The sequence below is a fragment of the Zingiber officinale genome, chromosome 1B, assembly GCF_018446385.1.
Source record: "Zingiber officinale cultivar Zhangliang chromosome 1B, Zo_v1.1, whole genome shotgun sequence".
NCBI classification, from domain to species: domain Eukaryota; kingdom Viridiplantae; phylum Streptophyta; class Magnoliopsida; order Zingiberales; family Zingiberaceae; genus Zingiber; species Zingiber officinale.
In genome coordinates, this window is record NC_055986.1 from 86,957,106 (window position 1) to 87,028,854 (window position 71,749).

At 36.7% G+C, this 71,749-nt stretch overlaps 5 protein-coding genes and 1 non-coding gene across 6 annotated transcripts; 4 read left to right on the forward strand and 2 right to left on the reverse strand.

Moving 5' to 3' along the window:
- The first annotated feature begins 3,801 nt into the window (after positions 1-3,801).
- LOC121969269 (endoplasmic reticulum oxidoreductin-1-like) lies at positions 3,802-8,948 on the forward strand. The gene is made up of 10 exons (XM_042519266.1): positions 3,802-4,147; positions 4,237-4,368; positions 5,846-6,098; positions 6,208-6,318; positions 6,687-6,805; positions 6,908-7,012; positions 7,586-7,788; positions 7,865-7,988; positions 8,324-8,496; positions 8,598-8,948. The coding sequence occupies exons 1-9, from the start codon at positions 3,992-3,994 to the stop codon at positions 8,471-8,473; spliced, it is 1,353 nt and encodes a 450-aa protein (XP_042375200.1). The 5' UTR covers positions 3,802-3,991; the 3' UTR covers positions 8,474-8,496; positions 8,598-8,948.
- A 1,950-nt stretch (positions 8,949-10,898) lies between these two features.
- On the forward strand, positions 10,899-15,040 carry LOC121969277 (GRF-interacting factor 1-like). The gene is made up of 4 exons (XM_042519279.1): positions 10,899-11,311; positions 13,471-13,547; positions 14,188-14,269; positions 14,344-15,040. The coding sequence occupies exons 1-4, from the start codon at positions 11,228-11,230 to the stop codon at positions 14,749-14,751; spliced, it is 651 nt and encodes a 216-aa protein (XP_042375213.1). The 5' UTR covers positions 10,899-11,227; the 3' UTR covers positions 14,752-15,040.
- A 1,025-nt stretch (positions 15,041-16,065) lies between these two features.
- Positions 16,066-16,138, forward strand: TRNAA-AGC. Its single transcript has one exon. It is a non-coding gene; the product is annotated as a tRNA-Ala (tRNA).
- An 81-nt stretch (positions 16,139-16,219) lies between these two features.
- Positions 16,220-20,655, forward strand: LOC121969287 (dehydrogenase/reductase SDR family member 12-like). Its single transcript, XM_042519291.1, has 10 exons — positions 16,220-16,794; positions 16,922-16,983; positions 18,285-18,404; positions 18,514-18,613; positions 18,760-18,840; positions 19,047-19,096; positions 19,183-19,333; positions 19,884-19,940; positions 20,030-20,151; positions 20,240-20,655. The coding sequence occupies exons 1-10, from the start codon at positions 16,780-16,782 to the stop codon at positions 20,445-20,447; spliced, it is 966 nt and encodes a 321-aa protein (XP_042375225.1). The 5' UTR covers positions 16,220-16,779; the 3' UTR covers positions 20,448-20,655.
- A 1,750-nt stretch (positions 20,656-22,405) lies between these two features.
- On the reverse strand, positions 22,406-23,769 carry LOC121976383 (transcription factor BHLH148-like). Its single transcript, XM_042528561.1, has 2 exons — positions 22,965-23,769; positions 22,406-22,905 (listed from the first exon to the last, which is right to left on the reverse strand). The coding sequence occupies exons 1-2, from the start codon at positions 23,688-23,690 to the stop codon at positions 22,561-22,563; spliced, it is 1,071 nt and encodes a 356-aa protein (XP_042384495.1). The 5' UTR covers positions 23,691-23,769; the 3' UTR covers positions 22,406-22,560.
- Positions 23,770-35,947: 12,178 nt separating this feature from the next.
- LOC121969294 (rRNA-processing protein EFG1-like) lies at positions 35,948-50,927 on the reverse strand. Its single transcript, XM_042519305.1, has 8 exons — positions 50,573-50,927; positions 48,656-48,785; positions 48,450-48,577; positions 46,116-46,254; positions 42,662-42,773; positions 37,236-37,299; positions 36,906-37,139; positions 35,948-36,331 (listed from the first exon to the last, which is right to left on the reverse strand). The coding sequence occupies exons 1-8, from the start codon at positions 50,723-50,725 to the stop codon at positions 36,323-36,325; spliced, it is 969 nt and encodes a 322-aa protein (XP_042375239.1). The 5' UTR covers positions 50,726-50,927; the 3' UTR covers positions 35,948-36,322.
- Between the last annotated feature and the right edge of the window lie 20,822 nt (positions 50,928-71,749).

The window sequence follows — 71,749 nt, forward strand, 5'->3', positions numbered from 1 at the left end:
TAGTGGACATTCGACATCTTAAACACAGGGAGATTAACACACTCATAATAAGAAGGAGCCCAAAAATGTAATTTGGGTTTGGTGCGGTAGTTCAATAATAGTTCTCTAGTGGAATGAATTATTATTGATAAAATTAAGTTGTATGTTCGGGGCGAACACGAGATGCTTAATTTTATCGGGAGACCAAAATCAATTCCTCCTCTCGGTCCCTATCGTAGCCTCTTATTTATAGAGTACTATACCCACCTATACCCACCTTCATACTCATGTTGTAGGGGTCGGCCAAAGTAGCTTGTGGATCAAGCTAGGGCCGGCCAAACCATTGGTTCATGGGTGGTCGGCCCTAGCTTGAACCCAAGCTTAGGTGGCCGGCCCTATAAAATTAAAAAAAAAATTAATTTTAAAATTTTCTTATGTGAAAGATATAATTTATTGGAGAGATTAAAAATTAAAATATCACTTTTATAAGTTTCTACAAAAGATTAAAGAAAGAGATTAAATCTCTTTCCTTATTTGTAGATTGGAAGTATATTTTATTTTTCTTCTTTGTAAATTATTCACATGTTGAAAAATTAAAATTATAGAAATTTATTTTTATCAACCATGAAGGGATTTTAAAGGAAAATTTTATTTTTTAAAATTTCCGAAGACAAATAAGGAATTTTAATTGTTGATTGAAAATTACCTTGTTTGCTCTCCATGAGGTGGTCGGCCATGACATGAGGGAATAGGAAATTTTGTTTAATTTTTCTTAATTAATTCATGTCAAGGAATGTTAAGGAAATTTTATTGTAATTAAATTTCCTTATTTGCCAAAGCTAAGGATTATAAAAGAGGGGGTTTTGGGAGCCTTCAAGGTGAACAACTTCTATTATTTTCTCCCTCTTTTCTTCCTTGGTGTGGCCGGCCTCTTCCCTTTCTCTTCTCTCCATCTTTGTGGCCGAACCTTTCATCCTCCTTGGAGATCAAGTGGTGGCCGGATTCTAGCTTGGAGAAGAAGGAGAGAAAGCTTGCATCCCTTGGAGCTTGGTTGGTTGAATCTCTTCATCCTTGGAGGTGCTCTTGTTGTGGCCGAACCTTGCAAGGAGGAGAAGAAGGTGCTTTGGTGGTTTCTCATCTCGGAAGATCGTTGCCCACACAACGTCTGAGGTTAGAAGAGGAATACGGTAGAAGACCTAGAGGTTTTTGCTTGCAAAAGAAAAGGTATACTAGTATTTAATTTCCGCATCATACTAGCTTTATCTTCATGTAAAAATACCAAATACAAGAGGCATGCGATTCTAGTATTTTGAATTTGTTTTCGATGTTGTGTTCTTTTATTTTTCTTTTCCTTGTGATTTGATTGTTCTTTTTGGTTAACCTAAAGTTATTTAAGGAAATTAAATATTAGCTTTCCTTAAAAGGCTTTGTATAGGCGGTGGTGGTTGTTCCCATATCCAAGAAAGTCATGTGCCTCGCCATGCAGTCCTGGAAGCTAATTTTGGAAATTAATATTTAATGGAATTAATAACCTAGGTGATTTGGATCGAACGTGTTAAGTTCCTCAGGAGATCCAAGTCTAAACCTAAAAGAACAAATAAATTAAACTTTGGATCAAACGTGTTAAGTTCTGCTGGCGATCCAAGTTTAATTTAAAAGAACACATGGTAGCTAGGAAAAAGTTCAGACCTTTGTACAAAATTTTATACAGTGGAACCATTAGGTTTTCCGAGTAGCAACCAACAAGAGTGTCTTGTAGGCCTAAGCAACCTTGTATGGTTGAGATACCTTGTAAGGACGCGCTGCTAAGCTATAAAGTCTATAGAGTTGCCGAGATACAGAGTTTCTGAGTTATCGAGTCGGTCGAGCTACCCAGTCAGTCAAGTTGTTGAGTCACAAAGTTAGCCAAGATGTCAAGTTGCCAAGCAGCTGAGTCGCAGAGTTAGCTAAGATGTTGAGTTATAGAGTCAATCAAGTTGTTGAGCTGCTTAGATGATGAATTGTAGAATTGAAGCTGAGACTTGCGTTCAACATAGTTCCATTAAAATAGATTTGTCTCCCTTCAATTGTACTTCGAGGTCATGTTGGATGTCTGTTTCTCATGATACATGGGGCAAACTACGTAGATAATCAAGTGTTGGTTGTTAGTGGCAAACCAAGTGTGTACCTAATTGCTATCATGGAGATTTTGTTGAGCAAAATGCACGAAGAGAAATTTTTGGGGAACAAAGGTGGAAAGGTTTTTTTCATCCTTATGTGCATTGTCAAGGTCTCCTTATACCAGAGTCTCATCCCTCCACTGCATTGAATGACTGAGTAAAGATGATTTAATGCTCGAGGTTAATGACAACCACTGTAAATCAATGTATGAGAGATTACGGATTCACCATTAACATCCGATTAATGCTTCTATTACACTTTTGAACAAAAAGATTTGAATGACAAAACGTTGGTTAATTTGCTTAGACAAACTTCCCCCAACCAATCTAGCATTCGACGCGGTTGTGCTCGCACACAGCCACCTTTGATTCAGTGCAATTCGGACTTTGGAATTCCACTCCCTATAGGCCCACGCATGAGAGAGAGAGTTTCTCTCCGTGCATATATTCACAACTCTAATACTAGTGATACATTATAAACCAACTATAAACCTTGAAACTTTCAATATAAAACTAAATTCTCATTCATAATGAAATATTTTTCCTCTCCACCTCTTTTCTATTTACAAATATCTAACACTATTATTGTCTAGGAACCTACTCAATTCATATTGATTGACAGTGTTGAGTGTTGACACGCCCAACACATTCGAACGATCAACTCACTTGACTGTAACTGGGCAAAACTTTGCAGGCACAACCAAAAGATTGCTTATAAATATCTCCTCTTCAGATAATGACAATGTAAAGACTAGGAGTAGTATGCTACCAAGAGCTTTTGTTGATGTTTTCCGTCTTTGTCCAATTCCTTGGATAGTTGGTAAGAGATTTAGGCTCCGTTTGGTATGTATGATAGGATAAGATTGAGTTGATTAGGATAGGATTAAAAGTAGAATAAATAATCCCTCTTGAGATCAAGGTATTATGAACCCTACCCCTAATCATTTACAATCCTACCTCTAATCAATTCTACCAAACATTTGATTAAAAAAATTTTAAAAATATAATCCTATCTTATCATGCATACCAAACGAAGCTTAATATTTTATTCAATCTTTTGATTTAAAATTTCTCAGAGGACTTCTTACATAGTAAATTCTTCAGTGGATCTTATTTGGGCCTCCTTTAATTCATTGAAAAAGAAAAAAAAATCCTTCAGTCAACTAGAGTACTGACGAATATAATCATCAGAATTTAATTAGCTCTGGAATCAATTGATTGATCTAGCCTCTAGATCAATAGTTGAAAGTTTTATAACTAAACCGTATGATAGTTTATCATCCCTCGAGTCTCCTAAACACAACTTCCATAAGCTAAAATGTAATTTTGTTGGTATAAACAAGAAAAACTCCTGACGTCAGCGAGCGATTCATCCAGCGTGGCCGACAGTGTCCTCGAAACCCGTCGTTAACGGTCTTGCTCCGAAACACGTCAGGGAGGCTGACGTGTTCTCTCCTTATTGGCACGAAATGCCAAAATCTGGTTTCCATCTCATTTCAAAGCTCAAATCTGTGTTTTACACCCCTGAGTCGTACACTCATCCCAGTGAGCGAATGAAATTTCTTGCTCGATGGGACCCGTTTGGTGGCCCCCACCAACGAGACCGACCTGCGGAACGAGTATCAACTGACAGGGTCGCAGTAACATCGTCGATTGTTACCGCCGTCTACTTGAACGCCCCCGTCAACGACGGGTAGCTGTCGCCTGTCGGATTTTCTTCTTCCAACCTACGGCTCTAAGTTCTAAACCCTTCCCCCGAATAATCGCCTAGTCGATAGGGTTTCCTTACTGCCCCCTGGATATCCACCATTCCCCGCGCAGATTTCTACTTCTCGCGGTTCGATTGCTAGGTCATGGAGGGCGCTGAGGTCGGTGGCCGGAGAGGCTGGCGCTGGAGCTACTGGGTCGTGGGAGCGCTGGTCGCCGTCCTCCTCGCCTCCGCCGCGACCCACAGGAACTCCGCCAAGATCCCTCTTTTCGGGATCACCAACCAGATCTGTCGGTGCGCGGTAAGCCTCCCTCGATCGCGATGCCCACTTTGATTGGGAAATAATGCAATTTCATTATTTTGTCGGGTGAACGATTTGGGCCCTCTCAGGAGTCGAGGAAATACACTGGCATCGTGGAGGATTGTTGCTGCGACTACGAAACTGTGGATAGTCTCAATAAGGAAGTCTTGCATCCGATCCTACAGGATCTAGTCGCGACGACGTTCTTTCGGTATTTTAAGGTAATTGATCGAGTCTTCTGCTCGATTTAGGGGCGCGTGTTTAACACTGCTTGCATGCATATGTAAGGGAAACCTACGTCCTTGTTTATGTTGTCATCATTATGCATATAGAATTATGTTGTCATTGTTTGTTAAGGATTGTTTTCAAGAAAATTTGTTGAGGATTGAGTGCCTGACATACTGAGTAAAAGCTGTGTTGAAATTAGTGATGGATGAAAGAGGAAAAATTTGGTTTTCAGTTCAGTGTAGAGGAAAATTTCTTCTGTAATTGTCTCTATCCTTAACGTTCAGGATTGCTCCCCACTGCTATAAGATCAAGGTTAGTAGAAGGTACAAAAGAGAACAACTTTGAGAGAATCTCTTTAGTTGTTTCTCTGATGCCTCATTTTCTACCTTGTCACAAGTTTCATAATCTCTTATTGAGTTAATGTGTGTTCTGACTTCATTTTGAAAACAATTTCAGTGATATAAATTGTATTGTCCATGGGAAACAGAGTGAGTACTGATAAACTGAAATGAATATCTTGGTTAGAATCATCCATAATGATTCTTACAAAGTTAAGTTTTCCAAACATCACTTTGTGGTCTCTTTGGTGATGAATTGGCTCATGATTTACCTTTTCTTAAATATGTTATCTATCAAAGCATCCTTCTTAGACAATATTTGTCAAGATGGCATTAGAAAAAAAAGAAGCATATGTTAAATTAACATTTCATGCATACTTGGGTTTACTCTAATTCAGCTCCCATATAACCTAGTGTGTTATGTAACTCTGGTTTCCTTTCTTGGTCATGTACCCATGTGTTCATATTCATTTGAGAGGGAGAGAAGTCCTAAAGTCAACTCTGCGGAGAACATTTTTTTACCACTTGTAGTTTTATTTATACTTATGCCAAAATATATCAACAAAGTGAACTTATTCTTTAATTTCCTCAGCATCGTAATATTGTTACATCTGTATTTTGATTCCTCGTCTGGCCTGCAACAAAGTTTTTCAGTTTTTCAAAAGTCTGCATTTTTGGCTTGCAACAAAGTTTTTCAGTTATTTTAGAAGTCTGCATTTTTGGCTATTTTTAATAGTGTCTGTTTGCCTAGGAAGTATACTTGACTATTCATCTTTCTCAGCTTCCATCTTGTGATGCCTCTTTTTTGCCGGGCTATTTGAGATCCCTATTGGCTTGCAAAATTGCTGATGATAGACGATTATTCCTATTAAAGTGATATTTACTGGCAATATTCTAATGTCTTAACATCACATGGAAACAAATCCAGTCAAACATCCCACTACCTTATTCCATCCAAAAAAAAAGAAATGTGGATGATAAGGTAATTAATTGTCTATTGACCATCAGTTAATTTTTTTTTCTCCAAATTTGTTTGTTTACAGGAGGCATTGTGTAGGGACCAAAGTGTGCATTTCCAGGTTTATAGAATCCTTTCGTTTTCTGATCTATTATTTTCTCGTGGTATTGGAAGGTCAAGCTATGGTGTGATTGCCCATTCTGGCCTGATGATGGAATGTGTCGTCTTCGGGATTGTAGTGTTTGCGAGTGTCCTGAAAGCGAGTTTCCTGAGACTTTCAAGAAATCTTATCAGCTTTCTTCTGATAATCTAATGTGTCAAGAAGGAAAACCACAGGCTGCTGTTGATCGCACAATAGATAATAAAATTTTCAGAGGGTGGATTGAAGTTGACAATCCATGGACCAGTGATGATGAGACTGATAATGGTAGCTCTCCTAATATGGTTGATGCTTGGTCTAGTTCTATAATGTTAGTTCAGTTAATGTGGCTAATGCGATATTCCCCACTTTGTTGATATATGATTCTCTCGTGCAGCTGAGATGACATATGTGAACCTTCAACTAAATCCTGAGCGCTATACGGGCTACACTGGTCCTTCAGCTAGGAGGATATGGGAAGCAATTTATACAGAAAATTGCCCAAAATGTTAGTTCAATGCTGTTTATGGGTCTCATTATTCAAGATTCATTTGGTTGCATTTTAGTGATTGCTAATATTTTCTTACAATTGATTTGTTGCTTTTATACCTCATTAATACCCTTTTCATGGTGATTTTGACCATCTTTTGCCAACTTACCTAACTCATTTTGCTTATTATTTTCAAGCAGTTTCACTTGTGCTAACATTCTCTGTTGAAACTTTTTCATGGCCACCTTATTGAGTTTCTAAGTTAATTAAGTTACAATCATGCTATATTAGTGTTTGATTTGGCAGTAGTCATTATATGTCTGGGTACTAGGGTGACTAGAATAGGTGAGTTACTATATTCTTATGGTCCTTTGCTTGTGTTTCAGATCCTTCAGGAGAGTTTTGTCAGGAGAAAAGAGTCTTGTACAAACTGATATCAGGATTGCATTCCTCCATCTCAGTTCACATAGCTTCTGATTATCTTCTCGATGAAACTTATAACTTGGTTATTTCTCTCTTTTGCTGTGCTTTCATTGAGTTTATAGTGATTTATTAACAACTTCTTGATAGTTCTGCTGACATTCTTGTTTTCTCTTCATGATTGTAGTGGGGTGAAAATCTTGAGCTGTTATATGATCGGATATTGAGTCATCCGGAACGTGTTAAAAACTTGTACTTTGCCTTTCTTTTTGTTCTCCGTGCAGTGACAAAGGTATTTTGCCTTGTCACATTCCTTCTCCTTTTTCACAATTGAGATATGGTTAGCCTCTGAGATGTTTTTGTATTATGTTTCTCTCTGGAAGTAGGATGTGGACAGAAGGAAAGACACAACATGAGCTTGCCTCTAACAGAGCTTTTACAATACTAATTGTCTTTATTAATTCTCTATGATCATAGCAAGGAAAGTGGCTTGAGATTTGCCATATTTAGAAAGATTTTGATCATGATACATGGAGCAATTTACATGACTGTATTAAATAGGATCCCATAGTTATTTATGAAGGAGAAACAGAAATATCTCAAAGTGCTCCAAGTATATATATTCTTGGTCTTGTCCGTTTTAGAACAAAACTGTTATCCTCATACAATTTATTTGAAAAAAAAAAATCTCTTCTCTATGTGACCCTGGTGACGAAATCAATCTATGCTTCCTCTTCTGCTGAAATGTATATAGAACATCAATTGATTCATCATAAATTAAATGTTCAATCAGCTTAGACATTTTTTCTACATTCTCATTTCTATTTATCTATTAATAATCTGATAGCATATTTCATGTGTCCAGGCTGCAGATTTCTTGGAACAGGCTGAATATAGCACAGGAAACCTGGAAGAAGATCTTAAAACACAATCGTTAGTGAGGCAATTTGTGTACAATCACAAAGTACAGACTGCTTGCCCAATTCCATTTGATGAGGCTAAACTTTGGCAAGGTGAAAGTGGTCCCGAACTAAAACAACAAATTCAGATGCAGTTTAGAAATATCAGGTTATAGGAAACTTGATCCTGTATTATTAAAAGATAGTGAGACAATCAACCTGACTGAGTCCGTTTCTTCATGCAGTGCATTAATGGATTGTGTTGGATGTGAGAAATGCCGCCTATGGGGAAAACTTCAGGTTCTCGGTCTTGCTACAGCTTTGAAGATTCTCTTCTCAGTTGATGACCAAAACCTCATCAATCAACAGGTATGTCTTTTCTTCAGCAAAGTTCACCTGAGAACTAATCTTCACTCATTAATTTTCACTCAGAGAATAAGATCTGACAAATAAATTAAGCTTTGTAGATCTCCCTCTTTACCTAGTTCATATCTCTAGTAGCATAATTATTTTAGGTTTCGATCTTTTAATTTCCAATTGCCTCCATTCTCCATGAGTAAAAGTCAGTCCAATCGAATGACATTTTGATTTTTTGTTCTGTTAAGATTTTTTTTCCTCTCTTGAATTTGAAATGTGTTTTATTAGCTTTATGAAATTATTCTGAATGCATAAGCCACATCAATGGCTCTTTGTTGGTCATTCAGTTGCAGCTTCAAAGAAATGAAGTTATCGCTCTGATGAACCTCCTCAATAGGCTCTCAGAATCCATTAAATTTGTCAATGAGAAAGGCCCCTATGCTGAGAAAATCATGGCGAAAAAGACATACTCCACTACTACCAAAAGCAGTCTGTGAACCACAGCACTAATGCACTTCAAGTAAGATTTTTGTCCCCTACTAATCATCTCTACACCCCAGCATTCCACCAGAACCGACAGTGTCTTGATTGTATTTGTCTGAACTTTGACAATGTTTACAGGAATATCATTTTGGATCATGTTCTGGTAGTGATTTTTTTAGCACACTATCAAAGGAGTCAGAACTAGTCCTGGGGAGATCAATGCCCCTACCATGGAGACGAACCATGACTAAAGAGATCATGTACAGAGCACTACTGGCATTCATCCATTGCTCTGTCGATAGCATATTGTTCTTCTCGAACTGATTACTAGCTGAGATCATACCAGTATTTTCTAAGAAAATTTACTGGATCATTTAGATACAAAGTGTGAAACTTCAATACTAGGTACTAAATCTTCACTCTTGGGTTATTCTAGTCAGAGGGAGAGGACTCCAGATCATTGCCATAGTAACAAAGAGTTAAACTATATATATATGTATAGAGAGATTGTGCCGAAGGGTTCCATTAGTTGTGCATTTTTTGCATGACACTCTTTGCAGGCGAGGCAACATCAAAGAGACATTGTGTAGACAGGGAGGGGATAAAAGCAGAGGGGCAAAGTTGACGAGGAAGAAAAGACTAATTTATAGCGTGATTGGGATTTATTAAAGAGAGAGATGGCAAATCCACCCCAGCACCCATCTGGCCAGGGCAGGCCACTGCAGTGGTAACCCCTCTGCTGCTTGCTTACTGGCAAATGCACAGTTGGGAACTGACAGCATCTCTTTTCTTTTTCTTACCTCCGACTTTTTTTTTACTCATCTGTTTGCTCATTGATGTGCCAGTAAGACTCGGAGGAAAGCATGATTCTCACCTCTTCTCTCCCACCTACCCTTTCAAATGTTGACCCCTGGAGGCTTGGATGCCGTATGGTAGGAGAAGAAATAAAAGAATCAGAGTTTTGAATCTCAGTAAAAATAAATATTGCATAAGTTATGCTTGAAGGTAAAAATCAAGTTTGTTTAGAAATCGTCTGCCCCCACCCACCACCCTTGAGTATATATGATTCAAGAGTAATCATACAGTCCTTTGGATTAATAAAAAAAACCTCATCTAGCAAAGTTTGGACATTTGAATTATTGAAAAAAATATTGATACCCTTAAAAAAAGAGTTTTTAAAAATAAAATGTTTGTGAAATTACTTTAAAGTTTTATTTTATTATAATTTAGATGTTTGATTAGCACTGGATACGGTCTTCCTTCTTGGTTTGGGCAAATCTAAAGTATGATCTGCACACTTATTGAGATTTGAATTTTAATCGTCGTATTTATGCTATTAAATTTTTTACCACTAGATTCATGTGGGGTTTTACCTTCTAGTTGCTGGGATTTATTTGAGAGATATCGTTTCATTGTCATTAAGTTTAATGATGCTAATGGATGGTGCTAAAATGTTTACAAAATTTTAAACTTTAATAATGTTTTCATAATTTTAAAACTATAAGAGATATTTTCAAAACGAGTAAACTTTAGGGGTGTTAATATCCTTAGTCTCTCTCATTGTTATTTTTAAAATCTGAGCTTTAAAATTATCAAATATTCACTTCTTTCCCACCTTTTCACCCTTTTTTCCTCAAAGATTTATTAGGTATTATCCATGATTCATCTTTAGGTCTTCTTTAAACATAATCATTATTATCCATGCGGTTATTAGCCACACGCTTACATGGCTTATAGTCTAATGATGGATGATCATTTTAGATAACATTCAAAGTTGTCATAAAATATGTGATTTTCTAAAGACACAATCTCTAAGGTATTTTTTATTTATAAATGCTCATATATCATAACTTCTTGTATCTTTTAATATTTTTCTCAAACACAACCCACCTAGTCTAGTGTAATAAAGCATTGATTGTTGTTAATATCAAGTGTCAGCTAATCTTTACACTACTATCTCCTCTACCGCAACATTCCCTCATTAGCATAATTGATCAACATCAAATATAATGATTAGAAAATTTAATTTTAAATATGCAATCACACATAGTAAGTGAGCACAAATTGATGTGGAAATAGTTTATGACCAATTTCTTTTATCAAAAATATTCTTTTAAAATCAAGAATATATTAATATTCTTTTTAGGTAAAAATAAAGAAGCTTATCATGGTCAATCTATTAAATTTTACAATATATTAATATTCTTCTTTAGGTTCTTTTAAAATCTCATCATAATAAACTAACAATATTAATAATGCTGTATTTAGAAACATTTTTATTTAAAAAAGGCTAAATTCCGCAATTAATTCCAATTTTATATTATTAATATGATTATAAGATTTTGTCTGTCCTACTTAAATTGTAAGCATCCCTTCGGAGCACCTGCCACGCGCGTGATCGAGGGCATCTGTTTCCCCTCACCTTCGGCAATCCTGTAGAACTACTGACACCCCTCCAATCCACGTGGACGCTTCCTCGGCGCCACTCGTCCTTAGAGAAGGCACGCTGCTCGCGCAGGACACTGGCGGTGACCGGAACTTTTGACAGCAACTACACAACGAGGAGAGAGGAAGAAAGGTCCAAGCAAAACCCAGAGACCGAGAACCCCAGCGCCCTGCGGTCTCCTTGTCTCCTTCCATATATATACGCCCTGAGAGAGAAGGAAGAGAAGAGGACGCCTAGCTCTCTGCCTTCTCTCGATTGTGTAGTAGAGGCTGCTTTTGCTGTCGTCGTCGTCGTCGCCGGCCATCGAGCGAGCGAGCGAGATATGCAGCAGCATCTCATGCAGATGCAGCCGATGATGGCTGCATATGCGTCCCCCAACCAAGTCACCACAGATATCATCCAGCAGGTGCGGCTCCTCTGCCTCTTGTCCATTTTTTATGTGCGGAAAACCCTCGATTGTGTTCTCATTGTCTTCGATGGCTAATGCGAACTTTTCCGGGCTAGTTTCTCTATTGTTGTGCGGCAAGTCCTCGATCGTGGTCTTATTGTCGTTAATGACGAATATTGGCTTCTTTCTACTCATTATCTGAAGGTTCTATTTCCATCTTGTTAAAGAAAAAAGCTGGTTTTTTTAGGGCTTGGATGTTTTATCCCATCTTGAACTGCAACATGTTTGGTGCGTTAATGTTTGGATGATAAAATAGAGGTGTTGGCTCTTGTTCTCTGCTCGATCAGGATCCTGTTTTCATTGTCGATTCTTTTCCATCTTGTCTATAAAAAGCCAAGTTTTTTAGGGCTAATAGCGAGATGGATGTTTAGTGCTGCCTTTTATTGTGATCTTATTCAAAAAGTCTTTTTCTTGGGCGACAAGTTTGATGCGCCGATGTTTCGATTTCATAAAAATGATATGGGCTCTTTGCTCCTCGATGGGAATATGTTCTCTGGCTAAAATTTCAAGATCAAGGTATTTTTTTTCTTCTCGGCAGCAAAAAATCGAGGTTTTTGACGACTTTGAGGGGAATAAGTATAACTAGCCCTGTTTTGCTTTGTGATTCTGCTTTTATTATTTTTAAAAAACCTACTTTGGTTCTTAACCTCTTTCTTTGGCTCTTCTTTTCTGCTCCATCGGCTGCATTTTCAAATGAATGACAGAAAAAATCGAGGTTCTTGAACACTTTGATTTTGTGTATTTAGTGCTATTTCCTTTCCTTTGTGATTCTATTCAAAAAAGAGTTTTTTTCCAACCTTGATAGGTCCTTAGTATATTGATTCTTCGTTCTTGCTCGACCAGGAATATTTGTTATGGGTTAATTTTGATGGCATGTTTGTTTTTTAGACTTTGTTAGCTTGAAGGCTCCCTTCATTTGAGATTTTTCTGTTTGCTTGTTCTTCCTGAGTATTCAGTGTTGTAAGATCCTTGAGTGGAGGATTCCATTCTTGGTCGGTAGTAGTGACTTCTTTCATAGAAAAAAGTAGTCAAACATAAAAGTATAACATAATTGTAAATAAGGTTATGCTAATTGTTTAGGCAAATGGAGGAGTTCCGGAGGAGTTCTGTCTTCATTCATATGGGAAAATTCTGCTTTTGCCAATGCTTTTCATTTTTTAAATGTACATTTTAATGGTTTTAAAAATCCCCGCTTCAACCACACAAAGAACTGCTTAGGTAGATTTTGAAGGCGACTTCAAAGTTACGATCACATACAATAGATGTAGCCTATATATGTTTGAAATCTTATTTAGTTAATTTAAACTAATTTAAATTAAATTGATATAAAATTCTAAGCTACTCAATTTAGAATGTTTGGTGGGTTATGGTTCACCACATAACATACATAGTTTACTTATTTTTCTTACTTTGGATTTAAATAGATTTTTTTTATGTGCTTGTTTCTCTTGTGGGATCTTCAGATTGTATACAATCCTTGCATGATCTATATAAAGTATTCTATGTATTCATTTTTTCTTATGGCATCATAGTTTTGTTGATAAGGTCAAGCAGAGACAGTGTACTACAAATGAAAGTGTGTTACTTTATGCATCATTGGAATTTCAAAGGCAATACCAATATACTATAACCACATTTTATACTTTTTATTTATGGATAAATATAAGGATGGTTATATTTCTTAAAGAAGGTAAATAAATAAATAAATAATTGTCATTTTACTGGTGCTTGTTCATGTTGCTTTAATAAGCTCAACTCTTCAAAAATCAGGGATTGAACTTTCTTAATTTTGGTGTGCAACAAAAAACACTACTTCTAAATTTTCTTATATATCACACAACAAAATAGTTAGTACATTTGCATGTAATCTAGTAACATACAACAGTTTATGTATTTGATTTTTGGAATACTATTAAGTTCAGCCGGACGTTTTGCCTTCTGCCCACCTCAAAAAATATGTACATAATCCAGTTAATGCAATCTGAAGAATTTTAATTGTTTAAGATTCATAAATTCATTTATTTCGAATATTTTGTAACCATTTAGTTAATTCATCGAAACAGACAATTTTTTGTTTGTTTTCTAAAAGCTTTACTAATTGTCTATTTATACTGTAGTACTTGGATGAGAATAAGCAGTTGATTCTAGCGATTCTGGACAACCAAAGTGCTGGAAAAGCTGATGAATGTGCTGAGTAAGTCTGAAATGTCATGAATTTGATGCGAATTCTATGTTTGTATGATTAATCATGTAATTTAAGTTTATTCTTAATCACTTGGTACAGAACAAGTAGAATGCACAAAGAATCACAAATTTATTAACTAGACACATCGTAAATGGTTTATTATTATGGCAGTATCTTGTAGTTGCCCACTTCTATTCATGATCATTTGGCTTCATTCATGAATTTATGACTTTCTGTAATTACAATGATAAAGAACAGTTTGTAAATTTGTCAGTATCACAACAACTACCATCATCAACCTTATTTGTCCGATTGAAACACAAGAAAACTTGATAAGCTAACAATATATAAATGTAAATTTGTAATTTCTTGTTTGCATTTGCCTTACAAACAAGAATCTGGTTCTTCCCTTAGCATTCTTAGTAATATCTTATTTGTGTAGCAATTGTTTGCCTTGTAACTAAAGGTCAGCATTTACCCTATGATTTTCTTAGTTGTAACGTATCCCAATGTCATGGATGTGTATCTAAGATTCTGATTACAGATGCAATGATTCATGAACCTTAAAAATTGTTATTGTAGTCGTGATGTTATTCTTTTAGTTGGGAACCAATCTTGTGTATTTATGTTACTCTTGATCCTATTACAGGAACCAAGCTAAACTTCAAAGGAATTTGATGTACCTTGCGGCGATTGCAGATAGTCAACAACAAGCGCCGACGATTGCTCAGGCAAGTGCCATTGTCAATATTTTGTTCCTGGATTTGAACTCGTTCGATTGAACTTTGGAGTGTCTTGTTGGCAGTTTCCCCCCAATACTGTCATGCAATCGGGCCCTCGTTACATGCAACACCCACAAGCTCAGCAGATGACTCCTCAATCTCTCATGGCGGCTCGATCCTCCATGCTATACGGTCAGTCACCAATCTCCACTCTGCAGCAGCAGCAGCAGCAAGTGGCACTGCATAGCCAGCTCGGCGTGAGCTCTGGTGGCTGCAGCAGTGGATTCAACATGCTTCACGGAGAGTCTGGCATTGGATCTAACACACTGGCTGGCGGTGTGTTTTCTGATTTCGGCCGTGGCAGTTCAATGAAGCAAGACGCCAGCAATGCATTATCCAACGAAGGACGCGGAAGCAACAACTCCGGAAGACAAAGTGGAGACGGCACAGAAACTGTTTACATGAAGGGATCAGAGGAGGAAGGGAACTAGGGAGTTACTGATGATATGGAATGCCTTTCTGCCAACTTTTTTTTTTCCTTTAACAAATGTGGACTTTTATGAATGCCATCTCTATATGTTTGGGTTCTTGTGGTGGTGGTGGTGGTGGTGGTGGTGATGGCATTGGGATGTGATGTTGATGATGAGGTGAATCCTCGCCAGTGTGTTCAGTTTGTTCCATGATCAGATCAGATGTATTATTATTATCAGTATGCTGAAGAACTTAATGTTAAGCTCTGAAGACCTTATGCTCAGTTAACTTGTGATCTCTCATGCCAAATCAGTATGCCCATTGATCATTGAGATTTCTCTTCGTGGTGGATTTCGGTAGCTTGGATTGTTGAGCTTCATCTATTCTCTTAATTGTATTAAATATCTTTTCATTTGGAGTCCTTAAACTGTAGATGCTATGTTTTCCCTTTATTTTTGCTGTCTTGCAAATATCACTTGTGAGTCATTAATGCTGTACGCTATTAGTTTATCTCCTATCATCCTTCGTTGCCAGTATCTCACTTAAAATGCTCGAAATTATATGTAAAATGCTTTTCCTTCTTTGATTCTTAAATCAACTTGTCATGTACATAATTGAAGATTTTTATACCATTTTTTTTTATTTTTTTAATATATTTGGTGTTCAAATTTTATAACCAATTAATTTGGATAAATAATCTAGACTCATATTTTGTCCATCAAATAAATTTAAGAAATATGGCGACTCCTGAATTGATGTCTTAATTGTACAATTAGTTTAATCACCTTAAGTATATCTTGCGTAAAAATTGAACCTTGATTGTTTTGATTGTTTTGGAAATACATTGTCTCTAAGAAAAGAGATAAAGGGGAAGGGGGTAATGGCGACCTTCCCCTCAATTTTTTAATACAAGAGATGTAGGGATATAAAAATAGAGGATGAATGAGGGTAATAGCACAGTCATCTTTCAACGTAAATATATAATTTTCATCCCCAATGTAAAATTCTTGGCTATATATCGTGAAAAATCAGTTTGTAAATATTTTGCATTAATTTTTCCCATTAGTGTTATGGTGATGTAAAACTAGTTTGTAAATAGTTTAAAATGAAAGATTTTTTAAGCTTTAAGCAACAAATATATTAGGATATTTCTACCTAGAAAAGCTGATTTTGATATAAAAAAAATATTGTAGTTTTTTTTTAGATTTTTAATGGTTCAAATCTATTTAAATTTTTCTTTGCGGAGAGTTAAAATTTCGTTTGAAGTAATAAAAAAAATAATTATGCACAATATTATGTAATTAAATAAGATAAAACAAGGCAAGTATTTCAACGGGGATGTAGCTCAGATGGTAGAGCGCTCGCTTAGCATGCGAGAGGTACGGGGATCGATACCCCGCATCTCCAATAATGTATTTTGATCTTTTTTTTAAATTTATTTAATAAGAAAATCTGTTTCTCAAAATCAAACTGAAAATTGAAAGTTTCATAGATTCAAACGAAACGAGCGGGGGGAGACTCCGATTGGACTAGCTGGAGCATGGAAAATGGCTCGATCCAAGCGAAATCAGCATCCCCTACTCGGAAAAGGGTCGGCGAAGAAGAAGAAGAAGAAGAAACAGAGGCGAAGGAAAGAGATGGGTGGGGTGCCCTTCGATCTGGCATGCGATCCTTTTCCGGAAGCGCTTCCTCCTCTTTCTCTTCCCCGTCGCCAGAAGTTTCAAAGATTCGAACGAAACGAGCGGGGAAAGTCTCCGATTGGACTAGTTGGAGCATGGAAAATGGCTCGATCCAAGCGAAATCAGCATCCCCTCAGGAACAAGATAATAAACAAACAAAACTAGGGTTATCAGCTCCGCCGTCGCCTTTCTCAATTTCTACCGCGCACAATTATGCGTGCGTCGCCATTCGCAGTCCAAGTAAAGTAGTTATCAGCTCACGTGGCTTATTTCGAACCTTTTATTAAATTTTGCTGTTTAATTTGATTTCTTTCTCTCTCTTTTTTCTCCGTTGTTCGGTCGGCGAGGAGATTCGACGTGCCGCCCTCGATGTTTCTCCAAAAGGTACGGCCTTTCTGATCCCCCACCGTGTTTTAGGGTTTGTTTTGGGGGTTTACTCCCTCGAGAATGAACGAACTCCTCCTCCTCCTCCTCCTCCTCCTCGTTCGCTGAGATCGGATCTGGGTTTCAGGCATGGAGGACGGCGTCTTTCGGGCTGTACGGATTCACGCAGTTCACGAAATCTGGCTTCCAGTAATCTCTCATCTCAAAACTCTTCCTTTGTTCTGTTAATTTGCAGACGCTATTCTTGCTGGCTATTGATTTGGGTCTCATCTTCTACTCTCTTTTTTTCCTCATCTTTTCTAGGTTAATACTGAAAATTTTCCTCCAAGTAATACTAGGACGCCGTTTCATATTCTTGTTGTTTTGTGACGTTTTGATCGGGTGAGAAATTCCATGAAATTCCTGTAAAATAACAAGCTGAATGTCTCTGAAATTATCCCGGCCAGGTCTGTTCGCATGCTCTATATGTGTAAATTGAAAGAAAATGCTAGTTTCAGAGTTGTGGATGTCTACAACATGGGAATTCCCTTTCCTGAAACATATTGAACGTGATGATAACCTCTTTGGTCAAGGATTGTACCACGATCAAAATATAAATCTTGTATTTTCTTTGCGTGAATGACAGATAAGAAGTTTCCACTACTAGAGGCATTGTCAGAGTAAGAAAGGTCCTGCTAGAGGACTTGATTGCCCGACCCTATCGAGGGCACTGCATCCAGTTACAAATGAGGCACCAAGTGGTTGGTTGTTGAGGATTCAAATATCAACCCCCCATTTGGAATCAACTCTTATTAGTTTAGTCTTGAATTAACTTCAAGAAATCATTAGAAGTTAATCCATTTTTATCAATAAAATATTGCTGTAATTCTATTGTTAATCTTTGATGAGGTTGGCAAGTTGGTTTTAACCAACAAGTGTAAATAGTGTCTTAACAAACACATGAAATCACACATGAAATCAATACTAATTAGAGCTAAGTATTCGGTTAAAACCGAACTGAACAAACTGAAACTGAACAAACCGAAACTGAATAAATCGATTTTTTACAAATTAACTGGTTGAATTTCTTAATAAAAATCAAACAAACCGAGCAGATAAGATATCGATTCATCAAATTAACTGATTTTTTTTTAACAATGATGGATTTAATTGAAACCAAAATTGTTTTTTTTTAACAATAATCGAATCATGGGAGATTTACTGGTTTGATTTTTTGTATTTCTATTTTTTTATTTAACCGAATAAGGAATTTAAAACCGAAATTGAACTAAATTAATAAAAAAATCATTTTTTTAAAAAAAATGAAATGCAAAAATAACTAAACTGTATTTTTAAATTTGGTTAGTTCGGTCGATTTATTTGGTTTAACCGAACTTTTGCTCACCCCTATATCTTTCGGAGAATTTAGATCACAAATTTCTATCAGTTCTTCTCATGAGATAAATTGCATATTCCTTGTTGGAATTGCTTAAATTAATCTTTATTATTAGGGAGCATTCCAAAAGATTCAAAGAAGAAGACATACAAGTTCGGATGGAGGGAAAAAATTGCATGGTTACAGGTGCTAATTCTGGTATTGGTTATGCAATCACTGAAGGTCTAGCTTCAAGGTAAGGACGTATTTCATAGTTCAAAGTGTATTTTTATCACTTGTAATTGTAGATTGCTTTAACTCAACAAATGTTCGTCGGCATATAACATCTCACATCATGTTTGCAGAGGTGCAAATGTCTTTATGGTTTGTCGTAGTAAAGAAAGGGGAGAGGTTGCCTTGTCAAAAATTCAGTCAACCACTGGTAACCCAAACATCCATCTAGAGGTATTCCATCACCTTTCTGTATGTTTCGGTTGTGTTTTTTCACTGGACTATGAAGCAAAGCGCTTACTCTATGCCGAGTGCAGTACCTTTTCTAAGGCTTGGATTGTTTTAATTTCTTTATTATAACACTTTTTTATTTTGCACAGATATGTGATCTTTCATCCATTAATGAAGTCAAATCATTTGTATCTAGGTTCTCTACAAATCAAAAGTCTCTTCATGTCCTTGTAAGTGTGATGAAGTAAATGTTTTTCATAGCTTGAACTATCTTGTTAACTTTTTCTTTGGTATCATCCATGCTTTGTAATAACACCTATCAGTCGACAATAGTTTATACACATACATCTAGTCGTATGCCAACTTTCTTCAACTCTAATAGTTTATACACATACAATCACATTAATAAATTTTATATGAAGCATACGTATTTCAGGTTAACAATGCCGGCTTACTAGAGCACAATCGAGTGAATACACAAGATGGGTAATCACCTTCAATATAAATGCTGATAGTAATATATATTAAGATCAGAAAACATTTATTCGCTTAACATTACTATTGTCAATCAGATTGGAATTGAACTTTGCTGTTAATGTAGCAGCAACTTACACATTAACAGAGTTGGCGATCCCATTGTTGGAAAAAACAGCTCCTGATGCTCGAGTCATAACAGTTTCATCCGGTGGGATGTACACAACACCTTTGACGACAGATTTGCAGGTAACTTTTTCCTAGAGGTGGTATACCATTCTATACCAAAATTTTATATCATACCATATACTGTTTCGAAATTTCTGGTATTTGAAAAATATATACCGATATCATACTAAAATTTTGGTATATCGAAAATTCAATATATCGAATTTTCATTATGGTTAAATTCCATATCATTCATACTAAATTTGTTCAGTATTTCAATATTTTCGATATACCAAAATTATAAAATAAAAAAAAATGTTTATTATAAATCACAATGGTGCTTAATTTCGAAATTCAGCACCACTAAATATTTTATAATAGTATTATTTGGTATTTCAGTATACCAAAAATAATAAATTCATACTCATATTGAAATTTTCAGTATACTGAAGTTTTCGATATGAACGATGTATATTAGTATTGTATATACAGCATACCGAAATTTTTGGTATTTTCCCTACCCTTACTTTTTCCCAATCGATGCATTGATTTACTTTTATGGAAGTTGCAAAATTCTTTGTGTGCCTATTTTTGAATCAAGAAGATGATACTATTACGTGTCATCTTGCAGTTCACTGAAACCAAGTTCGATGGAACACAGCAGTATGCTAGAAACAAGAGAGTTCAGGTTAATGAACATTGATAGTGAATAACACTTCCTTTTGATATCATAATAAGTTATTATTCTTTTTGTTTGTCTTCTTTCTGGTTTTTTAGGTAGCATTGACTGAAAAATGGGCTGAAACTTGTAGTGACAAAGGCATTGATTTCTACACAATGCATCCTGGATGGGCTGATACGCCTGGTGTAGCTAAAAGCTTGCCTGGATTGTCAAAAAGGTAATGGTTTGCTTTAGATGACTCCTTACTGTGCCTGTATTTGTAGGACATGAATTTTCGCAAGATCATATATTTGTCAATATGCCAGGCTTTCGGGAAACTTGCGCACAAACGAAGAGGGAGCAGATACTGTTATCTGGCTGGCTTTGCAACCTAAAGAGAAACTAAAATCAGGTGCCTTTTATTTTGACCGAATGGAAGCTCCCAAGCATCTGCGATTTGCTGGCACAGCTAGTTCTCATGTTGCCATCGATGCCATTGTTAGGGACCTCCGTTCGTTGTGTGATCTACATTGATACTTTTGAATCTACATGATTGTTCCAAGTGTTTTGCTTCAATTGAATCCATCAATTATATACTTGTGGTTGAACCATAAATAGTGGTTAAAGCATCCTTTTGTTCCAAGGGTTAATTGAGAATGTGCTAGATTTGTATAGGCAACTTGTACTAGTATGGGACTTGTTCTTTGTAATACTTCAAAATGGCATGTCATTTCTTGTAAAATTCATATTTGTTATATATTTTTTCTTTTTTTTTTTAGTAAAGTGCATAATCTTCAAATCTCCTTTTCGACAAAATAAAAACTATTTTTTTTATATCTGCAAGAATTTGTAATAATTTAGCATTTATGTACAAGGGTTCAAAGTTATTATTTTTAAACTCTATTTTTCTTTTGTGGCAAAAATAGAAGGGTATTATTATTTTTAATTATCAAAGGAGTCTCTAATTTTTTATATTTTTCATTAAAAGGATACTTTATCTAACTTTTATGTCAAATTTCCCTCGTAAGATTTATTTGTGTATAAAATTTACAAGTGTTATAGTTAAAGTTACTATACGAGTTATAAATTTAAATTTTTTAAAAGATTATAAAAAGTTTAGAAAAAGTAATAGGGAGGAAAGTGATATAAATTGAGTTTGGATTCTTTGTCCCTAAATTTTTCTGTCTCCGTATCCCTTTGTCGATCGGACGGATCAGATTTCATCTCAAGGATGTCTTGCACATCTCAAGGATGTCTTGTACATCACAAGGATACTGCACACATCTTAAAGATGTCATGATGTCTTGAGATGTAATCTGGTCCGTCCGATTAGCAAGGGACACGGGAATAGAAAATTTAGAGACAAATGATCTAAACTGATATAAATTCTACTATAAACTTTAAAGAATCAGTATGCAAGTTTCAAAAAAATTTATTAAAAAAATATTTTTAAAACAATATTGAAAATATAAAATTTTCAAATAAATATATTTTTTTAAATAGATATTAAAATACTATAAATTTTCTAAATTTAGGAGTAAATTATTTTTCAAAAAAATAAAATAAAATAAAAATAATTTTGGTTAAAATCAACCATGTATCAAATTTCATAAAAAAAATATTAAACTTATCTAATGGTTTTAGCCAAAATGGACACAGCAATGACATTATTTTTATTTGTTTGATCATTTTAAAAGTTTGAGTAGACTACAATTGTCTCCTAAAGTGTATATATCTATTCAAAATCGAATTTTAATTTAAAAATGATCATGTAATAGTTTTGATGCTAAAAAAAAAATATATATATATATATATGACTATTTTTCTATTGAAGTTATTTATATTTTAAAGTAACTAAACAATTTAAAATGATCATGCAACTTTCTAAGGTCAATTGAAGTTTATTATACTTTTGAAATTTTGAATCTAAACAAATGAATACACTCAAAAAGATTGTTAGAGTGGCGTGAAAACTTGAAATTATAACGTAACATTTATAGCTAAAATTATTATATAATCGTATAGTAGTTTCGATCAAAATTATTATAAATATAATTTTAACTAAAATTATTATATTTTTAATTTATGTTTCGCTTTTTTCTAAAAAAAATAATTTACTATTAAATCTATAAATATTACTTTGATGGATATTATTTTAAAAAATGTTTTATATTATATTATTAAATAAAATTATTTGTTAAAATCATGATAGACTTTATATTACTTTGATATTTGCTATTTATTACTCTTTTTTGAAATATTATTTTTATATTTATTTTAAAATTTATAATTCACCAAAATTATTTCATGAGTTTGAATGACTTTAAGAGCATTTATGACAAAAACACCCTTTAGATTCACATTTTCCAAAAAAAACAAAGAGTACTATTTTGATTTTGCTATTTAAATTTAATTAGATATTTAAAACTCTCATATATTTTTTTTAGAAAGCTAAGTTAAATGATATTTTTCTTTAAAATACAATATATATATAATTTAAACTATGACCTTTTTATTATTTCTTTAAATTCTTTACCACTCCAATACACCAATTGAGACCCTCAAACTGTTATTTGGAAACTAAATGGAGTGGTAAAATAAAATATTCATAAACATTGATGGCTTCAGAGTAATTTTTTAAATGTATTTAATTCTCTTCTATTTCATCCAAAGCAGCCTTCAGTACTGCCTCAGCCTCCGTCCTCCCCTCCTCTGTTTCCACCAGCAATTCCACCGTCAATTTCTCTCCGGAGAACTCAGTTCGAATCGCCGACGCCTCCACTCCCTTTCTCTTCAAGACTCGAAGAGCAGAAATCACATTGCCAAACGGCGACGCGGACTTCACCTCCATTTTGATCTTCTTCCCCTCCTCCTCGGCCTTCCCGCGGTTCATCAGCTCCAGCTCTCGGCTCCGCCGCCACAGCCTCTCCCTCTCCCACCGCAGCTCGATCAAGTAATCCGTCACAGACCGAACGATCGAGATCTTATCGCCCTGCAATAGAGGCATTGCGAGGTTTGTATTTGAAGAAATATTTTAAAGAAAGATTTCACCTTTGATCCACGAGGGAGCAGAGAATGGAGCTCGGCGTAGCTCTGGCTCATCCTCTCCCTCCTCTGCCTCTCCCTCATCATGTGCTGGAACCCAGGGCCGCCGCCGCCGTTGCCCTCCGACATTGATTCCTTGGCGGCGACCCTCCGCCAGCTTTCCGCCGCCATGGACTGCCAGAATTGGATAAATCTCCGGTGGATATTTCCCGCCCCACAGCTGCCTGTTTTTTCCGCGGGAGAGCATCTTATGTACTGGAAGAAGGCGGAGGACGGCAAAGCTGGAACCGAGAAGAACGCGTCGTGCTGCGCCGGAGGCGGTGTAGTTAAGGCCCAGAACTGGATGGAACTCCCGTGGAAATTCTCATTCGCGCCGTCGCCTACATTTCCGCCGGGAGTGCATCCTCTGTTTGCTGCAAACGCGGAGGAGGACGGCAACGTCGCCACCGGAGCCGATTCGAGGAGAACGAACGCGTCGTGCCGACGAGCAGGAGGAAATAACGAGGCATTATCCAGGCCGGCGCCTACCTTTTCGCCGACAGAGCATCCTCTGTACTCCGCATAGGCGGAGGGCGGCGACGGCGTCAGCGCCGGAGCCGACTCGAGGAGGATTAACGCATCGCGCACCGCCTCCGACGCCGGAGATAAGGCCCAGGAGAGGATTTCGAGGTGCTCATCCTCTTCGTGGAAAGGGAAGGGGCGCTTGCCGTTGGGGTCGCCGTCGTCATCCATGGCGGGACTCTGTTTCTTCCCGCGGGATTTTAAAACGCGGTGAGATAAGTGTGAACGGAGAGTTTGACTTAGCCAGCGGAGGGGCAGCTGGTTGAGGAGTCACCGGGCATCTGTTTGACCAATCGGGTCAATTTCCCATTTCCCGTCGGATTATTAAAAAAACGAAAGAATTTTCTATAACATGCGTTTCTTTTTTTTTAAAAAAAATTATAAATAAAAAAAAACAGGGGCAGTGTTTTGTTTATTATAAATAAAAGTATTTGGTCAACCCTTTAAAGAGTTTTACCAAAGGACGCAAGGTTTCATATTACATTTCTTCAATCCTCATTCCGATGGTCGTTCCACGGGATTTTTCACATACTTCGGTGGCTATGAACTGTCTGCCAAAAATCAGTACAAAATGTTTTTAAAATTTTTTTATGGTTTTTAAATTTAACATTTTATTTTATCATAATCTTTTTTTATTCTGAGTTCATATTTGTCATGCAATGTTTCAAAGCACCAATTAATCTACAAAGTATCTTACTAAAAAAATATAAAAAATTATCAGCTTTCTAAATTTCTAGCATTAATATGAGAGTTAAAATTTTTAAAATATTAAGAATCATAAATTCATTTTTTTGATTAAATCCAAAACATCTTACTATTAGTCGGACCTTTTAATATTTATTTTTGATAAATTTTAAAATAAAATTATGTTAATGTTATTTTTTCTTTTCACAAGAAAATAATTTTAAAATTTATTAATAATTTTTTCTAATTAATTTTATATAAAAAATATACATTGTCATAGTTCTCTTTAGTCTCATATCTTAGAATTGACAACAGTACGGGAGAAGTTTCTATAAATATTTTGGGCCAACAATATTAGAAAACGTATCTTTCTCAACTTTTAAAGCTAAGATCAAGTTTGATTAAAATTTTTATTTTCGATTGAAATGAATTTTTTCAAGTAAATAATTATAATTACCGATCAGGTTTGACAATAATATTTAATTTTTTACTAGAAAGTTAGATTTGGTTGATAATTTTAATTTTTTAATGGCCAAAGTTATATTTGGCCGGTAATTTTAATTTTTTATAGATCAAAATTATATTTGACAGATAATTTTAAAATTTTATTATCCAAATTATATTTTACTGGTAAAATTAAATTTTTTATTGTCCAAAGTTAGATTTTGGCCCATAATTTTAATATTTTATCCACCCTTGTGTTGCACTACTACATGGACCTACCACATCTTTACCAAATCTAACTTATAGACTTGGGTACTAATTTAAATAGATTCATGCATTATATTAACATGCAACGTATGCGCATGATGACTAATAATAATGAAGAATTAGAAGTGATCCGAATACATTTTTAATGTTTTGTATACCTGAACATGTACACTCATCTAAATACTCTTATGATCCAACTGATCATTACCAAAGAAACTACTATTGTGTGCTCTCCATACAAGGTGAACCAAAGAAAATAAAACAAAATGCTTAACCTTCGTCAATAGTTGTCTATCACTATAGTACTGCCCAAAGACCTAAATCTCTATCTGTAAGTAGACATCTCTTGTCCCACATGAAATCAAACTCTAGCTCTCTATAAATCTGCAATAGGTGGACATTTAAAGAATAAATGTTAGTATATCCAACACTTATTTACAAAAAATATATTGTCGATCATCTAGAGAGTTTTGTCTATCTCTAATTAGAAGATGTCTTTGTGTTAGCATCCAAATCATAACTATATGATTGAGCTGAATGTAAGGCTTCCATATTGTTCACACCCAAAGTTTATTAAGGCCGGTCTATTTAAAGAAATCATAGGTCTTGGCCACTCTATCATCCCTGCTCAAACCAATCCGTCATTTTTGCATAAGTAACATTCGTAGGCGACCCAACAACCGATAGGATGAGATCTCAGATATTCAGTAGTCACTTGATCAACAAGGAATCCAAATGCACCACCTCCTAATGTTAGACATTCGCTCCTCTCAAGTAGGCGTAGCGTAATTCATCCACTTGATCCATATGACATACTCTTACTCAGTATCTACCATATATGGTAAAAGGTGATTTGCTCGTCCCCAGTGCCCCTTATCAATCCATCCCTAGGTCAACATGGATGAGGTAAATTATAGATGACTATTAACCATTAATACAAGTGGTCTAGATATAGGAGAGGACATACTTAGACGCGCCGAGTTTTAATCCCAAAATCTCATATTATAATATTCTATACCTCAACTAATATACCGTTCCAAAAGAACGAGTTAGTATCTATCATAGTACCTTAGCTAAAAGGGCAAAGTTCTAAACTCGTACATCGTGAAAATCCAATGACAGTCATATAAACGATTTTTAAATGTTATAAATGCGATAGGGAGATAGAAATAATCAAAAGACAACAACACTCTACCCCAGCTAATTCATTAGACTCAACCTAATTTAAAATGATTTATCTTTAAAAAAACTTAATATTGCACTGACACATAGAAAATAATTAATAAATCAACTTGGATCAAAATATAAAATACTGTAAATTTTTCTATAGAATAAACGTTTTTTAAGTTTCTAGTTGTAATAACATCAGTTTATAATTGTTAAAAAATATATATAAATTTAAAGAGTGAAAATGAAATTTTAAATTTACCTTAACTACCCCTAAAGATAATGCACAACGGTAAGAATTTAAATAGGCTAAAAAATTTGACAACTAAATAAAATGGATAGACATAAAAGAGAATAGATACTTGTCTCACTTTTCTTCGCAACTTGTGTTCGCGACCCAGCGGGAGATTCATGTGGATGAGACTAAGTCAGCAGCAGGTAAATGATATTTGTCTCTACTTTTCTCTTTCTCCGTCTCTCTCTTCTTCACAAAATTATACTTCCTCGTTGCTAAGACTTCTTCTTGGAATTTCTCCTCTTCTTCAGACCTGCGATTTCCAGCCTTCATTCTCCATTTCTGATCGACCTCCTTCTTCCTCTGTTACGACCTCCGCGACGAAGGCCTCCTTTTTCCTTCGCGAAGACCTCCCTCTGTGAAAGAAGAGTGAGTTTTTGCCTCCGCATAGTCCTAATTTTGTGGAGAAGAGAGAGGCAGAGAAGGAGAGACCCTGCTGTTAGGGCTATTAATTGCTGAGCCCAAGAGCAACCGACAACCTCATCCTTCAAAATGCATATACTAATAATATATTTAAGTTGTTCCAAGATGAAATAAGAAGGTTGATGTTTTACGATGCCTCTTTGTTGAGGGAAGAAGGGACAACTTTAATATTTGAAGTAGTAGAAAATATGTTGGGAAAGAATGGACAACCTGGAAGAGAAATTTCCTTTAGGGTACATTATACCGAGTTAGATTGCTAATTAAAGTGTGTGTGCCGTATGCTTGAGTTCCGAGGAATTTTATGTAGGCATGTGATCAAAGTGTTGATGAGAATGAAGGTTATTGAGGTTCTAATGAGTTATATTATGAACCGATGACACAAAGATATTAAGCGTGGGTATCAAAACATTAGTAACATATATGATGATTATGATTGTGGTGGAAAAAGACTTCGGTATAATACTCTCACCCCATTGATGCAAGAGGTTCAACAACTTGGAGCTAAAAGTGACGAAATTTGTTCTGTTTTGGTGGAAATCATGAAAGACACTAAGGAAAAACTTATTACTGCTATGGAGAATGGGCAATCAAGGGCTGAACAACTTGAAGAAGCATCTACATCCGGGGCAAAAGTGATACACTCTCCATTGAAAGTAAGAACCAAAGGTCGTCCACCCACAAAGAGGAAACAATCTAAGGTTGAACAAATTGTAAATAAATCACTTGCAAAGGCCCGAAAGAAGGTATGTAATGCATATAATAGACACCTAAAGTAATTGTGTGTTATTGTTTTGTACAAATATATTCATGTGGTTTTAGCTAGTTTAAAATTTGTTTATAATCTATCTTGCAGCTATGAGTGCTATTTTTTGGTGGAAGATGGAATGAAAATTTAGGTTAGTTAATGAAAATGCTTGATATCATTGGCTTTTTTTTTCCCATTTCTATGCCATCGGGCAAAGATTGCAAGTAGAATTTTAGTACGGGTTAGTTAATAAAAATGCTTGATATTGCTCTCTGTAAATATCACTATAATTACATTTTTAGTACAGGGAGTTGCTAGTTCTGATCCCAACAGTGGTTTTAGCTAGTTTAAAATTTGTTACAGGAAGTTGCTGGTTCTGATCCCAGTAATGCAAGTTTTATTTACTAGCACTGCCTTCTCTAGAGACTTTTGGAAGAGCATGGATCCTGTTTTGCCTCTATTACATTAGACGATTTATCTGAAATTGCGGCTTCTGAAGTTGCTGGTTTGGAAGAACGTGAAATTTTGTTAAGTTGCTGGTTCTAAAGTTGAAATGAACTTTTGGAAGAACATGGAATTGCTATTAGCACTGTTAAATTTCTATTAGCACGATTATTCTACTTGTAATGCAATCATTTCTCTTTTTGGCTTAGTTTATCTTTTTGATGTTTGAATTTGTATCCTATGTTAGCTGGGAGTTTTGTAGGTTTGTAAATCAAGAAATCAATTGTTGATGTACTGTTGAATTTGTATCTAGGCTATCAAACTGAACTTGATTTCTCAAAGTACTGTGAAATTTATTTCATGTTATTGGTGCAATATGTTATTTCTATGTTGTTGATTTAACATTGTTGATGTTCCTCTATAATATTTCCAACTCAGTTTCCAACCTGTTTTGCCTCTGTTACATTAGACGATTTATTTGAAGTTGCAACTTCTGAAGTTGCTGGTTTGGAAGAACATGGAATTTTGTTAAGTTGTTGGTTCTAAAGTTGAAATGGACTTTTGGAAGAACATGGAATTGCTATTAGCACTGTTAAATTACTATTAACACGGTTATTCTACTTGTAATGCAATTGTTTCTCTTTTTGGCTTTGTTTATCTTTTTGATGTTTGAATTTGTATCCTATGTTAGCTGGGAGTTTTGTAGGTTTGTAAATCAAGAAACCAATTGTTGATGTACTGTTGAATTTGTATCCAGGCTATCAAACTGGACTTGATTTCTCAAAGTACTGTGAAATTTATTTCATGTTATTGGTGCAATTTGTTGTTTCTGTGTTGTTGATTTAACATTGTTGATGTTCCTCTATAATATTTCCAACTCGGTTTCAAGTTATAGATAGATTTTTGTAACTATTCAGATTGCTTCAGCAAATAAACCACCTCAATGTAGAAACTTCATGTCATAGTTCACTGAGACCTTCTTGGCCAAGTAGAAATCATGATTGCAAGTAGAATTTTATAAGGTTTTGTTTTCCATTTCCAGGCAATTGGTGGTTTATTCCAGTGCAACATTATAGTATATATATTAAAGTTGTGTAAGTATGTTGCGATCCAAGTTTCCTTTATCTAAATTGTTCCTTTCATCAACATCTTCGTAAATTTTTTAGGCCCAACGTGGGCCTGATATGGAAATTATTAGGCCTACGCTGGGCCTAAAATGGAAAAATGTCAGGCCCTATGGAGAAGGGATTTTTTTTAGCCATTACTTTTGTTGTTGTGATTCTTGCTTTTTGAACTAGGCATTTAGTCACTACAGAAAACTATATGGACCTGATATCATTCCATATCAGGCCTAACATAAATTACTTTAATGAATCTTGTTTATTGCATTTTAAAATCTCTGTAAAATTAAAATAAATAATGAATAGCATGTTTGAACTCCTTGCAATCTCAGAAATCTATAGGAACTAAAGTGAGTATAATTAAAGCTCTATAGATCCATCAATGGATATTCATTAGTTATTTCAACATTTCAGAGTTGTTAACATGTAATAAGGAAGCATCATCAAAAATACCCATGTTAGGCCTTATATAGAATCATATCAGGCCCAACATGAGCCTGATATGAAATTATATCAGGTTCAATATGGGCATGATTGATATGGAATGATATCAGACCCACGTTGGGCCTAATATGATTCCATACCATGCCTAATATGGGTTTTTTTTTTGACAATTCTTCCATTTTACATGTTAACATCTATAAAAAGTCAAAATAAATAATGGATACCATATTTTAACTCATTGCAACCTTAAAAATCCACAAGAACTGAAATGGGTACAATCGGAGCACTCTAGGTTCATTAGTGGATTTGAGTCAAAACCCACTTATGGACCTAGAGAGCTCTGATTGCACCTATTTCAATTCCTATGAATTTCTGAGCTTGTAAGGAGTTCAAATATGATATTCATTATTTATTTTGGCTTTTCATAAATGTTAACATGTAATAAGGAAGAATCGTCAAAAAGGCATACGTTGGGTCTGATATGGAATCATATCAAAACCAACGTGGGCATGATATCATTCCATATCAGGCCCAATGTGAGTCTTTTCGACGATTCTTATATTTTACATATTAACATCTATGAAAATTTAAAATAAATAATGGATACCATATTTGAACTCCTTGCAACATCAGAAATCCATAGGAACTAAAATGAGTACAATCAGAGTTCTATAGGTCTATCAGTAGGTTTTGGTCAAAACCCACTAATGGACCTATAGAACTCTGATTGTACTCATTTCAGTTCCTATGGATTTCTGATATTATAAGGAGTTCAAATATGCTATCAATTGTTTATTTTAGCTTCTTCAAATGTATTAAATGTAATAAACAAGAATTGTTAAAAATATTCATGTTGAGCCTGATATGAAATGATATCAGGTCCATATAGTTTTCTATAGTAACTAAATGCCAAGTTCAAAAAGGAAGAATCACATCAACAAAAGTAATGACTAAAAAAATCTCTTCTCTATAGCAATATAGTGGAGTCTATCTTATGTAATTACAGTTTAAAGTCACGTGGACAAGATATAATTTAATATCAGGCCCAATGTATGCTTGATATGAATTAGTTTATATTTTAGCTAGTTTTTTAATAATATTTCAACATTTGGAGATGCTGAAATATGTAATGGACAGCACCGTTAGACTCCTTGCAACTTCAGAAATCCATAAGAACTGAAATGAGTACAATCGAAGTTCTCTAGGTTCATTAGTGGATTTTGACCGAGACTCACTGATGGACTTGAGAGCTCCGATTGCACCCATTTCACTACTTATGAATTTCTAATGTCGAATGATATCAGACCCATGTTGGTCCTGATATGATTCCATATCAGGGCCAATGTGGGCCTTTTTGACGACTCTTCCTTATTACATGTTAACATCTATGAAAAGCCGAAATAAATAATGAATATCATATTTGAACTCTTGCAACCTCAGAAATTCATAGGAACTGAAATGTGCAATCAGAGCTCTCTAGGTCCATCAGTATGTTTTGATCAAAATTCACTGATGGACCTAGAGCGCTCTGATTGCACCCATTTCAGTTCCTATAGATTTCTAAGGTTACAATGAGTTAAAATATGGTATCCATTATCTATTTCGGCTTTTCATAGATGTTAACATGTAAAATGGAAGAATAGTAAAAAAAGCTCATGTTAGACCAGATATGGAATCAGGTTAGGCCCAACGTGAGTCTGATATCATTCCATATCAATCAGGCCCACGTTGGACCTGATATGATTTCATATCAGGCTTAACTTGGGCTTTTTTTACAATTCTTCCATTTTACATATTAACATCTATGAAAAGTTGAAATAAATAATGTATACATATTGTAACTCATTGCAACCCTCTAAATCCATAGGAACTTAAATCGGTACAATTGGAGTGCTCTAGGTCCATAAGTGAGTTTCGACCGAAACTCACTGATGGACCTAGAGCGCTCCGATTGCACCCATTTTAGTTTCTATGGATTTCTGAGGTTGTAAGAAGTCCAACAGTGCTATCCATTACATATTTTGACGTCTCCAAATGTTGAAATATTATTTAAAAACCAGCTAAAATATAAACTAATTCATATCAAGCCACATTGGGCTTGATATTAAATTATATCAAGCCCACGTGACTCTAAACTGTAATTACATAAGATAGACTCCACTATATTACTACGGAGAAGGGATTTTTTTATCCATTGCTTTTGTTGATGTGATTCTTACTTTTTAAACTTGGCATTTAGTTACTACAGAAAACTATATGGACTTAATATCATTTCATATCAGACCCAATATGAATATTTTTAACGATTCTTATTTTGTCACATTTTAATGCATTTGAAGAAGCTAAAATAAACAATTGATAGCATATTTGAACTCCTTACAACCTTAGAAATCCATAGGAACTGAAATGAGTATAATCAGAACTCTATAGGTCATTTCAGTTCCTATGAATTTCTGAGGTTGTAAGGAGTTTAAATATTCTATCAATTGTTTATTTTATCTTCTTCAAATGTATTAAAATGTTATTAAAAAATTAACTAAATCTATATAATGTTATTCATATATTATGCATGCCTGTAAAAAAGAGAAGAGAGAGAAAAATGGCAAAGAAAAGAAAAATGGTAGAAAAAGTCAGATTGCCAGGAGGGCAAAATAGGAATTGCATTTGAAAAGGTACTCCTTTTGGTAAATAGTAAAGTAACATACGTCTTTTAATAAATTTAAAACTTTAGGTACGCTGTTTAGTAAATTACCGATTTGAATTTATGCTGAGTTTAGTATAAAAAAAAGAAGGCATGCTGATGTTGCAAGCTATGGCTTGTGAATGACAGTTTGCAAAGCCTTCTCGATTCAGAAATAGGAGCTATTCAAAATGCGAGAGCCGTAAAACTACTAAATGCACACTCTTGTGGTTCCAAGCCTCAGCACACCAACAAACTCGACAACGAGTTCCAACTCTTCACAATATATTGGAGTTGGAGTTGATCTTGTTTTCTAGTTTCATGCTTTCTATGCCTTTTAATACAGATTTTTTTAATGCATATTGGTGGTGTCAAAAGTGCTTAGCAGACATTACTTGTCAGTTAGAGTTGAGGAGATTTACACCAATTTGATTGTACTTCTTTTGAACTTGTGATATTTATCTTGTAAAGAAATTATTGGTCTATTGTGTTAATAAATTCCAAGCATTTTACTTTTGTACCTACAATCCAATTTGATGTCCTCTTGGCAGAAAATCAATTGAAAGTTGCTCGTGCGTCTCTTTTTTCATGCTAAGTTTCACTTGCATTTGTATTATGGATTTATTTAATCAATAATAAAATGTTCCACATCTTCCAATAATACTCGACACTAATTAACAAGATGAATTAACAAAATGATAGAGGGCAAAAAAATACTTGACACTAATTCCTTATCCTACCATAATTTCAACACTAACATTATTCAACAGTATCAAACATAATTAACTAGATGAACTAAAATGAAGGGTGCGTCCAAATCCAAACTTACAACAGTTACATTACAACACTGACATTATTTAAAACAACCTATCCAGATAAACTAACACCAAAATTATAATTATGGCTAAGAGAATCAAGTTTAAGCCCACTAATATCCAGACGAACTTCGGTACATTGATTATCCTCATATTATGTCCATGAGTAGCAATCAATGCATTCAATTTCATTTTTGTCGACTGAACTATTATCGGTCGGCACCCACTATTGTCATCCATGTTACACACATCTATAATATTGTCTCCCAAGATTCTTGGTTGATTTAGAAACACACACCAATGTATTTCGTTCGCAGCCCCTATATGTTACATGTTGATATCTCGTATTGTCGATACTGCTAAAACTTGATGATGCCATGAAAAAAATCAAAAAACAAACCCTGAAAAAATAGATAACAGAGCCTTTGAAATAAACAGAAAAAGAGACAACACCTGAAATAAATCTGATCAAAAATAAAATAAAAAATAGAAGAAAAAAAATAGAAAACAAAGATAGAATCAAAACAGATAATAGGACCGGAAAATAGACAAAAAAACACAAACATAATAAGAAAATATGAAAGAGACAAGATAGTAATCACTTAAACAAACAAGTAGCAACAGATCTAAAAGCAATTTGAATTATAGGAATCAACACTCTTATAGGGAGCTGGGAGCTAAATTATAGGAATCAACACTCTTATAACTAGGCAATTTGAATTATAAAGAAAAAAGTAGGTACCAAGAAAGGGAAACACGAACTCCTCAATTTAATCACTTAAAGAGATCCTTCCACCAAGAAGTAACAAATCCAAAAGCAGAGACAAGATAGTAATTGTAAACAAGCATCAACCAAACGCTAATATGTTGTTTCAGAACATAAGCAAACAAGTAGGTCAAAGAAAAAAATTCCTCCATGACATAATGTAGGTAGCAAGAGCAGTTCATAGCATGAGTGAATCTAGAATTCAACTCCCAAAATGACAGCTTTGTAAATTCCAAAGAAACAATAACATAATCTGACATTCTTATATCTAGTATATAATGAATTTTTCATGTCCATTCTTATATAATTTCACTCAACCCAAAGATCCTACATTCCTACTTGCTCCAATATGCATCGTATTCAGCCCAGAAAAAATTATCTCAAGAGACAACTCAAAGACTAGGCACATTAAACACAAATATAGAAAACCTTCGTCGGCTAAACTGTAACCCAAAAATATTTATCACTTAATGGGCTATAATGAACATAAAATTCAATTCAATGCTATGACTCTCACCTGGTCTGAAGCCCTAAATCAATTGATGCTTGGCTGTGAACGGGAAAAAGCGTCCTTCATATGCTTTTATGCAACCGTGGAGAAATTAGGGTTGACTATGTGGAGGCAATCTTCGATGCTTGACTTGGACGAAATTAGGGTTGAGGGTCACAACGAGTTAGTTGGGTTCAGAAATTAGCAGCCCTGAAGAAATGTATCCGATGAAATTAGGTTAGGGCAAAAACTCACTCGTCTTTCACAGAGGGAGGTCGGTCGCGGAGGCCGGAGGTCGTCGTCGAGGAAGAAGGAGGTCGTCGTCGCGGAGGAAGAAGGAGGTCGGTCAGAAACGGAGAATGAAGGCTGGAATTGCAAGTCTGAGGAAGAGGATAAACTTCAAGAAGAAGTCGCGGTAGCGAGGAAGTATAATTTTATGAAGAAGAGAGAGGTGGAGAAAGAGAAGAATAAAGACAAGTATCATTTACATGCTACTGACTTGGTCTCATCCATGTGGGTCTCCAGTTGGGTCGCGGACACGAGTCGCGGAGAAAAGTAGAGGCAAGTATTATTTAGCATAATAGAATACAATGTTTCACTTTAATCAAAATTATTATATATAGTCACTATTATATTAAAATATTATTTACCAACCTACCAAAATATTTAAACTGTATTAAAATTATTTTAATTTGATTAAAATTAAATTATAATTTTTATAATGACTATTTAATAACTGCTACAACAATTTATTAACTGTTACAGCATTTGCTACCTAAATAGTTATTATTATACCGTAATAATATTCTGTTAGCTATTATGACATTATGATAACTACTAAGCAGCTAATACAAAATAAAATAAAACAATTTTAACCGAATTTAAATAATTTTAATTAAATTATTAAAAAATATTTTAATATAATAGTATTATATAATAATTTTGATTAGAATGAAATATTATATTTTATCACATTATAAGTGTTAGTTATAAAATAATTATAGTAAAAATATTCTCGAAATGAAAAATATAATAAAGTGATCATTTGATGATTTTAAAAATGTGGACGCCCTTTTAATTTGTAAAATGATGATCAAAACATACGACTATGAATGATAAACTAAAATTTCTCTCTAAAACGAATTTCACCTGATTGTTATATCTTTATTTGCTTAAATTGGATGAATGAAGGAAGAAAAATTGTAAATATCTAAATACGTCAATAAATAAACTAAATTAAACAGAATATATCGTATTCAAACTTGTTTATTCCTCTAACTTTTATTGAAACTCAATTAGCACCATGGTCCATAGTAATACATTTTCCCCCCATATTACAGATAAGTATCATCTCTAAGCTTTGTTAAGATAAAAAAAAATAGATAGAAATAGAAAAAGGAATTAACATATATTATTTATATATTTAAATCAAAAACTAAAAGGAAAAATCATATTAAAATTTTAGACAAGAAAAAATAAAAAAGTTAACAAACTTGTCTGATGAAAATTAAGATGTATGGGACTCTTAAGGAACATTTATTCAACAAAATAAGCCCCAATTAAAAAAAAAAAAAAAAAAGCCTCAGCGTGATCCATAAGTTATGCCATCAACTTATTCCACAGAACTTCACCTCTCATACATGTAACCAAATGGAAACACAATTTTACATACACAGACTGGATTCAGTGGAGGCTAATTAGAGACCATCTGAATTCAACATGAGGGCTACAATTTACATAGAACAATGCTGAAAAAATTGTCATACAGTAAGAAAGTTGATCGTTTCATTTACTAATAGCTTGAAGAACCATTCTAAGGAACAAATTGCAAAAGTTTGGAACAGTAAATACAGGGTATGTGAACTATAATACATTGCGAAATAGCTAACCATGATGGAAAGAGAAACATTCTTTTTACCGAGATGTAAAATATTCACCATGCAGTTGGATCGAATAAGTTCCAGTATCAGTGGTTGCGTTGTATGCATCAGCTTCTTTATTCTTTGATAACCAATGCATCATAATGCCTGAAAAGGGAAGAAGACAGGACATCCCAATTTAGCTTCAACATTTCACAAGTCTAAATGAGTGGACTACAATTAATTTGGTCTTGAGCATTGAGTCAGTGAGTAGGCTTTATTAAGGTCAGTTCTCCCATCTAAGTTAAAAATGATTTATACCTGAGCAACAAATCAATTTGCAAAGGAGCACTTTCTCTTATATTGCATTAGAAGGGGCAACCAGAAGCTTTCTCACAGAAAAATATCTAGTTTATAGGCTATCAAGAGTTAGAGTGCAAGCTAATAAAAACTACATACGAACAGATTCTATAACAATAAGAGAGATTTGGTAATATTAGTGAGATTCTATCCAAATGACCCTCACAACAAAGGCAATGAAGCAAGAGGACTGACCATTTTCACCAAACTAACTGTTGTCTGCATTTAAAGAAAAGCATTTCAGGAAACTAACTTCGGATTGGATCCAAAACTATGACTGTATAGTTTCATATATGCCCAAAACTAGACATTGTTTTCCACATTGGATCCTATTTAATGGAGTATGCACAGAATTAGAGATCAAGAAAGAAATAATTCCAACCTGCTTTTTCTTCTTTGGCCTCCTTTTCCGGCGTGGTTTACGAGCATCGGAGCCAGAACTCACATTGCTGTTTTGAGATCCCACTCTATTTAGAAATCTAGAACTTTTGGAGGAAGGGCCACAGCTATTTGATGTGTTGCTACATGTAGGCATCGCAATGTTTTCAAGGGGCTGGTTTCTGCTTGATGGCAATGAACGAGGTGGCGGCATTAGAGCTCGAGCAGATAATAGTCTCTGAACATACAAATTAGGTAAACGCATGTCAAATTGGACCTATGTGAAGAAAAAGAGATGAGAAAGATGATTCTTGCAGATTCACATGGAAATTACCTGATTCCTTTCATCACTGGACATGCTCGATGTTGCTTTCCCAGAGGTACTTGAAGTTGGTTCTCTGCAAATAAATCAGCAAACCCTCTGCGTCAGTATCAATAGTCATTGTTGGAATAAAGAGCAACTTTCATATAAAACTAACGTGTATCATGGTTTCATTACTCATGAGGCCAGGCCTGTATCAATCAATAGTCATTGTTGGAATAAAGAGCAACTTTCATATAAAACTAACGTGCATCATGGTTTCATTACTCATCAGGGTCTAGATATAATTGACGACCTAACTTTTCATATTAGGTCATGGATGTAGTGGTTTAAGCATTGTCGACAATATTAAATGGATTATTGGCACATTAAATTTTCTGCCTATTAATATATTAACAAGAACAAAAGCAACAGAATCAGCTGGGCTAAAGATGTTGGCGCAGCAGGGCCGCGGCAAGAGGGGTGAATTGTCTGTAAAAATAAAAAGAACCTTTCTCTATTTCCAACTCATATTAGTAGCAATATCACAATTTTAATTAATAGAAATGAACAACTAAATAGAATAAAAGAGACCAAGAAGTTACTTGGTTACAACTTAGATGGTTGTTAATGCAAGACAAATAAACGCACTAAAAATCTCCTTCGTTGAAGGCGGAGAAGCCTCTAACACTCATTGACAGCTCAAAAAGTATCTAAGAAATGAATACAGAAGTTGTTGCTTATTTTCTACGTTCAGGATTATAGCCCCTGGAAAAACTTATCCGGAGCTGGAAGGCGCCTTCAGCGAGGTGCCAAGGGATAAAGCTTTATCCCTTGGCAATGGTAACATCAGCTTGGTCGAAGGCGCCTTTTATAGGGCTGGAAGACACCTTCGTACTGTTCATCGAAGACGCCTTCCAGCCATGGAAGGCGCCTTCCACAGCAAGACGCGGAGGTGCCTTGAACTCCCTTTGAAGGCGCCTCCAGCAGCACTTACAACCACCTTTTGTTCTTCTGCTGCTCCGATAGCCTGGGTGATTTCAGCCAACTGAAATAGGGCTCACCTTAACCCATTTTTCAACCTTCTCCTCGAACAGGCTTCCAACTCGGCTTCTCGTCCCTCGAACATCGCACACGTCCTTCTCGTCCACCGGTGTACTCTTCCGCAGCACCTCGTCCTTCGGATGCACCGAGCCCGTCGGCTCCCTTCCCATGCCATCCTTCTCGCTAGCTGTGTCTTTCGCTCGATTTCTTATGTTCCTAAGTTCCTGGACACTTAGACATAAGGATCAAAACATAACAAAACCTAACTTAACTTGGTTGATCACATAAAACTACCACGGGGTCCAACAATCTCTCCCTTTTTGATGTGCATCAACCCAAGTTCAAATTAAAGTAAAAACAATCAAATTACAATAATATAAGTACTGTTAAGAAATTGCAAAACTAAGTTAAGCATTAAAATAAAATGCGAATACGGATTTTGAACACATCAAAATTTTTCAACAAATTCCCTTACTCCTCCTAAACTTATGTCTATTCCTCCCCCTTATGATTACATAAAAAAAAAAAAAAAAAAAAACAACATAAAAAGTTAGAAAATGTGAAAAATTATTTTTAGGGGTACTTCAAGATTCTAAAGTTTAAGTTTAAGAGCTTTGAAATTAATTTAAAATTTCATAAAGACTTACTTTGAAAAACTTTAACTTGTTAAAAGATTATAATAATTAACAGTTAGTCAATTAAACATTTATTTCAATAATCAGCTTCTAGATTGTGGCGAGACACTAGGCCTTCTTGGATATTGGAGCAATAACCACTTTCTTAGACAAAGCCTTTTAAAGAACTTAATATTTAATTTCCTTTCTCACATTTAACCCTTTTAAAAAGAATTTTACACTAAGTATATTTTTGGAATCCAATATAAGTTCATAATTAAAAATTTGAGGGTACATAATTTTTAGGAATATTCCTAATTTGTCCCTGGTGATGTCTATTATACCAGTTTAGTCTACCATACTTTCTAGATTTTGATTTTTGACAATTATTTAAATTTAAGCATGTATGCTCATTTTTCAATTTTTCGATTTCTATCTTCAATTTTTCATTTTCTAATTTTAGATTATCATACAATTCTAGAGAGCATGTATTAGCTAATTGTCTTTTTAAATCAATACTTTCTTTTTCTAATTTGTACAAATTTTTAGAAAATATTTTGATAAAATTAAAAGACTGCTCGGGAGATAGTGCACGTACCTTACCTCATGATCTGATGCTTCCCTTTATCATAGCTTTCTTTTGATGATCCTCCCCCTTCATCGATGTTCATCTCTGAGTTGCTTTCATCTTTTGTTTGATGGTTTGCCATTAGGGCTAGTCCAGAGAAGGCCTCAATCTTTGACTCAGAAGATGATGATTCATCCCATGTGGCCTTCAAGTTCTTGTGTTTTGGTCTGTTGCCCTTGTCTTTCTCCTTCTTTAGCTTAGGACATTCATCCTTGATGTGTTGTTCTTCGTTGCAGTTGTAGCATCGAACCTTCCTCTTATTTCAATAATCCTTTTTCGTATGCGATTTAAACTTATTAGATCGAATAAACTTATTAAATTTCCTTACCATTAAAATCATTTTGTCTTCATCAATTGACTCTTCAGAGTCTAGATCGTTCGTTCTTACCTTTAGGGCAATGTTCTGACTCGGTCCCTTTCTTTGTCCTGCACACCGAGATTCGTGTAATTCGAAAGTGGAGAAAAGATTTTCTAAAGTACTCACCTCGAGATCTTTGAAGATATAGTAGGAGTCTACTATAGATGTCCATTCCGATGTTCTCGGGAACACATTTAAAACATACCTTAGCGTGTCTCGATTGGTTACCGTTTCTCTGAGGTTCATTAAGCCAGTAATTAGCTCCTTAATTCTTCCATGTAGCTGAGCAACCGATTCTCCTTCCATTCAGAGATTGCTTATTGAGTTCCGAAGTAAGTCCCGTTTTACGAGTTTGGCTTCGGACGTACCTTCATGTAGTTCTAGGAACTTCTCCCAAAGTTCCTTTGTTGATTCATAGGTTCTGATTCATAGGTTCTGATTCTGTTGACTTCTTGCAGAGGTAGCACACTCAGTAGATGGAATTCAGCTCGTCCATTTGCCATGAAATCTACTTGCTCCTTTTTGGTCCATTGGTACTCCTCTTTTTCTTTCGGTGCTACAAATTCATATTTTAATATTAACAATAATTCAAAATCGATTTTAAAAAATACCTCCATGTATTTCTTCCAAGACGCAAATTCCCCCTCAAACTTTGGTGGGTAAATTGTCGGTCCGACCATCGTTTTGGTGCTTCAGTCGGCGGTTAGTCCTTCTGAGACGATTGGACTCTGATACCACTTGTTGGTGCAGCGGGGCCGGCAAAAGGGAGTGAATTGTTTGTAAAAATATAAAGAACCTTTCTCTATTTCCAACTCAGATTAGTAGTAATATCACAATTTTAATTAACAGAAATGAACAACTAAATAGAATAAAAGAGACCAAGAAGTTATTTGGTTACAACCTAGGTGGTTGTTAATCCAAGACAAATAAATGCACTAAAAATCTCCTTCGTTGAAGGCGGAGAAGCCTCTAACACTCATTGACAGCTCAGAAAGTATCTAGGAAATGAATACATAAGTTGTTGCTTATTTCTAGGTCCTGGGGTCTTTTTATAACCCCTGAAAAAACTTATCCGGAGCTGGAAGGCGCCTTCAAAAAGGTTGAAGGCACCTCCAGCAAGGTGCCAAGGGATAAATCTTCATCCTTTGGCAACGGTAACATCAGCTTGGTCGAAGGTGCCTTTCATAGGGCTAGAAGACACCTTCGTACTGTTCATCAAAGGCGCCTTCCAGCCATGGAAGACGCCTTTTATAGCGAGGCGCGGAGGCGCCTTCAACTCCCTTTGAAGGCGCCTCCATCAGCACTTACAACCACCTTTTGCTCTTTTGTTGCTCCGATAACCTGTGTGATTTCGACCAACCGGAATAGGGGTCACCCGAACCCATTTTCCGATCTTCTCCTCGAGCAGGCTTCCGATCCGGCTTCTCGTCCCTCGAACGTCGCGCACGTCCTTCTCGTCCACCGGTGTACTCTTCCGTAGCATCTCGTCCCTCGGATGCACCAAGCCCGTCGACTCCCTTCCCGTGTCATCCTTCTCGCTAGCTGCATCCTCCGCTCGACTTCTTGTGTTCCTAAGCTCCTGCATACTTAACCACAAGGATCAAAACATAGCAAGGCCTAACTTAACTTGGTTGATCACATCAAAACTACCACGAGCTCCAACAAAAGATACTGACAATAGCACCTGCAAATCTTCACTAGACGGATGCACTAAAGCTCAGAAATTTTCAAGGTCTAGCTCAAGAAGCAAACTTATCAATTTAAAAAGTCCTTTTTATTTTATTTTATCCACATGTGGTGGTCTGATGCCAATTATACTGAGTGATATAAGCCCAAGAGGTGCCCAGGGATAAGGTCTATTGAAAGGTCGCCAGCTAATGTAATTTGTATTCAAACTATTCGCACATTCAAATAGGAAGATGAACTCCATTTATGGGTCATATAGAAGTATTTGCTGCTTCTATGTATAAACATGTGGCTTACATATACCTGCTTCCATATAGCCAGTTTGAAAAATTCTGCATGAGAAATTAGAAAGTGGACACCAAAGCTGAATTTGTTCAGCAGATTCAGAAAATTAAGTTGGTTCTTACGAAAAAAAACACTATCTTCAATGATTTCCAGCAATAGGAACATGAAGACAAGAAGAATCCATAATGGCCAAAAAAATTCACTACCATCTACGAAGACTAGCTTTTGGCTTATGGTTTACATATGGTCCAAAAAAATTCACTACCATCTACGAAGACTAGCTTTTGGATTATGGTTTACATATGGTCCAAAAAAATTCACTACCATCTACGAAGACTAGCTTTTGTAAGTGACTGAAAACACTACAAAACTACCCAGCTCACAAACATGCTCTTATTTCTCCCTAGCAGTTTCACCAGAATGCCCATTTATTTCGTTCCACATAGCAAACTCTTTATAAAGCCTTGAGTAAAATATGATAAGGCTATTAAAATTAGCATATACAGACATATCTTAAAGGAGGGTTCAGGTTATTTAGATGCTTATTAGAAGACAATCAAAAAACAAGATCTTATTCTCCCAAACATGAAGTAATATCCAATGATCCTCAGAAGCAAAGTTGAGTTAAACAAGAGATAATACAACAATAACAGGTTGGCAGGGTGAAATATAATCTCATAAGAAAAAAACCTTTTGCAATGGTTTAAACAGTATGTTTTGTCACAAAACTATAAAAGAAAAACTCTTATCAAATGTAACAGTCTTTCAACAAAGAGACAATCTTACATCAATCACTAAAAATCATTAACTTACAACTAACTCATTCTTTAATGAAATCACATACCTAATATTTCTATCTGTCCATTCATCATCTGCTTCTGCCTCATCAGTTGAACTTCCACTCGAGAAAAAGTCATCCTCACTCCCATCTAAAGCATCATCATCACTTGCTGTTTCTGCTAAATCAATATGACTACATTGAAATTTTAGCATAAAACAAGTACCAAACACCAAGTGATGGATGCATAAAAATATTTGTTAATATACTTTCTATTTGGAACTCCGCCCATGATGACCAGTCATGGCCGGTCCCAAGTCCGGATAAAGGAGGAGGGTTGCGTTAGGTTGCCAGCCAGCATCAAACTATGGCAAAATTTCATGAATGAATCCATTAAACTATTGTGCTAATGCTAGGTTGTTCCCCGGAAGGAACGCGTTGCAGGGTCCGACTGTAACGTCTCGGCAAGGACCGCTACATCTCCAGAACTCGGGTGTAGTGATAAATATGCAAGAGTTCGCGTTACAGGGTCCGACTGTAACGTCTCAGCAAGGACCGCTACATCTCCATGAGAACTTGGGTGTAGTGTTAAATAGGCAAGAGTTCTCACACCATAGGTTAGATAAGAACAAATATGATAGGAAAACTAATAATCTAAGATTTGGAACATGGAATATAGGAACTCTCACCGGTAAATCAATGGAGGTAGTAGATATGATGATTAGGAGAAAAATTAATATTTTATGTGTACAAGAGACAAAATGGACAGGTGAGAAGGCAAAGATGATAGAGAACTCGGGTTTTAAGTTATGGTACACTGGAAAGAGTAAAGCAAGAAATGGAGTGGGTATTATTGTAGATAGTTTGTTAAAGGATGAAGTTGTAGGAGTAGTTAGAAAAGGGGATAGAATTATAGCCCTTAAGATAATAGTGGCGAAAGAAACTATGAACATAATTAGCGTATATGCACCACAAGTAGGATTAGATGAAACTACCAAATTAAGGTTTTGGGAGGACTTAGATGAAATATTACAAAATATTTCACCAAATGAAAGGATTTTAATAGGAGGTGATGGCATGTCGGAGTGAAAAATGAGGAATATGAGAGAGTACATGGGAGTTATGGGTTTGGAACGAGAAATGAGGAAGGGAAAACTATATTAGATTTTGCGATAGCATATGACCTTATATTAGCTAATACATTTTTTAAGAAAATAGAAGAACACTTAGTCACATTCAAAAGTGGGAATAATAAATCGCAAATTGACTTTCTTATGGATAGGAAGAAGGATAGAAAGATTTGTAAAGATTGCAAAGTCATCCCTGGAGAAAGCTTAACTACCCAACATAGGGTAGTAGTGTTGGATATACGCCTCAAACATAGTATCAATAGAAAGAAAATATATACAATTCCTAGAATTAAGTGGTGGAAGTTAAAGGATGGGAAGCAACATATATTTAAAGAGAAGGTAGAAGTACAAGCATTAGGTGAAATATACGATGACTCTAATACAACATGGGATAAGATGGTATCAAAGTTGAAAATAGTAGCTAAGAGTGTCCTGAGTCAAAGGGGCATGCACCGCTAAGTAAAGAATCTTGGTGGTGGAATGAGAAAGTACAAGAGAAAGTGAGGGAAAAACGAATAGCCTATAAGGAATTATATATTTGTAAGAACGAGGAAAATTTAAAAAAATATACAATAGCCAAGAAAGAAGCTAAGAAAGTAGTGAGTGAAGCAAAAAATGAAACTTTTGAGCGGTTATATCGAAATTGGATAAAAAAAGGGAAAAGATATTTATAGAATAGCTAAAGCGAGAGAAAGAAAAGAAAGAGATCTTAGCCAAATAAAATGTATTAAAGATGAATGTAATAGGTATTATGAAGCGATGAAGAAATAAAAGAGTGGAAGAGGTAGGATGAGAAAAATGAAATAGTGGAAGAACTATTTTAATTAACATTTTAGGGAAGGTTCATGTGACTAATTTAGCTTTTATCAAGAATTCAAATTCTAGAAGTTAAATGGGATGCAAAATGGGAAAACAATTGGATTAGATAATATTCCAATAGAAGTATAGTAGTGTTTAGGGAAACAGAGTATTAAATGGTTAACGGATTTATTTAACCTGATATTAAAAACAATGAAAATGTTTGGTCAGTGAAGGGCAAGACCCTAATCCCTTGTATACGAATAAAGGAGATGTACAAAATTTTGTAAATTATAGGGGCATTAAGTAATGAGTCATACAATAAAACTATAGGGAAAAAACAATATAGAAAAGATTAAGGAGATCAATGTGATCAAAAATCAATTTAGATTTAGACGTTAACAATATAAGATATATATTTCTCAGCTGATTGAAAAAATATCAAGAAAAGAAACAAGATTTACATATGATATTCATTGACCTAGAAAAAGCTTACAACAGAGATTTAAGGAAAATTATGTGCAAAATTCAAGAAAAAAAAAGTGTTAGTATAGCGTATATTAAAATAATTAAGGATATGTATGAGGATATAAATATAAGAGTAAAGGCTCCAAACAGATTAACTAAAGTGTTTCCTATAATATAGGATTACACGAAGGATTAGCTTTAAGTTCATACTTTTTGACATTAGTCATGAATGAACTTAATGGACACATCCAAGACACGTTATCATGGTGCATGTTGTTTACGGATACATTGTTTTGGTCATCGTGAAAAAGTAAATGTCAATCCTGAGATTAGACGTAAAAGGTTTTAGGCTTAGTAGAAGCTCTCCGCAGATATACTGGAATTTGCAAGAGGCTGTATTAGAGAATGAAACATGTGAGATCGAGATCATACCGAAATTTAAATATTTAGGATCGTTTTACAAAATGATGGAGGGATTGAGAGATGTCTTACATGTAATACAAGAGGATGGGTGAAATGGAGGGGCGTCGAGTGTTTTATGTGACCGTAAAGTACCTCTTAAACTTAAAGGTAAGTTCTATAAAACGCAGTTAGACCTGTTATGTTATATTGACTCGAGCACATGAGCAGAAGATGAGAGTTGCAGAGATGAGGATGTTAAGGTGGATGTGTGGACATACGAGGATGGACAAAATAAGAAATGAGAGCATTAGAGAGAAAGTAGGAGTTGCATCTATTGAGGAAAAACTCAGAGAGACACGTTTAAGATGGTACGGACATGTACTTAGACGACCAATAAATGCTCCAGTTAGGCGATGTGAAACTATGATAAACATGCATATAAAACGAGGAAGAGGAAGACCAAAAAAGACTTGGTTAGCAACAATAAAACAAGATAAAATTTATTTAAATATAGATGATGATATAATAGGAGATAGAGCTCAATGGCGTAAAAGGATTCATACAGTCAACCCCACTTAGTGGGAAAAGGCTTGGTTGTTGTTGTTGTTGTTATACTTTCTATTTGGTGTCATGAAAAATGCTAAAATCAAGTGGAACAAGTTGCAAATGGTTTGTAAACTGTGGGCAAGTATTGAATAACTTGAAAGGAAGAATATTATAACCTTCTAAATCCATTCCACTTGCCGCAGCAGCTATAAGATTAGCTTTCACCTGTTGACGCAATTTATTTCTCTTATCTACAATTGCTGGATTATCACCGCCAACAAACAGTGAAACATATTTTTCAGTCTTCGGGAAGAACTGTATCAACAAGGGGAATAAGTTAGATGCCACTTTGAAAAAATTTCAGTGTTCAGCATCTCAAATACACCAACAATAAAAACAACATTCAGTACAGATCACACGACATGTCGATATGTATATCTAAAAGCAATGTCCACCATGTCTTTCTATATCATTGCACACCTGCAATGCATTTTGAGAACATTCTTAATAGCTAATAATATGATGACATGGGCATCTTTTAAGCCACCTATGCATTTATAAACAAATTAAGATCTACCGAGTGTCATTTAGAAAGAGTTAAAACTTTCTTAAAATGAAAGTATATATGACCATGAATAACATTAAATAATTGTAAATTAATAATAAGCATAAGCTTTCTTTAATAACTAATAAACTTATTCCTATTTAGGTATTTAATCTCATTGTTTAATTAGTTTTTCTTAGCTGACAATATTCATATAATTGTGAACATTACTTAAACGAAGCTTTTACATAACCTGCTTTTACTTGGGTTGTATGAACTCTTAATCTCCTATTCCATCCTTAGTCTTGACGTTGAAAAAATTTAAAATTTCAAGACTGCCATAAATCGAAGGCAGATCAACTTAGATGAGAATCACACTTAAAAAAAGTCGAAATTGCATGATTTCAACACAATTTGTGACTCAAGTAATTTGTCACAAGTTCACAACTTAGTTCGACTAGTGCACACTTGAGAATAACTCAAAATAGTCTCTAGGTTCAAATCAATTTTTAAAATATTCAAAACTTAATTCTTGGCATGACCCAAAACCGCCAATGTCGGTCTCAAGCCCTGATGAAAAAGGTTGAGAGTTACTTTAGATTGTCGGTCAATGTCAAAGAGAGACAAATGTTCTATGAATGAATCTATCATTCTATTGTGCTAATGTTAGGTTGTGCTAATGTTAGGTTGTGCTAATTTTATAGGAATATTAATTATTTTAGATTTGAAACATAGAATTTTTGCGTGTGAGAACAATTGGTATTCCTATAAAATTTGTTCTTATCCAACCTATGCTATGAGAACTCTCGCATATTTAACATTACACTCAAGTTCTTATCGAGATATATCAATTCTTACCGGGACCTTGCAATCAAATCTTACAATGCGCCTTCTGAGGAACAACGTAACATTAGCACAATAATTTGATAGATCCATTCATAGAACATTCACTTGTCTTTGATGTTGGCTAACAACCTAACGCAACTCTCAACGTTTTTCACCCAGACTTAAGATCAGCATTGGCGGTTTTGGAACCATCGATATAGACACAATAAGAGCATAAGAAAAATATTCCGTATCACCGTATGGACACAATTTTGTAATATTTTGAGATGAACATGGCACAAGGAAGACCATATTAACAACATTAGAGTTGTAAGAAATTCTATTACTATTATTATTATTCTCATCAAGTTTCTTCTATTTAAAAAACTTAACATATTTTAACTTGATTATTATGATTGTTATTGTGCAATTCACATTAAATAAAAAATTATTTAATTGACTTTTGGATAGTTTCTTTTATTTATTCTATTAGTATATCAAGATTTTCTAATAGTTAATATAATATTACTTAATTCTAGCCACACTCATTTTATTTATTTTAAGTACCAACAAACTTTTAATACTATTTGATTAATTAGAATTATTTATCTTTAAGCATTCAAAATTAAAATCTTATATTTCTTGAATTTAAATATTATTTAAAAAATTTAAATTTGAAAGATTAGGAAAAACAAGTATGTGGAAAGAAAAATAGTAGTATACTTAAGAATTTATGAATAGAAATGCTAAAGCAATTTAATAAATTTTGAACTTTCAATTTAAAAACTCAAATGGGGACTTAATTTTTAAAATTATTTCATTTTAGATAAATAAAATTTAAAAAATACAATAAAATTTATCGTTAAATCATATTTTTATTAATTAAAAATTAGATATTATTAGAGATGGGTTAGAATTTATTATTCCAAAGATAGAATATATTAATATTTTATTAAGTATTTTTAGTTGTACCATATTTAGCAAAAAAAGACAAAACAAAAACTGAAAATAATTAACTTTACTTTTAATAAATCTAATATTTGTTTATAACTCATTTTATTTTATAAATTTTGCACAATATGCGGGAAAAAAAATAAGAACCTTCGTATATTTAGATTGACAAAGGGAAAACTGAACTCACACGAACATAATTTAGATCCTCCTTTAGTTTTGAAAGCTGATCCAGAATTCTTTCATCTGAGGCATGATCAGATGATGTTCGCTGTCGTTTCTCAAGCCTTCTTATCATCCTTTCAACTTTTCTCCTCTCTAATTAAAAACCACAGAAATGATAAGCCAAATGTGATCCTACAAATTACAATAGTTTTTAGTTTGAGACAAATATACCAAAGAATTTTAATTTTTTGTCCCTCAAACGTATCTTATGTTCCAGTTCCAAGCGTGCCTGAAGCTCCTGTTGCTGCTTTAGTTCTTCAAGCTTCTTTTCTTGAGCCTTCCTGACTTCATCATGCAAGTCCTATATATGTCCAATGTGTTAAAAGACTCACCAAGTAAGCAAAGATGTTCATAGATTTAGTGAAGGAATATATTACACATAGGAAATCAACTCAATGCCATAGCTTCATTACAAAGTTCAATTTAAAATTACAAAAAATAATCACCCAACAAACAAAAAATCATAAGAGATATTTATACAAAAAGAATGATATTAATTGTGAATCAAGTCAAATAGTATTTTACTTCCAAAGAAAAGAGTATTACCGTTAATTCAATAATTGAATGTTTCTTCAATCAAATATGCACAGTGTTCTAAATGGTGGCCGAAGCGGCCGCCTAGGCGGGAGGCATGCATCAACCACATCGCCTTTGCCTGAGGTGATGCTTTAGCGGTAACTCACCTCCTTCTGCCATGGCCACCGCTGTTGCCACCGCCGCCATTTCACCACTGCGATGCATCCGGATGCGTTTTGCAAGCCCAGAAGCATCGCTCAAGCCTGGCAATGGGCCTGAAAGCGTCGCTCAAGCCCTGCGACACGTCTAGATGTGTCGCGTGAGCCCGGATGTGCCGCCTAAGCCTGACAACGGGCCCGAAGGCGTCGCCCGAGCCCTGCGATGGGCACGGATGAGTTGCCCGGGCCTAGCGATGGACACGAACGTGTCGCTAGAACCCAACGATGGGCACGGACAGTCGGTCGGGCCCTACGACTCATCCAAACTCATCGTGTGGTCTCGACGGCGCGTCGGGCTCATCACCCGACCGAAGCAGGTACACGGATAAGTTGTATGTTAGGGTTTAATTAAATAATTTTAGATTAATAATTTTAATTAACTCCCAACTATGATTGAGATAATTTAAATAGACTTAATTAAAACCTAATAAAATTATCCCATTAATAATATATATATATATATATATATTAATTTTTAATTAATATATTTTATTAAAATTAAATATTATAAAGAATAATGATTATTTATAATATTATGTATATAAAATAGTTAGAAAAATTCAACCGCCTAGGTGGTCGAGGCGGTAGGTGGTAGGCTGTCGCCTACCACCATTTACAGCACTGGATCTGCATCGTTTTGTTCCATGAATGTGATTGCATGACTATACACTGAATAGGTGTTTCCATAAATCTCCATGATAAGTTACACATTTGAGAAGATTAATGTGGCAATGAAGTAGATCATCAGGGGCCATGGACTTACAAATAAAAATGGAAAAAGAAATTTTCAGAACACTTAAAGATAAAAAGAAACAACTACACAATTTCTTTGAGCAAATATGGAGAATAAAATACAACAGCATTGTCTAGAAATCTAAAAATTATAAATAGAATAGACACAGTCATATGACATTGGCGTTATACAATTTAGATGAAGTATTTGCTATCAATAAAAGGGTGAGATCAATATAGCATATACTGCTGTCACAACAAAGTAAAATTACGAAGGATTAGAAAGAAGACCACTACAAATCAAGCCACAAGGCATTGCCTTGGAAATAAAAAGAAGCAAATGTTTTTAATAATGAAATTCAATGACGGTCATCATCCGACTAGGACAGATGGTCCTTGACATCATTTTCAATTACTATCTTCATTCAGAAAGATAATTTCCATATAAAGTTTTTCTAATTGTTTCCAGTATGAAATGCTGCGACGTTATCCTTCAACTCCGAGCTAATTAAAGCCCAAAATTTGCCTAAAACCTAATCTAGGAAAGCACCGCACGAACAAGCACGAAATTAAATGGTGCAATGCTACCGTTTTAGTTAAATGGGCGTTGAGACCTGAGTACCTTACGAAGAAAGCGTTCAACGGAACGGATCTGATTTTTGATGGAGACGCGTTTCAACTTGTTGCGCCTCTTATCCAGCCCCATCCCCTTGGAGCGGCGGTCAAGGGGTCTCCTCTCAGCGATCCGACGCCTGGCGTAGCCGCCATGAGCCATTCCCGATGATTTACAGCCTGCCGGAGCTAGATCGGCATCGCCGGGAACCCCAGATCTAGGAATAAGATGGAATAGAAGTAGAATTCGCGATTGAAAGCAGTAAATCCTCCCCTTCGGTTCCTAGGGTTCCTTTCGCCGGGCGAAGCGGGAGAGAACCCTCTACGTAACCTTCGCGCTCCAATCTTCATCGATGCTGAACGAGACTAATAAGTAGGATGAGTCCAAAAAGAAAGGGCTCAATAAAGTTCCGTGGCACGTGAGCCACGTAACCAGATGAACGGGAAAAAACGCCCGTTTGAGCCGGTCGATCCCAACACAACTTACAAATTTGTTTCATTTTACTCTAAAACGTTTAATATATTATACTGCACCCCTAGATTCTTCCATAAAAATAGATAGAAATAAAAAATACTAAATCATCAAAAGAACATATTTAAAAAAATAAGTCACAAGGACAATTAAATATTTTGTAAAAAAACTCTCCTCCACTATGAAAACTCTCCTTCTCGGTCGCAGCCGAAGGCGGAGAAGCCTTGTACAAATTCTCACACACACAAACAACTCACACAAGAAGAAAAAATACAAATGCAAGTAAAAACACTCTCTTCTTGTTTACTTGTTGCTTGTTATACCTCTTGAACCTTGAGAGAACACTCTCAAGAGCCTTCAAGAAATGGTGGTGAAAGTCGGAGAAGTTCGTTGAAGATCACCGAAAAATCGCAGGAAGAAATCGTAAAGATCTCACAAAGAAGACGCTCCGCCCAGGCTATATACAGTGCCTCCAATCGTTTGAAATCAACCTCAATCGATTGTCACGTCAGCTCCGCACAATCGCAGCCGTCCATCACCTGCATCCTGCGCAACGGTCGAATCCCAATCGATCAGCCAATCGATTGGGACAGTCTGAATTGATCTACCGATCGATTCAGATGCTTTCTGTGTTCTCACGATCGCGCGAGAACTCCCAGCTCCAATCAATCGACCGATCAATTGGAGATTCCCAATCGATTGCCCGATCGATTGGGAAGGCCTCTGTGCTCGCGACTCATGCTCCCAATCGATCGACCAATCGATTGAGTCATTTCTTCCTTCGCAGCACACTCCGATCGATCGGCTGATCGATTGGACCCTGGTTCAATCGATTGCATAATCAATTGACCATCCTGGACTTAACTCAATCTCAAGTCCAAAGTCTCCAACCCAACTCCCGGTCGATCGTGACCTATTGGGTCTCCATGCTTATCATTTGGCCACACCCGACCAACCTCGAACTAGCCTTCTAGCCTCCTCCATCAGCCTCGCGTCCCTCGGATATCTCCCCATCCTTCACGCCTTGCCTTCAGGAGCTTCCTTCAGCCTCATCCTAGTTGTCGGGTTCTCCTTGCCAAGTTACACTAGGACTTATCTTGTCAAGTCCACATGCTTGGACTTGCACCCTTTGTCAAGATCATACTTGGACTTTCCAATTGCTTGGCTCCTCACTAGGACTTTCTCCTTTGCCAAGATCACACTTGGACTTTCCAATTGCCTGGCTCCTCACCAGAACTTTTCCTTTGCAAAGATCACACTTAGACTTTCTCCTGCCTAGCTCCACACTAGGACTTTCTCGTTGCCTGACTCCTCACCAGGACTTTCTCCTGCCTAGCTCCACACTAGGACTTTCTCCTTTGCCAAGATCACACTTGGACTTTCTCCTGCCTAGCTCCACACTAGGACTTTCTCCTGCCAAGCTCCACACTAGGACTTTCCCATTGCCTAGCTCCTCACCAGGACTTTCCCAGCCAAGTCTCCTGTCAACCTTGACCTACTTGACTTGTATTCTCATCAACCTGGTCAATCCTTTGACCATCTCCACAACCGGATGATTGCTCCAGCAATCTCCTTATATTGTCAAACATCAAAACTCAAATCCCGACTTAAACTTGACTCAACTCAAGCTTAGTCAAACTGATCAAACTTGACCTAGGAAAATTACCCCAATAATCTCCCCCTTTTTGATGTTTAACAATACCTCTAAGTTAGGCTAAATCCCATAGCCTTAACCTCTTCTTTATACCAAGGCTAAATCCCATAGTCTTAACCTCTTCTTTATCACAAGGCTAAATCTCATAGCCTTAATCTCTTCTTTATCACAAGGCTAAATCTCATAGCCTTAACCTCTTCTTTATACCAAGGCTAAATCTTATAGCATTAACTTCTTCTTTATCACAAGGTTAAATCTCATAGCCTTAACTCTTTCATGACAAGGCATGAATGAAGGTTTCCTTCATTCTCTCCCTTTCCTAGAGAGTAAACTCCCCCCTTCTTGGGATGAAGACCTAACTTAACCTTCCATTCTCCCCCTTTGTCACACATCAAAAACTGAAAACAAACTCTTCTCCATAAGAGTTAACTCTACGTTGTTTACAACCTCATATGTTGTTAACAACCCCACAATGAAGATCTCATATTCTTCATTGCCGCCTAAGCTCCCCCTTGAGCTCTACTTCACTTCACAATGCTCATCCTAGAGCATGCATCAACTTCCCAATGAAACTCCCATTTATTGTATTCAATGCTCCTCCTTGAGCAGTAATCTTCTTCACAATGCTCATCCGAGAGCATTTTTCACTTTACCAATGAAGGTCCGATCTCCTTCATTAATCCAATGCTCCCCCTTGAGCAGTAACCTACTCCACAATGCTCATCCGAGAGCATTTATCATCCTAGCAATGAAGATAATCAATCTTCCATTGTTCCCCAATACTCGACCTGAGTATTATCCATCACGAAGGTTTAACCCCCTTCCAAGGTACTTAAAAGTAAATTTTCATGCATTCAAGAAGTAACGCCCCCTAAAAACATGGTCAAGCTTCTATCATTGTACCAACAATGACTTGGAGTTCCTAAACAGTTAGGAAAACCAAAACTTGAAGTTTTGAGGTTCAAAATTCAATAATGAAACTAAACCCCAACCTAAACTTCACCTAAGTCTACCTTAACCAATCCATACTTTCTTTTATCATGAAAACTCCCCCTAAATGTATATAAATGTATTCCAAGGGATTTAGAATGATTATTGGAACTTGAAGTGGCTTAATGTGCTGAAATTAGGCTTTTCCAGCCATAATCAGACTTCCCAATCGATTGAAGTTAGGACTCAATTGATTGACGCTACTTCAATCGATCCATTGATCGATTTCGCAAGCTTGTGCTTGCAGAAATTCCCTCTGAATCGATCGACTGATCGATCCAGCCTGGATCAATCGATCGGTTGATCGATCCACTAACCCTCTGTTCATGGAAATTGGCTTTCCAATCGATCGACTGATAGATTAAAACCATCCCAATCGATCGGATGATCGATTGGATTTCTAATTTTCTGAAATTTAGTTTCAGCGAAATTCAGAAACTCCCTAAAAATTATACAAAATTACAAAAATCGTGAAAATTCATGTAGATACTCTTTAGGGTATACTCTATCAAGGAAAAATAGTTTTCTATGAAAATACTTTCTATTTTCAAAGAGTGACACAAATTTGAAAACTCTTGAAAACTTCAATATTTTCTCCTAGTTTGTGTCTAACTTTTCAATGATGAATACTATCAAAAGATAGTCTTCACCAAGGTTTTCAAAAGCATTTTAAAAATATTTTAAAAACCAATATCCAACCATATTCTTTGGGCTCAATGCACATGACTTGTACATTAGCTTTCCCAATGATTGAAAAACACATAACTATGTGTTTTGATGAACCTAAAACTCAATAAGATGCACTACATCAACATCTTGAGTTTTGTTCACCATCCTAACATCTCACTTGTTTCTAATGTATACTAAAACATATACAAGTCACCTTATGGTTCTTTGTGAGATGTATATTTGGTTTTGCCCTAAACTAAGAGATCATGCATAACTATCTAGGCATTATGAAACTTATGATCATCCACCTAGGATGTCAATTGGTGTCATCCCACTTGTTGAGATATTTACCATTCATGATAAATGTCTTTTGTCCTTAATTACAAAGAAATTAACATAATGCATGATGTTACATGGCATACATCAAAATAATCAATTTTCAAAAGAAAAAAATGTTATAGTTACATGATGTATGTATGACATGACATGGTATTTTTATATTTTTCATACTAAAAATGAATGCAACACATGATGTCATGACATGTGATAAGCAATCAATCATGGCACTTTAGCATATATAAAATATACCTAGATAGATTATCTAAGTATCCTTAATCCCTTAGCTAAGCCTTTAAATTCTAATCCTAGATTGCCTATTGAAGAAATGTCACAATCCAACTTGGCATGTCTTTTACCCTTTCCTATTTGTGTCAATTGAAATTAAAAATTAAATCCTCAAATTTTATTTGGCACATTTTACTCTTTCTAAGAGTGATAATTTATATTAACGTTTACATTTCCCTTAATTCCATAGGAAAATGCCAAATTCCCAATTTGGCATTTCTTTTGCTTCTCTCAAGTGTGTCAATTTAAATTAGATTCAACTTCTCAAATTTTGACACATTTTACTCTTTCAAAGATTAACACTAATAATCCTTCTCATTTTCAAAGGTTAGTAAAACCTTGAAAATACTCTCCAAGTGCCAACTTCATCAATGTTGGGTTGACTACCCTTCCAATTAGAGTTGATACTCTCTAAACCCATCTAGGGTGTAGAGAATATGCTCCTAGGAACCCAAAACCTATTGGTACTTCTTGGATGTTCTAGGTACTCACTAGGGATGACTTCCCTAGATACCTTCCTAAGGACCTTTCTAGGCTTCTTAGAAGCCTTGGTCACCTCTACTAGGTCACTTCTAGGAATAATTTCCCTTGTAACCTTCTTTGTGACTTTATTAGGCCTTTTTGGAGCCTTAGTCACATTTACTAGATCAACTTTAGGGATTGCCTCCTTTGCGACCTTCTTTGTGACTTTGTTGGACTTCTTAGAAGTCTTAGTCACATTGGTCTTGTCAAAAGTACTCTTAGGGATTCCTTCCCTAGTATCTTTGACTTGACTTCTACACCTAGGGTTGGTCCCATAGCTATATGAAACCCTATGAAAGGAAGTCACATCCTTCTTGGCTTTAGGTTTGTATCTCAAACCTCTATAGCCATTGGATGACTCTTGTCTAGCTTTTCCTAGGTTATGCTCATTTTGACCCCTAAACATATTTTCCATTCTTGCTAGGGTCCTTTCTAAATTATCAAGTCTTGACCTTAAGACTTGATTTTCACTCCATAAATCCCTAGATTTTGGTTTTTCATTGAATCCTTGAGCATTTCTATTTTTAGGTATATATCTAAAGTCCTTGGTGTTATTGCCTAAGTTGTTATTTACCTTCCTAACCTTAGGTGTGGTAAATTTAGCATGAGGAGGAATATATTTATCCTTAAGGCTATCATGCCTCCTATTCTCATGATAAATAACATTAAGATGGTAAGAATTATTTCTAGCATGCTTTTTATCATGTGTCAAAGGAATGAATTCATTAAATGATACCTTGTTTTTACCTTGGAAGCTCCCCTAGACTTGTGCTTCCTCTTTGACTTTGGTTGTTTTCTTCCCCTTTGGACATTGGCTTCGATAATGTCCATTTTGGTTGCACAAGAAACACACAATGTGTTCCTTGCTCTTCTTTGTTGTGGGGATTGCCTCCTTGGGCTTCTCCTTGCCCTTGGGTACTATTTGGCTCTTCTTCTTGGCCAATTTGGGACATTTGCTCTTGTAGTGCCCATATTCCCTACACTCAAAGAAAATGATATGATTTTTGTTATTTACAATTGAAGTTTCTATACTTTTGCTTGTAGGGATGATGCTTGATTATCTATTTGATATAGCTTGAATTGTGGAGGTTGCATCATCTTTTTCTTCTTCTCCTCTTGAGGATGTGGGTGCTTCCACCTTTTGACCCTTAAGGATGTGGATGCTTCCACCTCTTCCTTTCTTGAAGATGTGGATGATCTCTCCTCATCTTCCTTCTCCTCCTCTTCCTTTTCCTCCTTGAATGTTGCCCTTATGTCAACATCGGATTGGTCCTTCTCTTCTTGGACCAATGAGCTCTTCTCCTTGGGCTTCTCTACTCCTTGGAATTATGATGGGTCTTTATGATACGCAATGATCTTTTTCCAAAGATCACATGCACTTATGCATTCACCTACACTCACAATGATATTAGAAGGTAATAAATTTAACAAGATTTTTGTTACCTCCTTATCCGCCTCTGCTTGCTCCCATTGCTCCTCGCTCCAATGTTGAGGTCGGAGGCGCTTCCCATTTTTATCTTTAGGAGCTTCAAATGGGTCTTCCAATGCAACCCATTGGTTCTAATCCATTTGAAACCATGTCTCCAACCACGCCCTCCAATAATTGAAGTCTTCTTTTTCGTACGGAGGTGGGAATTCGAATATCCCATCAGAGCGGTCCTTCAATCTCCATCTTCTTCTTCCTCTAGCTTCTTGCTCTCTTGGCGGTTAGTCCGTAGAAGAGCGACCTCTCTCTGATACCAATTGTTGGGACCGATGCGCCCGCTAGAGGGGGGGTGAACAGCGTCTCGTCGCATGCTTGTCGGTTGCGTCTTGATAATGATATGCAACAGAAATAAAATACAAGACTCACACAACGCTAACAAGTAGATTTACTTGGTATCCACCTCAAGAAGAGGTGACTAATCCAAGGATCCACACACGACACGCTCCTCCACTATGAAAACCCTCTTTCTCGGTCGCAGCCGAAGGCGGAGAAGCCTTGCACAAATTCTCACACACACAAACAACTCACACAAGAAGAAAAAATATAAATACAAGTAAAAACACTCTCTTCTTGCTTACTTGTTGCTTGTTATTACCTCTTGAACCTTGAGAGAACACTCTCAAGAGCCTTCAAGAACTGGTGGTAAAAGTTGGAGAAGCTCGTTGAAGATCGCCAAAAAATCGCAGGAAGAAATCGTAAAGATCTCGCGAAGAAGACGCTCCGCCTAGGCTATATACAGTGCCTCCAATGGATTGAAATCAACCCCAATCGATTGCCACATCAGCTCCGCACAATCGTAGCCGTCCATCACCTGCATCCTGCGTAACGGTCGAATCCCAATCGATTGGGACAGTCTGAATCAATCCGCCGATTGATTCAGATACTTTTTGTGTTCTCACGATCGCGCGAGAACTCCCAGCTCCAATCGATCGATCGATCGATTGGAGATTCCCAATCGATTGCTCGATCGATTGGGAAGGCCTCTGTGCTTGCTACTCATGCTCCCAATCGATTGGGTCATTTCTTCCTTCGCAGCACACTCCAATCGATCGGCTAATCAATTGGACCCTGGTTCAATCGATTGCCTAATCGATTGACCATCCTGGACTTAACTCAATCTCAAGTCCAAAGTCTCCAACCCAACTCCCGGTCGATCGTGACCTATTGGGTCTCCATGCTTATCATTTGGCCACACCCGACCAACCTCGAACTAGCCTTCTAGCCTCCTCCATCAGCCTCGCGTCCCTCGGATATCTCCCCATCCTTCACGCCTTGCCTTCAGGAGCTTCCTTCAGCCTCATCCTAGTTGTTGGGTTCTCCTTGCCAAGTTACACTAGGACTTATCTTGCCAAGACTACATGCTTGGACTTGCACCCTTTGCCAAGATCACACTTGGACTTTCCAATTGCTTAGCTCCTCACTAGGTTTTTCTCCTTTGCCAAGATCACACTTGGACTTTCTCCTGCCTAGCTCCATACTAGGACTTTCCCATTGCCTGACTCCTCATCAGGACTTTCTCCTGCCTAGCTCCACACTAGGACTTTCTTCTTTGCCAAGATCACACTTGGACACTAGGACTTTCTCCTGCCTAGCTCCACACTAGGACTTTCCCATTGTCTGGCTCCTCACCAGGACTTTCCTAGTCAAGTCTCCTATCAACCTTAACCTACTTGACTTGTATTCTCATCAACCTGGTCAATCCTTTGACCATCTCCACAACCGGATGATTGCTCCAGCAATCTCCTTATATTATCAAACATCAAAACTCAAATCCTGACTCAAACTTGACTCAACTCAAGCTTAGTCAAACTGGTCAAACTTGACATAGGGAAATTGCCCCAACAATACTTATCATTAAGAGTAATGATAAGATAATTAAATCCACTAAAGATATGTTGAACTCAAGATTTGACATGAAAAATATGGGTCTAGCTGATGTGATTCTAAGAATCAAAATTCTTAGAATAACAAAAGGACTTGTTCTTAGTCTGTCCCATTACGTGAACAAGATTCTTGAGAAATTCACCAAGGATGATATTGCGTTGGCACGAATACCGATAGATATGAGTCAACATCTATACAAAAATTAAGGTGAAAGTATCTCTCAAATAGAGTACTCTCGAGTGATTGGAAGTCTGATGTACTTGATGAGTTATATACGACCAAACTTGGCATACCCAGTAAGTAAACTAAGTAGATATATAAGTAATCCTGGTGTTGAGCACTGGAAAGGGATAACAAGAGTACTGAGGTACTTGAGGTATACTCGTAAATATGGACTATACTATAAGAGATCTTCCTGTGATCGAAGGATACAGCGATGAGAGTTGGATATCTGGCACAAAAGACTCTAAATCTACGAGTGGATATGTATTCACTCTTGGAGGTGTAGCCATTTCCTGGAAATCTTCTAAGCAAACATTAATAATTAGATCCATGATGGAATCTGAGTTTGTAGCTCTTGATAGATGTGGTGAAAAGGCTGAATGACTACGACAATTCTTATAGGATATTCCAAGATGGCTGAAACTTGTGCCAACAATTTACATACATTGTGATAGTTAATCAACAATCAGTCAGACACAGAGCCATCTGTATAATGGTAAGTCTACGCATATATGTCATAGACATAATACCATTAGACAACTACTCCAATGGGAGTTATCGTTGTTGACTATGTGAAGTCAAAGGATAATCTAGCGAATCCACTAACCAAGGGGTTAAACCGAGAGTTAGTTGCAAGCTCATCGTGAGGGATGAGTTTGATGCTGATAAGAAATATTGATGCAAAGAAAACCCAACCTATGCAGACTGGAGATCCCAAGAACTAGGTTTAAAGGAATAACCTAATTGTACTGACAAAGTTGCTCACTTTGAGGGAACGATGCAATAATCAGTGAAGAATGGAGGTTAAGCACATGACTTTTAACGATCCAAGAAAAGTAATGTGGAATACTCTTAAGATATCACATATGTAAGAAAAAAGTGGGGTCGCTTCAAAGAAAATTGGAGGCACAATTCCTAGAACTTCTCGCATAACCAAACGTGTTCATGGCCAAGAACAAACATACTCATGAGAACTGAGTTATATCAAGGAGAGTCTTGGATGAGATATGTCAATGCTTACATAGACGGTAGAACAGTTCAAGGACATCACATCTACTGTCAGCCAGTAAGCAAACATATCTTTACAAGGGAAGGTTCAAAGGCTAAAACATATCAGTAAATCTAGGGCCTGGATTGCATTAAACCATGTTGACTCGTGTGCGAGCACTACAACAAAAACTGCAAACGACAACGGATATTATCCGTTGTCGTAGGGTCAAAAAACCGTTGTAACTGAGGGTGTTGTAGAATGTATTGCCCAACGACAACGGTTTTGAATCCGTTGTCTTTGTAGACATTCGACAACGGTTTTTATCCGTTGTTGTTTATATGCTCAAAATTTATTTACGAAGGATACGACAACGTTTTAAAACCGTTGTGGTAGATAATTTCGACAACAGATATAAACCGTTGTGGTAGACTCTTTTTACAACAGATATAAACCATTGTGGTAGACTCTTTTTACAATAGATATAAACGTTGTGGTATATAATTTTAATATGTTTTACAATGGATAAAACCGTTGTCTTTTATCACTTTTTACAAAAAAAAAAAAATCCATTGTGGTTATGTACTTTTTACAATGTTTTTAATTGTTGTCTTTAATGTTCATGATGTACATGATAATACCAAACAACCAATCTTTATTTAATATAAACAACCACCAATACAAAACTAAATCCAAAATATGACAGCTAAAATATACAAAATGAGTTGTACTCATCAAACTTAGTAGTATCAAACCATAAATCACATGTTTTCCATTATTGTTCTCCATATAGCTTTTACACATTAGCAAGGCAAGATAGAACCTAACAAAGCTCACTCCTTGCATCAAAAATCTCAAGCCTCACGAATTGCCCGAGTTACGTACCTACAAGAGAAAAATTAAACAAAACTTATCAAAAAAAATATAAAATATAAGAAAAAAGAGAATTGTAGTAAGTACTGCATGAATTGTAATCAGAGAATAAATATTTCGCATAGCTCTAATATCTAGACATGAGAGAAGGATTTCCAGAACTCCAGGACAACACTCAATGTCTGTAAAATGGAAGAGAAAAACTTATTCAATACAAACTTATGCAATACAAACTTATAATCTCTAAGAAATAAAACTTATGCAATAGAAACTTATGCAATACAAGCAATTTAACCAACTTAGAGTTGTCTTGGTAACTTCCATGTGCACCATATCAATCACCTTTAAACCTTTTATAGAAAGTGACATAAGAAACTATCATGTGCACCTGCATTCATACTTCAATAGTGAGGGAGTTAGGCTTAATGGTCTAAAAATAGGAACTAATGTAATAAAAACTAACAGCAGATACAGGAACTAAAGAAAAGCAGAATTTAGAACTGATTTTAAAATGAGAGGGATAAAATGAAAGATATTTTCAGGTGACTAATGCATATCATCTAGTTCAGAGTTCTAGTATGACTTGAAATTACAAAGATCTAAGAACAATTTATCTAAGAAAAGTGTAAAACTACAAATGACTGGTGATTTCAGGATTTAGTATTTGTATGATCTGTCAAAAGGTTTCTTTCAAGTTCTTGTTTTATGTTACCTTTATGACAGGGTTATCCAGCAGTTTTTGGATGAACATAAGATCCACTCTTTGCATATTACGTCCTTTGGCTAAAATAGAAAGTAGTTGCCAAGCTACCTTAGAGGTAATAAGTTCTCTCCCATGCTGTCCAAAGCTCTGGAATACAAGGAATGTTCTGTCACATATGAACCATTAAAATCTGACAAAATTGCATTAAACATCATGCAAAGGATATCATACAACTTGAATGACTTTAAGTTTTTTTCACTTTTAGAATATTTAAATTTAGATAAACTCTTCACTGTGAAAATGAGTTAGATGCAAAGAAAATACCATAATTACTTTGGATATCCAAGTTTAGTACCTCTTATTTAGCACAACTTGATGCTATTATTACTTCACCATGTAAATATCTGCCAGATGTAAATTCATACTACTTACCAGAAGTATCCTAAACTTTGATTGGTCATCTACATCCTCCGTATGTCGATTGTACGTGACAACCAAAATCTCTGCAGCATAGCCCTTATTGCTTGCTTTTATAGTTTCCATCTTATACCAATGATTTTACTCGGCTCAGAAATCATCAAGAAACTAAGTGTTTGATAAAGGACAATAAGCTGAGCCACTTACAGTCAAAGTATCTGGATGTCAAACTACCATCGCCTTAATTTCTTTCAATAAAGCATCACTGAAGAGTTTCACAAAACAACATTTCGGTAAGGAAACTAGAGAAAAAAAATTTAAGATAACTCTTATAACTGGAAACATGAATAGCACAACATTCATCAAAATTATCGATTGTCCAAAGAAGAACATGCCTCCACGCGTCAAAATAGAGCAATCACAAGATGAAAATTTTCAAACCCTTAAAAAAACTTATTCAATACAAACTTATGCAATACAAACTTATAGTCTGTAAGAAATAAAACTTATGCAATACAAACTTATGCAATACAAGCAATTTAACCAACTTAGAGTTGTCTTGGTAACTTCTATGTGCACCATATCAATCACCTTTAAACTTTTTATAGAAAGTGACATAAGAAACTGTCATGTGCACCTGCATTTATACTTAAATAGTGAGGGAGTTAGGCTTAATGGTCTAAAAATAGGAACTAATGTAATAAAAACTAGCAGTAGATATAGGAACTAAAGAAAAGAAGAATTCAGAACTGATTTTAAAATGAGAGAGGGATAAAAAGAAAATCATCAACCATAGAATTTACAAAATGATTCAAAATGATCCCAAATGAAGTTCAGCCATCTTTTGAAGTGTTATTTAAAGGTAGAGGAAATTTATTTGCATTTTAATAGAATGGAAACACCAAGAAGGTAAATAAAATATGCAGGAACATAGATATCAAACCTTTAGTTAATTCAATTTGTCAAATTGTATAATACTTTTCCTTACCAATGGTATAATTTCTGACACCAAACTTAATTGGTTGAACTGTCAAACATTATCTATAATATTGTTTGCATTTGATTAAGGAGCACACAACAGTTAAAACACTAATATTAAATACTATATTCAAGGATATTTTGGTATTGCTAACATTAACTTTCATATGTATGTTTTTAGTGATAATAAACTAAAATCCTTAAATTCATATCCTTGTATCAGAAATCAAAATTAAAATTAGTTGATTATTCAAACTAACCCTCACTAAAAAAGTACACAAAATCAAATTATTCTACAAAAGAGCAACGAATTATAACAACTTATAATACAATGAGAAAAAGGCTTATCTAACAAATGCAATGCTTCTTTGATGATTGAAAATCTGTCAAGAATATGTTTAAAATGTATGTACATATGAAAGTCGGTAGATTATGCTAGAATACCGCATATTGGTTTGAGTCAAACTGGGTGACAGTAATGCTGAATATTAAAGGTGTAAAGGACAACACTCTAAATAAAACTGAATAGGAAATAAAGTAATAGCTAAGAACAATTTGATCCAGGAAGGAAAAAACTGCAGAAATAAGAATCATTTAGGAATGTGTTAAATAACTGTCAAACTAAAGTTCCTTGATATAGGAAGAAAAAAACAACGAAAGCATGAATTGGGCACGGAGCAATAATATCAATTTCGAACCGATCCAACATATTGGGGAATCATCTTCAATGTAAACCAGATTTCGATAATAATCAACAAGGCAAGAGTCAGCAATCGAAGAGAATAAAAAGCTAAAATTAACTCAAATATGGGCCTCCAAAAGAGTAAAAATCATATTTCGATCAAAAGCTCAAACTCTAGTTTTTAAGGAATCGGTGACGAAGAAGATGACAGAAGAAGGATTATTAATTACCCGTAACCGTCGACGAATCACTGCTGCTCTCAGATTACAAAACTGTGTTCGCCGATCCACACCTCTCTGTAGTGTTCGCCTATCGCTCTTGCAGTCTAGAGAGAGAGAGAGAGGACTTGCTGAAGCCCCATCTGCGCTTCTCCTTGTGGTCCGCCAGGAGCTCGCCGACGCTTGTCTTCTTCCCGTCGAGAAGTCCCCGCAACCACCTGGCGGCGGGCCCTATCCGCTCACTGCTTCGTCGCCCGCGATGACTCCCCCATTCCTCACTCAAATCCATAGTTAAGGCCACCAAAGAGTGGGAAATCAACCCTAAAGCCACAGCAGTAAGGAAAAGGAAGAAAGCTAGCAAAGAGAAGATCAGAATAAATTGGAAGAGAAAACGCGTGTGAAATACGGAGTCAAAGAGCCAAAGAAGCAGCAGTGGAAGGTACTCGTCGAGCTTAGAACCCCACTCACCAAGAAATGAGAAGAGAGCACACCATCGTGGAGGAAGATCCAGCGGAGACGGTGTTAGGATCGATGGTCGCGGCTAGAGAGGGGGGGGGTGTGAATAGCCGACCTCAAATCTTCGTTTCTTTCTACAAGTTGACATTAGTGCAGCGGAAAATAAAACAAAGAAACAAAGACAAGAAAATCAAACCTCAACACGCAGCGATGTAACGAGGTTCAGAGATAAACTCCTACTCCTCGGCGTGTCCGTAAGGTGGACGAAGCCTATCAATCTGTCGGTAGATGAGTCCCCGGAGAACCGGCTAATATATATACTCCTTCTAGGTGGAGAAACCTCGCCACAATCTTTCTTGCACCAGCAAGAATAGGAGTACAAGAATACACAAGAAGAAGCAACAATACGAATGTAAAAAACAAACAATCTTGCCTTCTCGTCTGCTGTTGATGAAGCAGCAACTTCACGGGCCAAATACAGCAGCAACTGTTGGAGACCCCAGCCGAGGAAGCTCACGCGAAGCTTTAGAAACTGAAGAGCTCAGCAAAGCTCAGATCGCAGTCGTGTGAGGAGGAAGAAGAAGTAGTTCATCGCACAATAACACACTTCTTATATGAACCTGCGAAGAAGAAGACACAGAAAGAAATCTAGCCGTTGTGACTCAACGGCTAGGCCTGGACCGATCAGGCTATGGCCTGATCTGTCCAGGGAGGATCTGATCGGTCTGGGGACTGATCAGGCCTTAGGCTGATCGGTCCCCAGACCGATCAGCCAACTCTCACAGAGAGTTGGCCTCGTCTCTGATCGGTCTGTGGACCGATCAGGATTCAGGTGGATCGGTCCACAAACCGATCCTCCCTCTTTCTTCTCCCGATCTTCTTCGCTTCTGATCGTTTCCTGATTGGTCTGCAGACCGATCAGATAACACTTAGTAAGCTACTGTTTGGTTACTGATCGGTCACCAGACCGATCCAGATACCCAGTGTATCACTAGATCGATCCACTGATCGATCCAGAGCTTGGTTTTTGCCCAAACCAAGTCCCAAGCCTTCCAAACCAACATCCGGTCAACCTTGATCTGTTGGTACATCATGCTTAGCATCCGGTCACTCCCTTGACCTGCTAAGACTCCCCAACAAGTGTCCGGTCAATCCCTTTGACCCACTTGGTCTTTCCAACACCAGATGTCCAATCACCCTTGATCCATCTGGATTTTTTCCTTGCCCGGCTTCACTCACCAGGACTTTCCAACTGCCTGGCTTCACTCACCAGGACTTTCCCTTGCCTGGCTTCACTCACCAGGACTTTCACCAACTGCCTGGCTTCACTCACCAGGACTTTCACTTTCACCTAGCTTCACTCACTAGGGTTTTCACCTGGCTTCACTCACCGCTTCACTCACGGGACTTTTTCTGGCTTCACTCACGGGACTTTCCATCTCGCTTCACTCACGGACTTTCACCGCTTCACTCACAGGATTTTCACGGCTTCACTCACCGTGATTTCCAATCTACCTTCCGATCTAGAGAGCAGGCCACCGAGCCCTCTCGGCCTAGTCAAGAAGAGCACTCAGGCCCTCTCCTCTTTCACTTGGGTCCGGAGAACGAGCTACCGAGCCCTCTCTGACCTAGTCCGGAGAACGAGCTACCGAGCCCTCTCCGACTTCCACTTGCCAAGTTCCCATACTTGGACTTCTCCGTGCCAAGTCTCCATACTTGGACTTTCTCCCGTGCCAAGCTCCCTGCTTGGACTTTTCCCGTGCCAAGCTCCCTGCTTGGACTTTTCCGTGCCAAGGCAACTCACCTCGGGTCAACCAGGTCAACCTTGACCAAGGGTTGCACCCACAACCTCCCAAGTTTCTGTTCTTGTCAAACATCAAGATACAACTTGAGTCAGGTTAACCAGGTCAACCTTGACCTAAGGTTGCACCAACAATCTCCCATCAAAATACAACTCTTCTGTTCTCGTCAAACATCAAAATACAACTCGAGTCAGGTCAACTCGAGTCGGGTCAACTAGGTCAATCTTGACCTAAGGTTGCACCAACAATCTCCCCCTTTTTGATATTTGAGAAAACCATAACCTAACTTAGGTTTTCTAATGTTCTTCCTTGAACATTCTCCCCAAACATACACTCTCCCCCTTTTTGACACACATCAAAAAGAGTGAATCAAGGTCAAGAGTTTCTTCCTAATGAAAGTCTCATACCTTTCATTGAAACTCTTAATTTCCCCCTTGATACTAAGGTCAACAATTAACTTAGTGATAATCCCATATCACTCAAGTCTTTAGGAGTAAAAAACTCCCCCTAAAGGTCAACTCCCCCTTGACCAATAGCTAAAACTCCCCCTAAAGGTCAACTCCCCCTTGACCATTGGGTAAAACTCTCCCTAAACGTCAACTCCCCCTTGACCATTGCACCAACAATGTCTTGGAGAGTTCCAAACCTTTAGAAACCTAAAACACCACTTCCCGAGCTGAAATTTCAGACAACCAGTCGAATTTCAGCAAGTTGGCACGCCCTGATCGGTCACCGGACCGATCAGGCTTCCTCTGGATCGGTCCAGTGACCGATCAGGAAAGCCCTGGATCGGTCCAGTGACCGATCCAGACACTGATGGACAGATTTCTGAATTTTTCCTTCCCGAAATTCAGAAACCTCTAGAAAATCACAGAAAATTCGAAAAATTGTGAAATTTTGAGGATACATTCCTCATACCACATACTATCATGGAAAAATAGTTTTCTATGAAAATATCTTCCATTTTTCAATCTTGATACAAAGTTTGAAAAGTTTTGAAATAGCTCAAAGTTTCAAAAACTTTGTATCAACTTGCTCAATGATGAATGTTATCACTAGAAAAGCTTCATCAATGTTTTTCAAATCAATTTTGGAATGATTTTAAACCATTTAATTTAGGACCACAATCTTAGGGCTAAATGTACATGACTTGTACACAAGCTTTCCCTATGATCCTCAATTTCGAATTAGGCTCATCTAGGTAAAAGAACTATGCACCTTGATCCTAACTCATCATCCTAATATCTCACACACATCTAAGGTGTATCAAACACATCCAAGTCAATTTTGATGTGAGATATGGGTTTAGGTCATCTTAAGCTAAGTTCTCATGCATTTTCTAAACAACAATTTGATCTCCATATCAAATTGTGTTTTAGTCCTTAAATCAATTTCATTGATTATAAATGCAAGAGATGATGACATGACATAAAATAGTATCATAAATGGAACATGTGCCAATGTCATGATGTCATGGCATAAAGTGTGAAACTCTAACTAAGGCATGACATATAAATAACCTAAGCATTATCATGACATTTCAAATGATACTAAATTAAATATGATGTCATGACATGGCATATGACAAACAATATATGGCAAATAACATGTAAAGGTATAGGAAATACCTAATTCTAGCCTTAGTTGTCATTTTTGATAGTTTTGATCATTTTGCCATAGGTTCTATATTCCTAAGTGTAATAGACCTAAAATCATATACCAAAGATTTTTGGTTAATTATGTGCCAATTAGATTGACTCTAGGAAACTCCTCAAATGTGATTGACACATCCTAATCACCTTAGGAATAATTTTCCATTTCATTTTCAAGGCTTGATTACACCTTGAAAATTCCTAAAGTGCCACCTTTTGCCATGATTAGGTTAACTACCTATTCAAGTAAGGTTGGCACACCCTAAACCATCTAGCGTGATGGAATCACGCTCCTAGGAACCCAATACCTATTTGAGCTCATTGGGTTCACTAAATATTCACTAGGGATGACTTCCCTAGCAACCCTCCTAATGACCCTCCTAGGCTTTAAAGCCTTGGTCATTTGAGACTCATCAAGATCAACTCTAGGGGTGACTCCCCTTGTGACCTTGGTGATGGTCTTCCTAGCCCTAGGTCTTGTTCCATAATCGAACGGAACATCATGATAAGTGGGCTTGACTACTTGAGACTTAGGTTTGTGACACAAACCTCTCATGTCCTTGGGCTTTGGTTTTTGACTCTTAGACCCTAGAGTTGACTTCTCTAAATTCTTAAAGGTATTTTCTAAATTGTCAAGTCTTGACCTCAAGACTTGATTTTCCTTTTCTAATACCTCAAGTTTTAATTTGTCATTGTTCTTTGAGGTACTCCTAGGCATATGTCTAGTAGTTTTGGGATTCCTATCTAGGTTTCCCTTATCCTTAGATGAGTTAATCCTAGGGTTGACATTTCTAGAGTTGTCCTTATTCAAGCTAACATGTTTAGCACCTAAGCACATATATTGATTCCTATAATTAACATGCTTATCATTATTAGCAATTGCAATAAAACTACTAGCATGTGTCTTATTAGAATTGTAATAATGTGCCTTAAAAGGTACCTTAGGGTTTGCCTTAGCTCCCCCTATCAATGTGCTCGGTCTCTTGTCCTTGTGAGATTGCCTCCCCCTCGGACATTGGCTCCTATAGTGTCCCCTTCGCTTGCATTGGAAGCACACCACGTGCTCCTTACCCTTGCGTATCGGGACTCCGGCTTCCTTGACCTTTGGCGCCGGTGGAGTCTTCCTAACCCTCTTTGGACACTTACTCTTGTAATGCCCAAATTCCCTACACTCAAAGCACATTATGTGTAATTTATTTGAAATTAAATGACTTGAGTTACCTAGGGTTGAGGATGGATGTGAGCTCTCTTCTTCATCCCTTCCGGAGATAGAAGCTTCTTCTTCTTGCTCCGATCTTGAAGAGGAACTCTCCTCCTCTTCTTCCTTAGATGTTGAGTAGCCCTCAACCTCTAAATCCATGCCTCCATGATGTGAGCTACTTGGCTCACTTGACTCCTCTTCATGACTTGAAGTGGAGTTCTCCTCATGGAACTTTGCCAAGTTATTCCACAACTCCTTGGCATCGTTATATCCACCTATCCTACACAAAACATCATTAGGTAAAGAAAATTCAATGATTTTCGTTACCTCATCATTGATGGTTGATTGGTGGATTTGCTCCTTCGTCCACTTCTTCTTCTCCAAAAGTTCTTCTTCTTTATCCAATGGAGGAGTAAAACCTAATTGCACACACCTCCAATTTTCTAGGTTAGTCATAAGAAAGTACTTCATTCTTACCTTCCAAAACGCGAAGTCGTCGCGATCGTAGAAGGGTGGAATCGTGACGTCTTCTCCAAGTCCATCCATTCTCTAGCTTGTGCTCCCTTGGGTGTTAATCCGACGAAGAGCAACCTTGCTCTGATACCACTTGTTAGGATCGATGGTCGCGGCTAGAGAGGGGGGGGGTGTGAATAGCCGACCCCAAATCTTCGTTTCTTTCTACAAGTTGACGTTAGCGCAGCGGAAAATAAAACAAAGAAACAAAGACAAGAAGATCAAACCTCAACACGCAGTGATGTAACGAGGTTCAGAGATAAACTCCTACTCCTCGGCGTGTCCGTAAGGTGGACGAAGCCTATCAATCCGTCGGTGGATGAGTCCCCGGAGAATCGGCTAATATATATACTCCTTCTAGGTGGAGAAACCTCGCCACAATCTTTCTTGCACCAGCAAGAATAGGAGTACAAGAATACACAAGAAGAAGCAACAATACGAATGTAAAAAACAAACAATCTTGCCTTCTCATCGGCTGTTGATGAAGCAGCAACTTCACGGGCCAAATACAGCAGCAACTGTTGGAGACCCCAGCCGAGGAAGCTCACGCGAAGCTTCAGAAACTGAAGAGTTCAGCAAAGCTCAGATCGCAGTCGTGTGAGGAGGAAGAAGAAGTAGTTCATCGTACAACAGCACACTTCTTATATGAACCTGCGAAGAAGAAGACACAGAAAGAAATCTAGCTATTGTGACTCAACGGCTAGGCCTGGACCGATCAGGCTATGGCCTGATCGGTCCAGGGAGGATCTGATCGGTCTGGGGATCGATCAGGCCTTAGGCTGATCGGTCCCCAGACCGATCAGCCAACTCTCACAGAGAGTTGGCCTCGTCTCTGATCGGTCTGTGGACCGATCAGGATTCAGGTGGATCGGTCCACAAACCGATCCTCCCTCTTTCTTCTCCCGATCTTCTTCGCTTCTGATCGTTTCCTGATTGGTCTGCAGACCGATCAGATAACACTTAGTAGGCTACTGTTTGGTTACTGATCGGTCACCAGACCGATCCAGATACCCAGTGTATCACTGGATCGATCCACTGATCGATCCAGAGCTTGGTTTTTGCCCAAACCAAGTCCCAAGTCTTCCAAACCAACATCCGGTCAACCTTGATCTGTTGGTACATCATGCTTAGCATCCGGTCACTCCCTTGACCTGCTAAGACTCCCCAACAAGTGTCCGGTCAATCCCTTTGACCCACTTGGTCTTTCCAACACCAGATGTCCGATCACCCTTGATCCATCTGGATTTTTCCCTTGCCCGGCTTCACTCACCAGGACTTTCCAACTGTCTGACTTCACTCACCAGGACTTTCCCTTGCCTGGCTTCACTCACCAGGACTTTCACCAACTGCCTGGCTTCACTCACCAGGACTTTCACTTTCACCTAGCTTCACTCACTAGGGTTTTCACCTGGCTTCACTCACCAGGATTTCCAATCTGCCTGCTTCACTCACCAGGACTTTTCCGTCTGCCTGGCTTCACTCACCAGGACTTTCCATCTGCCTGGCTTCACTCACCAGGACTTTCACCTGGCTTCACTCACCAGGATTTTCACCTGGCTTCACTCACAAGAATTTCCAATCTGCCTTCCTGATCTAGAGAACGAGCTACCGAGCCCTCTCTGACCTAGTCCGAAGAACGAGCTACCGAGCCCTTTCCGTCTTTCACTTCCGGTCCAGAGAACGAGCTACCGAGTCCTCTCTGACCTAGTCTAGAGAACGAGCTACCGAGCCCTCTCCGACTTCCACTTGCCAAGTTCCCATACTTGGACTTCTCCGTGCCAAGTCTCCATACTTGGACTTTCTCCCGTGCCAAGCTCCCTGCTTGGACTTTTCCCGTGCCAAGCTCCCTGCTTGGACTTTTCCGTGCTAAGTCAACTCACCTCGGGTCAACCAGGTCAACCTTGACCAAGGATTGCACCCACAACCTCTCAAGTTTCTGTTCTTGTCAAACATCAAGATACAACTTGAGTCAGGTCAACTCGAGTCAGGTCAACCAGGTCAACCTTGACCTAAGGTTGCACCAACAATCTCCCATCAAAATACAACTCTTCTATTCTCGTCAAACATCAAAATACAACTCGAGTCAGGTCAACTCGAGTCGGGTCAACCAGGTCAACCTTGACCTAAGGTTGCACCAACAGACGACACCCCTTACTGTCGCGCGGTTGACAGGATGGCGTG

What these genes read in the sequence shown, in the direction of transcription:
- LOC121969294 (XM_042519305.1), bottom strand. Translation starts at nt 50,725, where the DNA reads ATGGCTCATGGCGGCTACGCCAGGCGTCGGATCGCTGAGAGGAGACCC. An exon ending in TTGAACGCTTTCTTCGTAAG is followed by an intron (nt 48,786 to 50,572) that starts GTACTCAGGTCT and finishes GGACATATATAG; the next exon opens with GACTTGCATGATGAAGTCAG. An exon ending in CAAAAAATTAAAATTCTTTG is followed by an intron (nt 48,578 to 48,655) that starts GTATATTTGTCT and finishes GTTTTTAATTAG; the next exon opens with AGAGGAGAAAAGTTGAAAGG.
- LOC121976383 (XM_042528561.1), bottom strand. Translation starts at nt 23,690, where the DNA reads ATGGATGACGACGGCGACCCCAACGGCAAGCGCCCCTTCCCTTTCCAC. An exon ending in TGCTCCCTCGTGGATCAAAG is followed by an intron (nt 22,906 to 22,964) that starts GTGAAATCTTTC and finishes CCTCTATTGCAG; the next exon opens with GGCGATAAGATCTCGATCGT.
- LOC121969277 (XM_042519279.1), top strand. Translation starts at nt 11,228, where the DNA reads ATGCAGCAGCATCTCATGCAGATGCAGCCGATGATGGCTGCATATGCG. An exon ending in AAAGCTGATGAATGTGCTGA is followed by an intron (nt 13,548 to 14,187) that starts GTAAGTCTGAAA and finishes ATCCTATTACAG; the next exon opens with GAACCAAGCTAAACTTCAAA. An exon ending in AAGCGCCGACGATTGCTCAG is followed by an intron (nt 14,270 to 14,343) that starts GCAAGTGCCATT and finishes TCTTGTTGGCAG; the next exon opens with TTTCCCCCCAATACTGTCAT.
- LOC121969287 (XM_042519291.1), top strand. An exon ending in TTCACGAAATCTGGCTTCCA is followed by an intron (nt 16,984 to 18,284) that starts GTAATCTCTCAT and finishes CTTTATTATTAG; the next exon opens with GGAGCATTCCAAAAGATTCA. An exon ending in CTTTGACGACAGATTTGCAG is followed by an intron (nt 19,334 to 19,883) that starts GTAACTTTTTCC and finishes GTCATCTTGCAG; the next exon opens with TTCACTGAAACCAAGTTCGA.
- LOC121969269 (XM_042519266.1), top strand. Translation starts at nt 3,992, where the DNA reads ATGGAGGGCGCTGAGGTCGGTGGCCGGAGAGGCTGGCGCTGGAGCTAC. An exon ending in ACCAGATCTGTCGGTGCGCG is followed by an intron (nt 4,148 to 4,236) that starts GTAAGCCTCCCT and finishes GGGCCCTCTCAG; the next exon opens with GAGTCGAGGAAATACACTGG. An exon ending in TCGATGAAACTTATAACTTG is followed by an intron (nt 6,806 to 6,907) that starts GTTATTTCTCTC and finishes TCATGATTGTAG; the next exon opens with TGGGGTGAAAATCTTGAGCT.